Below are 72,089 nucleotides of genomic sequence, written 5' to 3'. Positions count from 1 at the left end.
ATATGGACGATAGTAGACAGGTTCAGTAAACAAGCTCATTTTATACCTGTCAAAAAGACTATCAAACCCCATCAAATGGCAACCCTCTTCATTTCACAAATTTTCAAGTACCATGGATTGCCATGTGTATAGTGTCGGATAGAGATCCTAGAATGACCAGTAATTTTTGGAAGGGTCTCTTTGAGAATTTAGGAACAAGGCTAAACTTCTCTTTGGCCTATCATCCACAAACGGATGGCCAAAGTGAAATAGCTAACCTAACAATTCTCGATCTACTAAAAGCCTATGTAATGGAAGTAGATCAAAGATCCCAATGGGAGAAGTACGTAACCTTAGTGGAGTATGCTTACAATAACACTGTACATACTTCCACGGGAAAAGCACCTTTCGAGGTAATTGAGGGAAGATCAAAAAGTCCCTTGCTACTTAAGGTACATGGGAAGATCTTCGCTGCAGTTGAGTATAGCCGAGACCTACAAGAATCTTTTCAAAAGATTAAGGATGCTATCTCTATCTCATAGCAAAGGCAAGAGGCTGCTGACAAGCACAGAAGAGCCCAAGCCTTTGAAGAAAATGATTGGGTCTTGTTAAAGTTTCCCAAGGCTCGATTAAGGCACATGACGGGCAAGAATCCTATGGGCCACCAAAAGTACTATGCTAAACTAGCAAAAAGGTACTATCGTCCCTTCCAGATTCTTAGAACAATCAATGAGACGGCCTATCAACTCAAGTTGCCCAATCATTGGCTCATACACAATGCTTTCCATGTGAGCCTATTAAAGCCTTACAAAGGAGAGCCACCTCAAGAACCAACTATTGAAGACCCACCGGAGATCGAGACCAAGAGGAGGTGCTGCAGCCCGAGTCCATTCTCCGACATGAAGACAAGGTATTAAGAGGCGGTAAGACTATCCGACGATATCTTATTAAGTTTAAGAATTATCCTTTTGAAGATGCTAGATGGATGCAAGGCGTACAATTAATGGATAACCTAAACCTTGTCAATGCTTACAATGCTTCCCAAGGGTAAGAAAATGTACAAAATGTTAAAAATGAACAAAGTTTTTTTTGTCTTATAAGACTCTCTTTTTCTTTATTGTGCACAAAAATGAAGTAGTATGGATGCTTAGATCAAGTTTGCGGAGACGACGTCTCCCAAACACCAAGTAGAGCTTGTCACTCTACTATGGAAGACTGATAGGACTAATGTGCAGACATGCTTGCGGCGGCAGCCTCAGGCTCTCATGCGCCAAATGGACTAGTCATCCATGTTAGGAAATAAGACGTAGCTAAATAGATAATTGAGTAGATTACTTAATGGAGAGAGACAGATTTATATACACGAGATTATAGAGTAGAGAGAGAGAGAGAGAGTACACACGATATACGTGGTTCACCCAATGTGGGCTACGTCCACGGGAAAGCAGCCACTCAATGGCTTTAGTACTTCAAAACAAGAAGTAGTTTACAAAGGGATTATACCCTTAATGGAGCTTCCGCCTTGCTTCACTCTCACCACCTCACACTCACCTTGTTGCATCAACTTCACACTATGAAATGTCTGTAGAAATGGCCTCCTTTTATAGGCCAAAAGGGCTGCCCTCTCTTATGAGAGACAGCCATGTGTAGCCGCCCTTGTGCGAATAAGTCCAAATCGGACCCTCCAATCCGCCCATGTGTGGCCGCCCTTGAGAAGACAAGTCCGCTTTTGAATTCGGCCACTGGCCATTGAATTCGGCCACCGGCCACCGGCCATTGACTTCTGACCACCGGCCAACCGACCAGTTGTTTTCCGACCACTTTCCGGCCACCGTCCGGCCATAACTCCCACTCAATTCAAGGAATCCTTTCCTTAAGATAATTTAGCTACGAGCAAACCTTGCTCTGATACCAGTTGTTAGGAAATAAGACGTAGCTAAATAGATAATTGAGTAGATTACTTAATGGAGAGAGACAGATTTATATACACGAGATTATAGAGTAGAGAGAGAGAGAGAGAGAGAGTACACACGATATACGTGGTTCACCCAATGTGGGCTACGTCCACGGGAAAGCAGCCACTCAATGGCTTTAGTACTTCAAAACAAGAAGTAGTTTACAAAGGGATTATACCCTTAATGGAGCTCCCGCCTTGCTTCACTCTCACCACCTCACACTCACCTTGTTGCATAAACTACACACTATGAAATGTGTGTAGAAATGGCCTCCTTTTATAGGCCAAAAGGGCTGCCCTCTCTTATGAGAGGCAGCCATGTGTAGCCGCCCTTGTGCGAATAAGTCCAAATCGGACCCTCCAATCTGCCCATGTGTGGCCGCCGTTGAGAAGACAAGTCCGCTTTTGAATTCGGCCACCGGCCATTAAATTCGGCCATCGGCCACCGGCCATTGACTTCCGACCACTGGCCATTGGCGCCATTGACTACCGGCCACCGGCCAACCGACCGGTTGTTTTCCGACCATAATATTCCGGCGAAAAAAAAATATCGGGGGCCTCCGCCCCCGAGGCCTTTAAAGTTGCCCCTGATTCTTGTCCGTGAAAATTTTGGTTTCCGGTGAGTGATTTTCCTTCACGCACGATGGCTTCTCCTTATAATGGGGGCCTTACAAATGTGCGCTTTTACCACAGAAAATTACAAGGGTAAATCAGGCTCCATACTTAACAATCCATTGTGGAATGATGTCGTAGGGTAACATAGGGATCCTCTATCCGCTAAGAAAAGGACTCATGAATATGCTTTATCTTCTCTACACCATAGTCGAGGACGACTATGATTTCAAGAGAGAGGTAATTTCATAATAATCAATATCTAATTCTCCTAAATGATTTTCTCATAGTAAACTGATCATTTAATGTAGGGAAGTGCCAGGGGAGAAAAAGCTAGAATATTGGTTAAGCTAGCAGACCGGCCACAGTAGGGATCCGAAGGAGGGAAAATAGGGATCCAAAGGGGGGGGCATCTGCAAAAGATCCATGTGCAACAATGGGCTAAAAAGACCCTAAGGTTCAGCCCATTAAGACTTCCAAAATGCTAAGGTTCCAAAATTCAAAGGTTGTGTCCAAAGGTCAACCCTAGGGGAAATTGCATGCTTTGTGTGTAACTAAAAAGTCTTTGCATATCCCTACATGGGAGGGGGCAAGCCCTTCTTCTAGGGGATGAGAGAGAAAGTCACACACACACAGAGGCTCCCTTTACACAAAGGGAATTAGGGACACATGTCAGCTCCCTAGCCCAGATGCCCACAAGGTGTGCCCAATTCCTATTGGATGGCCTTGGAGGTGGACCAATGAGAATTAGGCTAGAGTAAATCTAGTTTAATTAATTTAAAAACACTTAATAAAAGAACCAATGAGAATTAAGTCTCCTAGAAGACTATTGGACAGTCTCCCAAGGGGTCCAATGAGCATTCAGGAGCCCAATGGCTTGCCTGATTCCTATTGGCCAGGAGGCAAAGGGGTCCAATGAGATTTTAGTTTAATTATTAAATTACCTAAATCTCTCACAAAAGGGAAAAGGGGGACACATGTCAAAAGGCTATCACTTATGCTGCTTAATAGCCATTGGCTTGACTTGGGGAGGTCCAATGGGGAGCCTGCATGAGCAAATAGCAAGAGGGCTCGCCCAAGAGAGAGAGAGGGGGGTGATTTTTTCAAGGCATTATCACACACACACTCACACAATCTCATGTGTGAAGAAAGAGAAGACTATCTCTTCCCAAGCTTTGATGGAGAGCTCATCACCTACTCCAAGCTTGTGAGATAGAAGCCTACATCGACACACTCTTGGCTTGTGGATGCAAATCCAACCAAGAGCGAAGCTTCAATGCATGCTCATCTCCTCTACCAAGCTAATTACTACTAAGCTAAAGCTATGCTAATATGAGTGATTATGTGAGGAGATGTACATCTTTCTCGTAAGATACTCCTTCTTCCTCTCAATCTACTCTCATACCCTGCTAGCTCTCACCATCTTCGAAGGTGTGTGAGGTCTTGGGTTTGAGAACGGGGATAATTAAAGTTGTGTTTACTAAGTGTTTTGCTTAGTGCATGAAGCTTTCATCTTCATTGCACTAGCTAGTCTTGAAGGAACACAAAGAATTGTAGTGTACAATGTCTCTCTTGATGGGAGAAACCATAATACAAAGCCTTTTTGAGGGGGGACCTGCTCCATGCAAATCCGGTCCTCAACTATTGTCAATAGCTTAATTTTCTCTCTCTTTTGAAAGTATTATTGATGCTATCTAATTAGGTGTTATGCTTTTGTTGCTCTCTCCACCCAAGCACTCTTGTAATTCTCATTAGGAATCTATTCTAATGAAATGCCCACTATGTTCATGCTAATTTCCACTACACATAAGTTTTTAGACCATTAAAAGTTACAATAAAGGACCCTTCTCCTCTAACTTTGAACACACACATCTACAGAAGCGGAAGCTCTCTTGCAACGACGCGCCGGAGGAAGCCTCTCTCCCTTAACCTCTCACCTTCAAGCCATCTCCATCTCCAATCGTCGACGTGCCGTCTCCCTATTTGTGGACACGCTCTTTATCTCTCTCTCTCTCTCTCTCTCTCTCTCTCTCTCTCTCTCTCTCTCTCTCTCTCCAACAACGCGCTTTTATTTTCTCCATTCCGAAGCTATGGCTCCGAAACGTGTAACGCAAAGTTCTAAGGACACCCATGCCGTTGCACCACCAAGGAAGGTGGGAAGAAAGGTGTCTACTCCGAACGTATCTCATGCGGAAGCATCAACCGAAGAAGAAGTCGAAGCCGTCCAACCCCCAGCACAGGAGTTAGCCACACGCGCTCCAAATCCGGTAAGACAAATTTATAATTCTGCATTGCTATTCATGTTTGACTTGGGAAGCTAAGCATAGGGAACCCCTTAAACCGTCCGAGAAACGTGATTCTATCACATGAAACAAGCATAGGTTTCCATAGATTAGTGAAAGGCCTGTTTAATAAATTGTTACTGTTTGTTGAATTGTTATTGCTTAATAAATTGTTATTGTTTGATAAGTGGGTTTTGATTGATATGAAGAATTGGTTGATCATATTTGATGAATCATTTAATGAGAAGAATTGTTGAAAGAATATGTTTTGTTCTCGCGGGAGATAGCGAGATGATCCCGCAGGTAGCGGAGATTAAGCTGAGGTTATCGGCTCTCTTTTGTTCCTCGCGGTTAGCGAGATGCCTCGCAAGTAGCGGGATGCCTGGTGGTTAGCGAGATGCCTCGCAGGTGAAGGGATGCCTCGCAGTTAGTGAGATGCCTCGCGGGTAGCGGGATGCCTGGTGGTTAGCAAGATGCCTCGCGGGTAGCGGGATGCCTCGCGGTTAGCAAGATGGGAAGGTTGCGCAATTCGCGGTTAGCGAATAAATCCTTTGCAAAGGCTCTGTTGGTTAGACAGAGAAAGTCCGCGGGTAGCGGCAAAACCATGAGATAGGGTTGCCTTCATTAGCATTGTTTGAATTGTTTTGGTATTCTTTGAGGGGCTGTATAAAAGAACCTGTGTTTGGAATTAATTAAGGAACATTGTTTGTATATGTAAAATAGTGTGGGAAAAAGTGTGCGTGTAGGGTGGAAAGTGGGGACTGGCTCAGGTTGCCAGTCAAGGATGGCTGGACTCGATTAGTCGAGTACTTTTCACTTTGTCTCAGTTAGTTAGAGATTTATCTCATGTCATATTTTGGATTTAAGGATGGCGGCCGTGCCTCTTAAACACGGGGAAAAAGGCATTGTTTTTTGGATCCTTAATATGTGAAAGGGATTTCTTCTCTTATAATGTAAGATCTAAAGTCCATAAAACCTTTAACCTCATCGACCTGGCTTGTGGCGTAGGGTCTTACAACTACGAACACAATAGGTGGAATTCTTCTTCTCTTTCGTTGCTCGTATCCTTGCTTCGCATTATCGGAGTAGGGTGTCGTCAACGGATTTAGAGAATAAAGAAGGCTATCTTCCAAGTCGCCCCGATCTTTTAGTACGGGGACCTTACAGACGATTACTCTTCCTTTTGACGTATTCGATCAAGCTCACGTGCAGATTATCTCTTTTCCATGAGAATTTTGTGACAAACCTTCCAGTTAATGGAGAAAGAAGTGATAACTCTATATTCAGAAATATTGTTTTAGTACTGATATTCAACCCAGTATCGTTCAAGCACTCCAACGAGGTAGGTTTAATTTGAAGTGTGTCCAGATATATTAGTGGTAAGTATTTTTCAAAATTGGGATTGTTTAAACTCAATAAATCATCCATATATCTATAGCTATGCCGAAAGAGTGTTAGGTCAATAGTGGTGTCCGTTGTTTCAGTATCCATCTATACTCAAAAAAAGCAAGGTAGAGATTGCACATAATAGGTGAACTGAGAATCCCATAGGGATACCATGGATCTGCCAAAAGCATTGATTCCCTAACAAAACAAAGCAATTTTGAAATAACCATTCAATAATCATAATCAGACCACACTGATTATAGTGAGTGGTGGTCCCTTATGTGCGTTTTTTACCCATCTGGGACTCCGGGTAAGTGAAATTGCGTGATAACCTATCAAACTTCTTTTTTCATAAACCCATTTAATAATCTCTTGTAGAACAGAAAACAGCCCCAAAGGTTCAAATAGTGATATGTTTTCATAGCATTGCGTGATATCTGCTGAAAACATGAAAAAGATGCACTGTGGTAGATTATGAACACCTCAGTCGTGTTTTTTACTAGCCAAAAGCTATTCACTTGAAGCTCCGTGAAGGTCTTAGCTGCTATAATTTTTTCTTCACAGATGTTGGTAAAGTCAGTGAGAATGAGATTGAGACACGCAGTAATTACGTTTGTGGCGTGTAACATAATGCAATTAGAGGCATCTGAAATCCACCTAAACTTGTGTTTGTGACTCTTATACGTGGGAAATAGTAAAGGTAGTTTAGAACTATGAGTGTCAAGTTACTCAGTGAAATACCTAGGTATCGTGTGGTTTCTTCAGGACACATATCAGATATCAGGAACTCTGGTCCTTCACGTCTAGCCTCAGCTACTACTTTGGCTAAGTGCTTGCAGATAAGAGTAGGTATATGAGGGGCTTTGTCAAGTCCTACCACAAACCAATCCTGTTTTAGTTTATTTATCATATAAAGCAGTGAAGGAGATAGCCAAGTTGTTTCCTGGCTTAACCATGTAGGTGGGATTGCTCCAATACATGTTTGAAAATATGAGAAAATATAATCAAAAAGTCTGGCATGTTGTAGACTTTCTAAATTCAATATCTTGGCTATGTTAGCCAAGCAGGTAAGTAGTGCGGAAAAGGCCAAGTGTGGGTTTAAAGGCTGTAAGGGGATATGATTTAGACCTTTACGTAATAGGACTTTGATTTCCTTTGAACCAATTAAACATAGATCTGTAGTACAAACGTGTTGGCCAAACTCACCAAAATCCGAATAGTAGTCTCTAAAAAGAGGACATGTACACGATGGTTATTTGTCAGAAGTCAAAAATTCCGTAGAGTATACAAAATTCTTCAATGGTGGGTCAAAGGTCCAACCAAAAGTCAATTCATCTAAGGTATTAGTATTGCCAAACAATTGTTGAAAGGCATTTTGCATCAAAGACTTTGGTGTATAAAGATCAAAAAACCGATTTGAAAAATGGCAGTGAATTAAACGCTTCTTCAGATAATCTTTTTTGCATAGAACCAGCTTCCCAGAAGTAGTCCGCTTGATCTGAAAAAGCAATAAATTCAAGAGTTAAACATTTTCTTGATAGGGAGATTCTTCCCTCTTCCTTTGACATAGCTTCTAGCTTTATTACGTCCTTCAAAAGACCCAGGTGTAGAAGAGGGGGATAGAAATGAGGTGATAGAGTGAGAAGCAGAACTAGTCAACAGAGGCCTTTTAAGAGTGGGGGACTCATCTGTATCTAGTGATGGTTTGAGAAGGGATAGAATATGTTTGATCACTTTAGAAGCACTAAGATTTGACAGTAAATGACTAGGTGCATCTAACTTTAGCTCCTTCAGAGCCTCATACATGAAATTCCTGAAGTGTAGATATGCAATCTGGGCTCGCACAGCTTCCTTAGCTTGGTCACCAAGCCATGAACAGATCATAGGTAAAAAATGCTCCTCCGTGTGTGATGGGAAGAGGTCCTTCAGATGGTTGAGAAGAAACCAGATGGCATGATCAAACCAGACGATGTTGCTTTCATAGTCTGCTTTTGCATCCAAAGCTTTACAAGCACACTTGATGTAGGGATGGTAGATGTTCCAAATAGACTCAGAGTAGAATTCACTGTTTTGTTTAGAAAAGGTCATCATCCCCTTGGTTCTGACATAGATGCCTGATAAGACCGGGCATTTCCTAAAGGTGCTTTTATTACATAACCTTTGTCCAAGAACTGAACTCATTTGAGGGTCTCCAGTTGACAATCTTCACTAGTAGAGGCCGGTAGCGCTGCTAAGAAGACCCAAGTCTCTATAGAGATGGGTGCAACAAAAGCTTTGTTTTGAAGTTCCCAAAGCTGCTGGTCAAGCTCAATTCCTTCAATTGCAATCTGCCTAGGAGGGAGGAAAGGAAAACATTTAGAGACTTTTGGAACCATATCAAGTAAAGAAGTTTCACTTGATGAGCTAAGTCCCTGTTGAAAGCTTTTTACTGCTTCTAGAGCTGTGTCATCCCTACAAAAAAGGCCTTTAGGAGCCTTAGCAGGATCGAATGATTTAGAGGAAGCAAAACATGAAGTGAGGCCACATAATTTATTGATAAAGCTAGATAGGTCGTCTCCCTTAGCTGAGAATTATAGCAGATCAGTTTTATGAATTATTTCAATAGCAGATAGATTGGAAGCCAATCTCTGTAGATGAAGTAACCCTTCCTTTGAATCAGCAACCAGGTTGGCGAGGATTAAAACCCAATCGTTAAAAGTTAACAGATTCATGATCGAATCATGGGCCTCTGTTACTTTTGAGTGTTGGTTCAGGAGGGAAATGGCTAAAGGATCGCGAATCAGTTTAATCATGAGCAGGGATGCCGGTGAGAAGGGCAAGGTAGAAAGGTCAAGGGTAGCAGAGATAGGGATAATCTGAAGCCAGAAACAAGAAAATATTAGTAAGATCCATAAGAGGAGTTGGTAAATATTCCATCTTAACGACAACCAAGACAAAAGGTCATAACGGTTGTGTGGGATACTCCCTATCCCAGAAAATATGGTTGCAAGCCATATCTTCTAAGGATATAAATCCTGTAGACTAGGTCTTGGTGCTCTAGGGCAACCCGAGGGCCAAAAAGCACCCATGTGCTTAAGGAGAGAGAGTTTTAACTATTAACAATATACATAACACATGAGATATTCTACAAAGACCTTGGCCTACACATAAAGTACAAAGTCATGTATTTCTTTTGACAGTTTATCGAAAGCAAATATATCAAAGGGTAGGATGGTCCTACAGGCCATTAAAGGGTAGGATGGTCCTGTTATAGTCCAATAGTTACAAGTACAGCACTTCATCTTCTAAATCAATAGCCAAGGAGAGAACACCCTTACCTGAATCCACCATTCGTTAGCTTCCAAACAGCATTGCAGATAACTGGGGTGACCTAGTTGTCATCCATGTCACCAAGGTATCAAAAAAAGAAAAATCATGTTGCTAAGGTTTAAAGTGATTAGTAATATTTTATTTCCAGAATCTAGAATAAATTTTGAAAAAACTTTCCAGTTTTAGTTCAAGTTTAGTTCTTTCCTTCCGTAGTTTTAAGTGAAGTTTTTATAGCCCAGAACAGTGTTCCCGCTATACCAATTGTTTCTTATGTTATTGTGAAGTCAGCTTTTAGTGTTCTTCAATCAGATTAAACAATCATTGGCATGGCTGTCCTCCTCTACCAATATTTCCACCATCAAAAAGATTTCAAAAAAACTATTTAGTGAGTTATAGCAATCTTTGAGTCACAGCTTCTCTTCAAAAAAACCCATAGTAATGATCTGAGACCATAATCAGCAGAAAGAAGAACCTTTTACCACCAGCCATCATTCAGTCTAGGCAGCAGTTTAATTCACCAGCAATCCAATCCAAAAAGCCAGTCATCTTATCCAATATACCACTACTAGATAGTGCCAAGAGTCAGCAAAAACCAGTCGGCAAAAAAAACCAGTCAGGACCAGCAAGGGATATCTTACCTTTATATATATATCAATCATTGGCACGGATCCTCACAAAGTCGAACATAATCAAATAGCCTAGACCATCATAGGATATCTTACCCTTGCATATATCAGTCATCAGCAAGGATCCTCACAAAGTCGAACATGATCCGAGACCATAATCAGCAGAAAGAAGAACCTTTTACCACCAGCCATTCAGTCTAGGCGGCAGTTTAATTCACAGCAATCCATTCGAAAAAGCCAGACATTCTATCCAATACACCACTACCAGATAGTGCCAACAGTCGGCAAAAACCAATCGGCCAAAAAAAACAGTCAAGACTAGCAAAGAATATGTTACCTTTACATATCCCATCACTCGGCAAGGATCCTCACACAGTCAAACATAATCAGATAGTCTAGATCAGCATAGGATAGCTTACCTTTACATATATCAGTCATCGGCAAGGATCCTCACAAAGTCGAACATGATCCGAGACCATAATCCGCAAAAAGAAGAACCTTTTACCACCAGCCATTCAGTCTAGGCAACAGTTTAATTCATCAGTACTCTAGTCAGAAAAACCAGTCACCCTATCACTATACCACTACCAAATATTGACAAGATTCGGCAAAAACCAATTGTCAAAAAAACCAATCAAGACCAGCATAAGATAGCTTACCTTTATATGTATCAATCATTGGCAAGGATCCTCACAAAGTCAAACAGTTAATCTCAGTCCAACCCTTGATTACACGCAACATTACCAGATATTGAAGGTATACCAAGCCCAACCCCTCAAACTGAGAGAGAAGAGCAGTCTAACAGCCCCAGACCACCATATAGTGCCAAGAGTCAAGGTATATAAATCCCAAAAAGTCAATCAGCAGTGAATGTACAACAAACCAATCGGTCAAAAAAAACCCAGTCTAGACCAGCATAGGATATCTCCCCCTCTCATATATCAAAATATCGGCAAGGATCATCACACAGTCGAACAATCAACCTTAGTCCAACCACCGATTAGACACCCTACTACCCGATATTGGCAAGATTCAAGCTAAGTCAAGCCCAACTCCTCAATCTCAGATAGAAGAGTAGTCCAACAACCCGCGACTACTATTTGTCTCAAACATTACTCCATAGTGGATACAATGATTGGTGCATCAGTCCGAAACCACTGATTAGACTTATCATTACTAGATATTGCCAAAAGCTTCTAATTTCCCCATTAGAAATTGCAAGAGCATATAAATTATTTTGCATAGTTCAAACCGAAAATGGTGTAATCAACAGCAGTGAAATACCCAGCAGAAGAACCATCATTTCAATCCGTTATATCAAAGCAAACCATACCCAAAGTGCCATTTAGTATTAAAATCACACGAGGTACCTCTGTAGATTCGGCCATTGATTTTTTGTTGGGAGCCATCACCAAAAGACTTGCAGAGATGAATCCTCTCACCCACGATATAGTGTGTGCAACAATATTGAAAAAGACAAGCTGAAACCTCTCACACCCTTACCCACTCAATGTATGCAAAAACATGAAAGAACAGAATATCCTTTGCTCAATGGAAGCTAAGTGAGCGTTATGCTCACCTTTATAAGGTAGTGTCAAGCCTTGTAGTCTCTCGCCTCCGGCCGTGGAGCCCACTCAGGAGCACATGGAGTCTGGCGTCGCATTCGAATGCCCACCCACCCGCCCAGGGGCGGTGCTAGTTGCATGCACCCCAAAGATATCAAGCGGCGTATGCAACGTCCCGCAGAGAAGCCCTGATTTCCTGTCACACCGTGTTGTGCCTTCAAGTGATGATTAGTGACCTTTCCCTAATAGTACACGACCCAAATATAGCTGGCGCCCAAAAATTGTGGGTTTCATACACCTTATGGCCAAACCATGTTCCCACGGTTAAGAGTTACCACATGGTAGCATACAAATACTTACATGACCTAAATCCTCATGAGGATTTATAGTTATTCCCAAGCTTTGAAAGAGGGAGAGGGAAGCCCGGTCGGGCCATAGGGTCATTACCTGGTAGTTTTAAAAGCATAGTTTTATAAAATATAAAAAAAGAGAAGGAAAGAGAGATATGCAAAGAGAGATGAAGAGATACGGCCATCCATTCTCCAGATGTAACATATAATGAATCAGCTCAGAGGTTAAGCTAGTGTTAGACCAAGCCAGAGGTAGGATGTGGTAGATCAAATCCTGTTGATACCAAGTATAGAGATAGAGAGAGAGGGGGGGGGTTGTTTTGTAGTAGTCAGAGGGCCAATAAACTATGTGTGTATTGGTGTGGAGAGTAAGAGAGAGAAGGAGTATTCTTGTATGTAGCGCAAGGTATATAGCAGAGAGAGAGGTATCGTCAAGCAAGAAAGGGAGTGGGAGAGATAGGGGAGAAAGAGAGAGAGAGAGAGAGAGAGAGAGAGAGAGAGAGAGAGAGAGAGTTGACTGCAAAGAGTGTTGGTGTGTGTGTGTGTGTAAGCATTAGTTAGAGAGAAGGGATAGAGAAAGTTCTCTACTATAGCACACTGTAGAAAAATTTACTCAAGACTCCACATATCAAGATGAATAGTATAGTGCACGGAATGCATACATGCAGTATGATGTGTGCATGCAGGAAGGGGAAAAGCAGAGAGTGCAATGTACTATGTGGGTGGAGCAAGTTTCAAAGTGAGCTGCCCCTTATTCTCTGTATATGTACAAGAGTAAGGTCAGTGGGTGGTCGAACAGTGGACGCCTGGCCCAGGGCAAGGAACATTGCCTTTAACCCAACAACCTTCCACTTAAACATGAATGTGTCAATAAGTGGTGTTACCCAAACGGCTCACGGACACCCTATCACCTACGACAGACGCCGTATTATTTATTTGGTAGAGTCAGGGACCGGGCTTGTCGGACCAATAGAAAAAGGGTAGAGTGATCGCCGATGACAGGCGCACTCTAACTGGAACATTCAAGGGTTAGTTGGCTAAGCATGGGCACCCAAGTGTGAATGGGTGAGCTCATATAAAAGTCATCTAAACCTAAAAATCACTCATTCTCTCATTTGTGCAACTGAAGAGTGCTCTTGCTCCATATCCTCTTCTTCTTCATCATCTCCTTGTGTGTGTGTGTGTGTGTGTGTGTGTGTGTGTGTGTGTGTGTGTGTGTGTGTGTGTGTGTGTGTGTGTGTGTGTGTGTGTGTGTGTGTGTGTGTGTGTGTATGCGTGAGAGAGAGAGAGAGTGTGTGTCTGATCGAGCATTGCGACAATGGCACGGCGGCAGCGAGGCGGTTTAGCACAGCACGGTGGTAGCTCCTTCTTCTTCGCGGCAAGGAATCCTCCACGAAGGCGAGCATAGGGTGGTGAGTGACACACCCATGCTCTCTTGAGCTTGCTAGATTAGTCCGGTTGTGGGCTTGCAGCCATTTGTGGCTCGTACACAGTGTACGAAAAGTCCCTTGCATTGACACGTGCGACAGACGCGCACATTTTTGGCGCCGGTGTCAGAAAAATGCCCTACATTAAGCTCGAATAGCACTCTATGCTGCTTTGTGGTGCATTTTGTAATGTAGGAAAGGTAGAGAAGGAAGGTGTGTGTGTTGAAAAGGAGTTTGTTTTGCTGCAGTGTATTGTTTTGTTAATAAGGTGTTGAAAGGTACTGTGTTTTCTCTGTGATAAGGTGTTAGAACTAAGGTAGTAGATCCATGATGTTAGTTCTGTGTAAAGTATAGTAAGTAGATCTGTTAGCTAATGAGTTGTTGTAGTACTATGTTAGTGTGTAACAGTAGTTATGTTAGTTGTAAGTAGGTAGGTTAGGTATGTGTGTGCTCGCACGCCCAGCACGACTGTGGCGACCTTATCCCAAGAATATGTGTGTGTGTGTGTGTGTGTGTGTGTGTGTGTGTGTGTGTGTGTGTGTGTGTGTGTGTGTGTGTGTGTGTGTGTGTGTGTGTGTGTGTGTGTGTGTGTGTGTGTGTGTGTAAAATTTAAAGGTAGGACCGGGATCAAGAATATTCCCCAGACCCAAGCCCAAGCCCATGCTTAGGCTCAAGCCTCACTGCCATAGGGATTTCAAAATGACGTGATCACACTATAATTTCAGGTTAATAACAATAGAAATGCAAAATAACAAATATTATGTTAATTGACATTCATCATTTTTGACCTCCAGGGAGACCTGGAGACCGGCTCGGCTAGTAAGTTGGCCCGCCGGGACCGCCGTGGCTATATAAAGGCGACGCCGGTGCTTGTCTTTTTCACAAAAGAGGTACATTGAAAAGTCTTCACCAAACTTTCTGGCAGCTTTCCACATTCTCAAAGCAGTGTAGCAGTAATTTTTTAAACCCTTCCTTATTTTATTGATGTTTTTTTGAGTTTTTTGCGTTAAAACTTAAAGCAATAAAATTTCTTTTATCAAATCATCATACGTGGAGGCACTGGCACATGGTTGCAATTGCGACTAGGTGTGTCATTGCAAAAGCGTACGATGATTATGTTTTATATTGCTCCCAGTCATTCATGCTTCGGCACATGGTTGCAATTGCGACTAGGTGTGTTGCTGCTAGAATGACAGGAGCATTTGTTTGAAAGAAGTAACCATGCGTGAATGCACTGGCACATGGTTGCAATTGCGGCTAGGTGTGTCATTGCAAAAGCGTAGGGTGATTATGTTTTATGTTGCTCCTAGTCATTCATGCTTCGGCACATGGTTGCAATTGCGACTAGGTGTGTTGCTGCTAGAATGACAGGAGCATCTGTTTGAAAGAAGTCACCGTGCGTAGATGCACTGGCACATGGTTGCAATTGTGGCTAGGTGTGTCATTGCAAAAACGCAAGATGACTATGTTTTATGTTGCTTCCCGTCATTCATGCTTCGGCACATGGTTGCAATTGCGACTAGGTGTGTTGTTGCTAGATTGACAGTAGCATCTAATGCATGAATGTGTGCTCAAATAATTTCATAATGCTTCATATGCTTGAATCTTGAAAGAAGACATCGTTCGTGGATGCACTAGCACATGGTTGCAATTGCGACTAGGTGTGTCATTGCAAACGCGTAGGATGACTATGTTTTATGTTGCTCCCAGTCATTCATGCTTCGGCACATAGTTGCAATTGCGACTAGGTGTGTTGCTGCTAGAATTACAGGAGCATCTATTTGAAAGAAGTCACCGTGCGTGGATGCACTGGCACATGGTTGCAATTGCGGCTAGGTGTGTCATTGCAAAAGCGTAGGGTGACTATGTTTTATGTTGCTCTCAGTCATTCGTACTTCGGCACATGGTTGCAATTGCGACTAGGTGTGTTGCTGCTAGAATGACAGGAGCATCTGTTTGAAAGAAGTCATCGTGCGTGGATGCACTGGCACATGGTTGCAATTGCGGCTAGGTGTGTCATTGCAAAAGCGTAGGGTGACTATGCTTCCCAGTCATTCATGCTTCGGCACATGGTTGCAATTGCGACTAGGTGTGTTGCTGCTAGAATGACAGGAGCATCTGTTTGAAAGAAGTCACTGTGCGTGGATGCACTGGCACATGGTTGCAATTGCGGCTAGGTGTGTCATTGCAAAAGCGTAGGGTGACTATGTTTTATGTTGCTCCCAGTCATTCATGCTTCGGCACATGGTTGCAATTGCGACTAGGTGTGTTGCTGCTAGAATGACAGGAGCATCTGTTTGTAAGTTTTCGTACGGTGAGGCATTGGCACATGGTTGCAATTGCGATTAGGTGTGTCACTACAAAAGCGTACGAGATCTATGGTCTATACTGCACTTTTTCTTTCACGTAGAAAAGATCCAAATGCAGTGGCACATAGTTATATTTCCCAATGTGTTGTTTGCAATAATACCATTGCAGGCAAAATGGATCCTTCTGCTACTTCAATGATAGAGTTCAAAAAGAAAATTAGACAATTGTTGATTACAATCGTCAGTGCACTAGATCCCAACACTATAGCGCAGATTGTTGCAGATGAATCTAGATTGCAATCATTATACAGTGAGATTGCCCGCAAAATGTTGTTGTTATATCCAGACAAAAAAACCGAATCAATAATCTCATTACTGAGCAGTTGGGTGGGCAATTTGCCCAAGGTGGCCTTTGATTTGAAAGAGGAATGTCCTCAAGAAGTAGACAAGGGTAAGCTAGAGCATTGGAACACTAGATGGAGAGCTGAAAAGGAGAGGTCAAGGCGAGCATCCCACATAAACACACAGTTTGGCCTAAGCAAGAAAATGCGAATGGCTATCACCAGAGTTATGGGGAGTAGCCAAGTTGGAGAACCGTTTATTAAGGAGGCTGCCATTGACGGAACATCGGGTTCTACTGCTTCTGCCAGTCACCTGGAGAGCAGTATATACAATTCTGAATGTAGTATGACTCTGGGCATTCCAAATAAGTCCATTAAGAAGATCAAGAAACTTGGGTCAGGGGCTTATGGCACAGGTTGGCAAGTTCAAATCAAAGGGATCAGTTTCCTTCCTGCAACGAATACTTATTGTGCCAAGGAGTTCAAAGGATAGGCCAAGCATCAGTGGAAAAGCTTTGCATCAGAAAGTGGGGTAGATCTCAAGCATAGAGAAATTGTGAGGAGTATTGCCATGGTTTCTGATATTCCCCTACTTCAATGGGGGAACTTTAGGTGATCTTATGGAGATAGTGCCCCTTCCACATGGCTCTTTCACGACGCTTGTAGCGCATCAAGAGGGGAAAGGAAAGATCCCTGAAGACTTTAAATGGGAGCAGCCCTCTGAAGACCAGAAAACACGTATCAAGAGCCTGTGCAATCATGCTCCCTCATTGATCCATGCCTTGGTGAAGGCATTGCGATTCACACATGACGAGGGAGTGATCCACAATGATCTCCATCCATGGAACATCATGTTGGACTTTACCAAGGATCTCACTCCCCGTATTGGAATAATTGATTGGGGATTGGCTCTGCGTGTTGGCTTAGAGACACAAAAGACCAACAATACCGATGAAAACTGGCAAAAGCTTCATCCTTGGCGAGCTTCTGAGTTACTAGATGGCAATCACCCGTGCCCATGGACCAAGGCCACAGATGTGTATGCCATAGGATGGGTGATATGGCAATTTTGTAAGTTTTGTGGAGAGTTCTCTAACTACTACATCACAAATTCGTTCAAACATAAGGTTTCAGTGGAGGTACAAGCCATATCTAGGATTGTTGTGGAAGGTTGGGTGAGGAAGAAATCCACAGACAGAAAGACCTTGGCACTTTTGGACGAAGAATTAGAAAGATTTGAAGCCCAGCCAGAATGATGCTTACGCCCTCTCTCTGAAATGAGTGTAGCCTTTTTTTGATGGATATATGATGTACTTTATGAAGCAGGGTTTTCTAAGACTTTTGACTTATAAAAGCACTTCTAAAAATTGGGTTTTATGCACCATGGATGATGTATGAGTAATAAAAACACTTTGTTATATCTCAATAGACAACAAATTTTCTATGAGTTTTGTTTTTTCTCTTAAGTTTCAAGCAATAAGCCACGTGGAATCACTGATTGTCATTCATTGATTTAAAAAATGGTGGTTACTCTTATATCAATTGTTTGTCGTAAGATGGTGGTTATTCTAATATCAATTGATTGTTGTAATGGTGGTTAAAATTATAGCAATTGATTGTCGTAAAATGGTGGTTACTCTTATAGCAATTGATTATCATTAAGTTTGTATGCCGTAACTGAAGTATAGTGTTTAATCAGGATATGGATAATGATAATCAAAGGGCTAAGCGTGCTTTTCAGCGTCTCAGATCCATGTGTCAAGGCGGTGGAGTGAACGACACCGCTCGAATTGCAGCTCGTTGCTCCCAGTGGGCCAACCCAGTGGGTACACAATGGAAAGAGGTGAACACTAGCATTGACCGAGAAATGGTCAAATCCATATGGCCAGGTGTTGTAGATGACAACATCAAGAAAGGCCGACTCAAGCTATCACAATGCATTAATGCAGACATACGAGACAATGGAGAGAACATATATCTCGATGTTATGGGTCATCCTATGCATCATATGGATTGTCCATTGTGGTTTGCCAAGATGTTATACATGCATTATGTCTTGGGTGAAGCAGTGGACTTCAGCTCAAGGACACCTCATATGACGGTTGAGGACATTCACAGTAGTGCAATCACCGTCACACAGCAAGAGATGTCATTGGAACTAGAAGGTGCATCAATGGAAGTGCACCAAGTTAAGGAGGAGCTTCAAACTCAACTCAGGCAAGCATCACAAGCTACACAAGGCTCTCATGCAGAAGCAACCCTAAATAGAGACTTGCAAAGGGAGGTGAAGGTGCTATCTCGCCACGTAAAAGAGTTAGAGGTGACTATAAAAAAACAAAATGCTGCCACATTGATTGAGCACCCAACATCTATTGAGGCCCCTCCAGATTCTGGTGAGCACGATGGTCCTTGCCCCATATGTAGATCATTCTTTCATGAGTGGTGTGGTCACTTCAGCTTGCCATGCGGACATATGTACCATATATCATGCTTGATGCAAATCATGATGAATAACTTTCATTGTGCTATATATGAGTATGAGATATCCAAAAAGCTATATGCAATGTTCAAAATTTCTGAAGACTATAATAAGCTTAAAGGTCAGCGTGAACAGAAGAATGAAGATATTCTCACAATTATTTCACTATCACTTGGATAGTTTTTGTAACATTTGAAAACATTTACTCGTTGTCTTGCCAGAATTTATTAGTGAATTGTGAATTGTCTTCACTTCAGCTTCAATTATGATATGTGATAATGCAAAGATTTGTTAGGGCTTTGTATATTATGAAGCTTTAATAGTGATTTGTGGCCTTGTAAAAGTTTTTAAGGGCTTCGTTTATTATTAAGCAAATGTCTAAACCTTAAACTAAATATTAAAAAAATCTTATAAGATAAACAGTTTTTGAACTTAAACAGAAGTCACTCAATGGATTCGATAATCTATTAATTAAACCACCGTCGCTTGCTGCGACGGGTCAAAGTTGGTTCAATTTCCAAATTCTCTTCAATCTCTTCTAAAGTACATGTAGTTTCTACTTCATGAGATTCCCCTTGCAGCTCACTGTCTTCGTCCACCTCATCATTGGTTACATCATAAGTCCAGCGCGGCATCTCCTCTTTGGAGTTCTCAGCTTGCACTCTTGCCAATAGCCGATGGTTGCAGTACATATACACCAATTTTTCAGCTCTTGAATTTAGAAGGCGGTTTCTGATGGTGGAATGTACATATTTATATGTACTCCAGTTTCTCTCAGAACTTGAATTGGATGCACATTGGGCTAGGATTCTAACAGCTAGGCGTTTAAGGGTGGGTGCACTACCACCATTCATCATCCACCACTTCCACGCTGGTTGCTCAGTGGCAAGTTTCTGCACAAATTCTGTACCAAACTTACCCTCTTTGAGTTTAAACTTCGTAAGATCAGTAACATCTGATGCATGCTCATCAAGATCATCATAAAACCTACCTATCACATCATAAAAGTCTTCCAGCACCTCCTCATCAAGTTTGTCTATTTCCATTGCCCAATACTCTGGATCCAATAAGAAAGCTACGTTGTGTAGTGGACTATGTGCTCCAACCCATCGACCATGCACATACTTTCTTAAAATTTCTCTCCTCTTTTGAGTGAATGGTGTCTTCCAAGGCTTCACAATTGGCTCCTGGGGCTCCTCTGGATTTGCAAGGCTTTCTTGAACAGTCCACCAAGCCATCCACACCTTACCTATGTTAGGCAAGGCAGAATCCAGTTGGCGTAATGCGAGCATAATTGGCATCATGACATTGTGCACATCCACCACATCATCCCAGAAGTGGCGATCAGCTACTAGTAGATCTCTGATCACCCCTATTTCGCTTTTTATCTTCTCCCTTTGACCGGCCTCCCATTCTGAAAAAGTGGCACAAACAAATGTCTCCATCACAGCATTCTTATTTTTTATTAGTGATTCTACCGTATAGTAGTTGGTGCAAAATCTAATTTTGCACGGCAGTTTTAACATAGTAGACATCCTCTGACGGTACATGTCAAGAACCCTCTGACGCTTCAAAACAAACTTGACTATTAAGCGAGCATTGTCTACTATCCATTTGAACCACTCTGTGTCCTCCCTCTTGTACCAATCTTGCAATACCAAGTTCAAACTGTGTGTACTGCAACCAGCACTATATAGGTGAGAGAAGCAACTTTCAAGTATCCTACCTGCAACCCTGCAATTTTTGGCATTGTCCATGATTACTTGGACAACATTTTCTTTTCCAAGTTCCTCAACTGCGTCGCCAAGGATGTCAGCTATAAAACTGCCAGACTTTATTTGACCAGAGCTATCCACAGCTTTGATAAAACATTCACCACGAGGACATACAAGTATGATGTTGATCAATGGCCGCCTTTGAACGTTGGACCAACCATCACTAGCTATGGTGTATCCAGATTGTTTTGTTGCATTTAATATTACCCTTTGAATATCATGTTGTGTGCTTGTGTAACATTTATCCAACAGTCGGTTTCTCATATGGTGATATGTTGGAGGGGTAAATCCAGCACCATACTCCCCAATGTGTTTCCAAGCTGACTTCCATGCATCACGGGTGACAATGGCCAATGATCCCCCAGTGAAATAGACGGCTTTAGCTAGTGTAAGTTGTGCTTCTTCTAAGGCAAGCATTTTGAAGCTCGTCTGTAAGCTAACCTGTCTACTTTTTGACGATCCTACTTGAAAGTCAGGAGATCCATGGTTTGGAGGTGTAGTTCCATCGATATGAGAAGTTGGTTCCCTGCTTTGAGTGCTTCCATTGGTGGGCGTTACACCCAATGATCCCTTGTACTGGTTTGATCTTATCGATACCGGGGTGTGATGGTCGAAAGTAGAGAGTTTTGATCTTTTGCTCGTGGAAATTAGCTTACCAATTAAAGCTTTTAAGCGCATAGCTGCTTCTTCTGCACCTAAGCCCTTGCACTTTCCTCCTTGGATTCTGGTATTGCCACCTAGCAAATGATCCCTTATTCTTGGTGCTCCTCTAGATTTCTCTTTGCCACAAAAGTTACATTTCCAATTATTTAAATTTGTGGCAAAATTCCACTCGGGTCCTGGACTTTTTCCACGTGCCTTTCGCTTGCCCTACGAAGTGGTGCCCTGTGAAGTAGGACCTGGCATCGAGGTAGGAGGTCTCCTCAAGGAAGCCAGGCTTGAGACACCAACATCACCGCTCACATTCCCAGTGGAAGACATACTTATTGGATTCTTGCAATACCAATAAACATAGCTCAGTATGCTATCTCTTCTTTCAAGTATTATTCAAACCAAACATTAGTGTTATAATCAATATCACACACAAGCATAGTAGTGAAGCCTGAAGAGAATAAACCTCAATCTACTCAAACATGAGCAAGAAAATACAACGGTGAATCAAATATGTGATCAGTCCATCCCAAAAGTAGAGATATCGACCCAAAGATTCACCTTCCTACCCCTTTCATGAATCAGTCCAGTCCAAAAAAGAACTAATGACCCATGATTGGAGCTCTAATCGAAAGAGCAAGCAAATACAGCGGTGAATCAAACATGTGATCAGTCCATCCCAAAAGTAGAGATATCGACCCAAAGATTCACCTTCCTACCTCCTTTCATGAATTAGTCCAGTCCAAGAAAGAACTAATGACCCATGATTGGAGCTCTAATCGGAATAGCAAGCAAATACAGCGCGATGAATCAAACATGTGATCAGTCCATCCCAAAAGTAGAGATATCGACCCAAAGATTCACCTTTCTATCTCTTTTCAAGAATCAGTTCAGTCCAAAAAAGAACTAATGACCCATGATAGAAGTTCTAATCAATATAGCAATCAATTTAGCAAATATAACGGTGAACCAAACATGAGATCAGTCCATCCCAAATGTAGAGATATCGACCCAAAGATTCACCTTTCTACCTCCTTTCAAGAATCAGTTCAGTCCAAAAAAGAACTAATGATCCATGATCAGAGTTACATTAAGTTTTATTTTTTTTTAAAGACTATTCATTTTTTTACCTTTAGTTTTTCTTCTAAATTTTAAAGGATGACCAAATCTAGAGGAAGAGGTGATGTGATGTGATGTCTACCACAGGGTTATATAGAGCCGCCAAATATGGAGGGGGTACATGACGGGTCCACGGGATTCTTGCTTGTCCCGCCGGGCCCGTCGGGTTCCATGTTAAACCCGCCGGGTCTGCCGGGATTGTTGGTTTTCCCGCCGGTTCTACGTTTTCTACCGGTTTTCGTAGGTCATGACATTAGATATGTTATTAACATGAAAAAATTAGTGATAATAACAACAATAATTAACATTTAACAAAATGCGTCATCGCGTAATTAAAATCCCTGAGCCTTAGTCACCCTTTAAAATTACATATTTTAGCCTCACGCGTAAGTAAAAATCGATTGTTTTGAGGACCAACGGAGCTTTGAGTAACCGAACGTTGTGCTATCAAGCACACCACAATCCCCTAAGCGATACACTTGTTTTGAGCTATCACACGCTCTAATCCAAAAAATTGATCATTAAAAAACATCAAAAAACGCAAAACGCCCAAAAAAAAGAGTTAAAACGGGGTGCAAAACGCCCAAAAAATTAGGCGGTTAACCTTCGAGGGTTTTCGCCAACACTTATAGGGTGCCAAAGGCACATGTATCTGCGCTCTTGTCATGTGCTAGAGGCCGAGAAACTAGCGAGCATTTTGACTTACGCAAGTTCTCAATACCCACCTACTTTAGGTTCCAGGCCCTCGGCGGGAACCCAAGATAGTACCACCCAGGACCCGCATATAGCATCTAGTGACTCTTCCTCTGACTACGACATCATGGATGGTTACCCAATTCTTAATCCTGATAGCTCAAGCCAAGACATGCATGCCATGGACCCACGGTCCGAGTCGAGCGTGCTTAGCCACTTGAAGGAAACCTTTAGTAGAGCCACTCACTCCGAACATGGAGCTAACGATGTAAATGAGGGGGGTGGTGAAGTAAATTTGCCATTCATGACCCACGTAGACTCTATGCTCTTAGAGAGTGTGCACGTGAATACTCCATTCACTGCACCCCCTGGCTCTTCAGAGATATTCCCCTCCGAGGTTATATTACTTGATGGTAGAAGCCTTGCCAAAGTACAAGAAGTTGAGTGGTATATCATCGGGGCTAGGGAAAAGGAAATTGAGAGCTTACGCAAGGTGGAGCAACGAAGAGAGTTAAAAGCGAAAGCTCCTATGTCAATATCCTTGCTAGGAAAGCAATCTAGTGCTCCTGAATTAGCGATTACTAAGGGTCAACCCATAGAGAGCCACATTGCATCTAGTTCAAAAGACACCCCTAGCACCTCAATCCTAGATGGAGCGTTCTTAAATGAGAACTGGGAGTACGAACTACAAACGAAAACTCTAACCGATCTATACACATGTCACACCTATCACGTGGGTTGGTTAGATGTCATACAATCCACAATGGGGCTACTTGTGTGAAGGATCAACAACAAAGATTTTGTGAGGTCATCCATAGGGTTATTGATCTAGAGAGATAGAACAAGGGGATCCACATGCCTTCAATGGGTCTCATGAGATTCTTGGATATAGGGAAGGCTAAACAACCAACCTTATCGCAAATGGAGACTCCCTTGGTAAGTCCGATGGATCCTCCATATGTTGTTTTGCCAGGGGTCTCAGTGCAATCTGAGCCCACAAGTGATAGCTTTACTTTTCCAAGTCTAGCTCATCTTTCCCTTGATGACACCACGGCTACCATGCATACCCCAATGATGGGCATGCCAAGAAACACGCCATGGACCTCATTTGTTAGTAAAGCACCAATACATTGTAGCTCAATGCCTGCGACAGTACCTACAAGTGTGTACCAATCATATACACCTATAGGTCCTCGTACTCATGTAGCCCATATCCCTCCCATTGTTTCAACAACCTATGCTCCACAACCACAACACCCATGATCTTATTTACATGGGACCATATCGGCTAGCATTAGCATGTCAAATCCGACGTTTGCTATGCCTAGGGCCACACATATGAACTTTGGGCCACCACATGGCACAACACCGTACCAAACGTGGAACCCAAGGGCTTCCTACACGCCAAGCCCAATGCCAATACCTACTCCACATGTAGTCTCTGGAGCACCTTCACCCATGGTGTCTGCTCACTTAGGTGACTTGGCAACATTTGCTCAAGCTATCGGTCAATCTATTGCTGAGAATATGCGTAAAATGCCTGATAGAGAACCTAGAAGTAAGGCAGTACAAATAGCCAAGCTCACACAAAAATTTAGTGGAGACGGGGATGTGAGAAATCATATTGAAGTGTTTGAACAAATATGCAATTCTCTAGGAGAACACAATGACCTGCATAAGAGTAATGCTTTAAGCTTAACCTTAAGTGGGAAGGCAGGGGATTGGTATAGAACCCTAAGGGTGGAAGAAAAAACGATTTACCCTACTCTTAGGAGACTGTTCTTGAAAGAATACATACAAGAGGGAGTGCTTTGGGGTGTAGCTCTCAACTCCAAAAAGCCCAACGAGAGGAAGGAGAGTCGGTGAGAGACTTTATTAGTCACTTAAAGCATTTGAATTCTCGTTGTAATTCAAATGAGTGCTTCAATAATAATCAATTTCTTGATAGATTCATTAGGGGATTACGACATGAGGATATCTACAAAGGCCTAGTCATTAGAGGTATCACCACTTGGAAATCAGTCACCACCAATGCGATCTAATTGGAGGATAATTTAATGATTCAAGGAGAAAGAGTGTCTGTTGAGCCTAAATCTACTAGCTCGCAAGCATTGGGGCATCAGCCAATGACCCTAAAGCCTATTGCTAAGGAGCCAAAGACATCTTAGATGACTTTTAGCAGATCTCACCAAGGTCATTTAAGAGAGTCTTAGAGACAATCGTGCTCCGCAAAACAATCATATGTATCCAAGAAGGGAGCAGCAATGGTGCTCACTATGCTATGGACCGCATAGTACCAGTGAATGTCCTACTTTTAGAGTAAAATTCAATGGGAATTGCCATGTTTGTGGGAGGTATGGTCATCAAGCTAAGGATTGCATAGTATTTAAGTGCATGATGGCCAATAGACCAACCTGAGCATGGACAGACACACCTTGAGTGCCTGCATTGATGTCGGCCCCACATCTTGAACAAACGTCACAACACATGGTCCCTAGGGCCCAAAATGTTGTTCAAATAACACCCTTACCACCTCCAGTGCTGGGACCGCAACCACCATATGTGAGAATCACTAATGTGAATCAAGTGGGTTGTGAGTCATCTATTGCTTGTTTGGAAGGCTGTGAGGAAGATATAGACCCTAATATTGCCTATGGGATTGATGCGCTTGAAGAAAGTTCACAATACTACATGGAGGACTATTGGGGACAAGTCAAATTTGTCTATCAAGTAGCTGCTCTTGTTGTAAGAGGCCAAAACATCAACTACACTGCTAAGAGACCACCTCTTCAATGCTATGAGTGTGGAGGTCCACATCGTGTGGCCAAGTGTCCTACTAGGCTACAATAGAACGTCACATTAATGCAAACCAATCAAGCAAGCACGTCTACATGCCGATATTCATGTGTACTCGATGTGGCATAGATCATTTGATTGCCCAATGTCCAAATAATCCAAATGCATCGAAGATCACGCCATTAAACTTGATTGAGGTTACCGAGGAGCCATCACAAAGTACACATATGGTACCAGTAAACGTACTCACATGATTGATGCTCCAAAAAAAAAATTATATTCTTGAGGAAAGAGACACGGCATCAATTGCCCAATCTCAGAAGAAGAAGAAAACATGAAGGAAGAGATCGGAAAAAGCAACAAAATTAGTCCCCAGTTCAAAGACCAACATAGGGACTGGTGACGACCCCGTATATATGAACAACACTGAAGAGGATTCTGATTCAGGTGAAACCATGGAGACCAAAATGACCACTAAGATAGAAACTAACAAGGAAGATCTTCATGAGCCACAATGGCCAGGATCTAAGAAGAAGATAGGAACTTAGCCAAACCCTACAGAGGAGATCGAGCGAGTCAAGCAATTAAGGAGTTTGGTAGAAGATACCCAAAGGGATCTAGAGCCAGCACCTAGCCAGATCCAGATTACAGACACAGTGTTCCCTACGCAACAACAACCTCACCAAGTCCATAGACTCTTAGCCATACCTAGTGTCATCCAAGAAGAAAGTGACTTAAAGTCATGGGAAAGTGGACGTACTCACTTCTTGATGGAAAGATGTTTATAGAGGGACTACCTGAACTTATTGAAGAAATGGAGATCCCATCTTCCCCACGTCAAGGGACTGAAGCCCAAAAGGTGCATGTTAAACAATTCCAAATTGATGGATTTCATGGCTTCAGAAGTCAGAACCACCATCATGTCCAAACTATATGTAAACCCTGAGCTATTCTTAGCTCTTTAATTTTTCCTCAATGGAGAACTAAAGGTTGGGCTACCACAATTTGCACACATGGATGGAGCTAGGGAGATGCCAATAGAGGAGGAACACTAAGATCCACAACCCAACCTAGATAAGAACCTTGTAGAAATACCTATCAACAAGTTGGGACAATACTATGAGGGAGATGAATCCAATGCAACCATACCAATCACTACCAAGGGATTAACTATGAAGGGAATCCTTGATGATGGCGTTGGGGTTAGCATTGTGACTAAAAATTGCTGGGAAACTATGGGAAGACCTCACCTTGAAACCACAACCATAGTAGTAAAGATGGCCAATGGGTCTATTGTTAAACCTATTGGGATGCTAGAAGATCTCAAGATCAAGGTCTTTGGACATAAAATAAGAGTTACCTTCATTGTTATGGATTTCTTAAAGCACACTATGGCATCTGAAATGATCTTAGGACGTCCTTTCATGAGGGAAGCAAAAATGGTGCATGACTGGTATAAAAACCATGTCTACTTGCAGTTCCAAGTTTCTGTCATTCGAGTGGATCTTGTAGATGGTAGAACACATCCTCTAGGAAACAGGTTTATAATTGATTATAGATCTGACACCATAGTTCACTCAACCCCATTGCAATATTGTTACACATGTAAAGCGGACACTGATGTTGGGTAAGATTCTCCTTATAGGAATGTACTACCTCGTGTGACTTAGTCGGACAATGTGGATTGGGTCCACTTAGTAGCAACCATAACCACTTGGGGAAACAGGGGGACAACTTGGGTAACACCTGAGGGGGATGAAATGCCACCACTCGTACCCTTAAATATGCTATAAGCAATGCATATAGCTTCTGATGACCTACAAGATAAAGGTTTGACTGGCATTGGAACCAGTAGCGTCTCACAGCTATAGCCTACACAGTTTGGGATCAGAATCATTAATTGAAAATGACTCTGAGGAAGAATAATCTGAGTTAAATCTTAGTGCAAATGTGGGACAAACCATTCAGGGCCCAATGGTACCCTAGATGACATCTATCCAAGGGAGCAGAAGACACAAGTAGTGATTCATCTAGTGAATCTTCACTAGAGATCTGCCAAAAATTTGTTATCCTATGGAGTGTGGTGTCAGTTGGGAAAGCCACCTCTATCTGAGAGTATTATCCAAGTCAAGGGTGTCAACAAGAAAAAAACTATGGTTTTTGGAATCTGGCACACTTTTGTCAGTTATGACAATGGGGTTGTAGCTCAAGACTTTTTGGTCATGCTTGCTGGAACTATGGAGGGTAATATAAACCTAGGATGCAAGTGGATGATATCCACCAAATGCACTATTGATTGGGGGACTGGGGGTGTCACAACGCAGAAAACAACTCTTAGCCCTGTCACTCAAGCCATAGTCCTTGAGATATTGCCTCTTAAGGAAATAAAACCCAAAACATTGCATGTCCAAGAGGTTGAACCATATGTCCCCATAGCCCAACTCTCTAGAGCTTCAACTGATGTAGTTGAAATAAAGCTTGAAACACACAAGACCCATCCCAATATAACAAAGAAAACATACAAGTGGGTCCGTAAAGCTTCTTTAGCGACCATGGTTGATGCTAAAAAACAGAAGCCTTGTAAGAAACGTCCCACTCGGTCCAAGAAATGTAAGGAAACGGGGCGTTGGATTCCTAAACAACTATTGGAAGCCCAAGGCTACTATCAAGGAAATGATCAAATTTGGGTGCCAAAATGTAGATTGTGTTCTTACCTATCACCTGACCCATGTAAGTCAAACCTTGTGACGACAAAGCCGATGAAAGATCGTGGGAAAGGAAAAATCACAGAACACTATACACCATATCCGGAGCTAGTACGGATTCCCAAGCGAGAAAGGCTTGTTTTACTCAACTCAACCATAGAAAAAACGAATAAAGATTCTAGCTCTTCATGTAATGCATCCATAGAGATAAAAGCTTCTACACAACCTCCACCTACCATAGGCAGCCTCCATGAAGTTACAAAAACTTTGACACCTTCCATTGTTCAATTATTACCTGATGCACTACTTCAAGTTCGTTCATGGGAGAGTACCTTACCACCCTTGCAACTCGATGAGGCACCCAAGGTAATAGAGAACTATTGGCGAAAATCCTCACCTATTACCAATTGGAATAACTGGTTCCAAAAGGTGATGACATCCTTTTAAAGTATGATCTACCCAAGGAAGGGGGGAGTCTTCATTCACGTCAGCCTATTGATTTATTTCCCCAAATATTAAATTCAATGTAATTTTTTGTCATAATCACTTGTTTGGGTTTAAAAAGCAAGCAGTCCGACTAAGCTAGTCTGACCAAGCTAGGCGTTAGATATCTTCTCTTAATACCATGGGGAATGCCTTCCTAATAATCAATGGTTACTTAGGTTCTTAATTCAATTTAGGCAGCATTGTGTGCAATGTACTCAGGCTTTCTAGTGGGCTTAGTCCCTATTGCCCTTTAGCTTAAGTATTATAAAGGGAGTTTACTAATGTGATGAGCTTGGGGAGTGTAACAATAATATATGACCCCCCAAGTTACAAAATAAAAATGTTGAAAACGAACAAACAAAAAAATCAAAGTGCCACAATGTAAAATCTTAAGCTGGAAGCAAAATCTCAGCTTGATTTGGTACTTCACTCACATGTATTGCCTATGGTACTAGAGCCCTAGAGGTTCCCAGTGTGGGCGACTTTTCTTGAAAAGCAAAAAACCCAAGGCATACAAAATTAGCGCACACATCAAAATTGAATCAATGTGAAAAGACTTGGGGGGTCAAAGAAAAATAAATAAGTCAAGTGATGATTTCATGAGAATTCCTTTTATTGTAGCTTAACTACGAGGTCTTCTAGGCATAGCCTCTAGTCAGCCTTCGGACATGAAATGCTTGGCTCTCGCGATTAAACAACTTAATTGACCAGAGAAAATTGAGAAGCTTACCCATGGTATTAATAGTCGATCTTTAGTGCCTTTCGATCGTTAAATTAGCGAACCCGAACTTGTTTAGTTTTTTACCTTTACAACTGTTTATGCGTTTGATTATATTACAATTTAATGTTTATTGCTGACAAATGGTTTAAAATTTTGTTACCAATAAATTTGTCTGACTACAACTGCATATGCTTTTTAATTGTATATGAGAATGCAATTACTGTGCCAATGTTGTTTGATTTTGCAATGACTGAACAAGGCTAAGGACATTCATTTCAAATGCTTTTCCACCTCGGCAAACGAGCTTCTACTCAATAGCTTCCAAGGACGGAATCTACATAAGGAAGGGGGGCATGTTAACCCTCACGGCTCAGAACACCCTATCACCTACAATAGATGCCATATTATTTATTTGATAGAGTCAGGGACCGAGCTTGTCGGTCCAATAGATAAAGGGTAGAGTGATCGCCGATGAGAGGTGCACTCTAACTGAAACATTCAAGGATTAGTTGGCTAAGCATGGGTGCCCAAGTGTGAATGGGCAAGCTCATATAAAAGTCACATAAGCCTAAAAATCACTCATTCTCTCATTTGTGAAATTAAAGAGTGCTCTTGCTCCATCTCCATCTCCATCTTCTTCATCTCCTTGTGTGTGTGTGTGTGTGTGTGTGTGTGTGTGTGTGTGTGTGTGTGCATCAAAGAGAGAGAGTGTGTGTGCGATCGAGCATTGCGACGACGGCACGGCAGCGGCGAGGCGGTTGAGCACGGCATAGCGGTAGCTCCTTCTTCTTCGCGGCGAGGAATCCTCCATGAAGGCGAGCATAGGGTGGTGAGTGACACACCCTTTCTCTCTTGAGCTTGCTAGGTTAGTCTGGTTGTGTGCTTGCAGCCATTTGTGGCTCGCACACAGTGTATGGCAAGTCCCTTGCATTGACACGTGTGATAGACGCGCACAAGTGGGTTCTACTAGCTAAACTACTAGTATATATAAGAAAATGGTTGAGAGACTCTCTCAACCTACACCCACTGTCTCAAGGGATAGGTGAGCGTGCATACCCATGCTAGAGCCTACATGTATACCCCACAAACTACTCTATATGTTCTACAAAACTCCACTATGCTTCATGCTAGTGTCAATCATTCTACGACAATCCTTGTTGCAAATGCTCCCACTATCACTTCTAGGTTGGGCCTTGACACTATTAGGTCGTACATGAGACGTCCGAATGCTGACAAAATTTGCACAAAATGGGTGTCCTAGCCTTCTCAGTGCTATCTGCATGCACTACATCATTAAGACTACTCATCATGTATGGATGTGGATCATTGCCAACATTGGGATGGCTACGTCCTCACCCATAGGCAAAATTGTGTGTCCTAGCATCAACGCATTAGACTCTAGCATAAGCATATCAAAGAACTCCATATGTCATCTCTACATGTGTCTCTAGGAAGTAGACATGCTCTACCTGTGTCTGCACATACTCTGACACACATGTTGTGTCTCATTGGATCAATCCCACTCCAGATCTACGTCTGCAAAGTCCATTGGGATGTCCTACACAACTAAATGCTATGTCTTGTGATCATGATGGAGCTCACTCGCAAAGGAGAAATGTCTTTTCTCTCGCTCAAAGCATGCTAGCAACAAAACCAAGACCATGCCATCTTGAACCTTAGATACATGCATAGCATATACCAAGCCACTGCGGGCTCCTTGGAAATCACTAATGAACCACAATGCATCTAAAAAGATTGCATTCTAAGTAGTATCTGACACCCATAATCTACTAACTATCTCAAATAGATCAAGCTCTATCTCAATTGAGGAACATAGTGCACTTGTCATAGCGCATATGATACACCACTAGGAAATGACAAGCAAACATCTCTTGCACTTGCAATATCAAACACCAAACCATTGGCCAAGCATACAGCCAAAGCTCCCACTAGAGAATCTATTGAACCACTCACGATGCGGTGTGATGTGGAAAACTGCATCCTCATCTAGTAACCAATGGGAACGTGTGTCACCTCTAGAAGACATGTAAGGATGAGGAACGCTAAAGGGAGGAGGAACACTAAAGGGAAAAGTGACATCATCATCACTAACATATGAAGCCACCGTTCTAGAATGTGTCAAAACCTCATCTGCATCTCACATACATTTATGTTGTTATCTCATACATCTGAAACAACGGTGCCTAATGTGCCTTGTGTGACCACAATGCCAACATTGAATGTATCTACAACAAGACCGTCGTCTCTCATGAGTCATTACTCTTGACTCTAAATTGTCACACATGTCTACTAACTGGATGCCAAGAAACCAAATCTATGGTGAGAAATCCTGGGAGAAAATTGACACTCCCCTGTAAACTGAGCAAAAAAACTCAAGTACAATCTCTACCATAAACCATGCCAAAATGGAACAAAGTAGGAGATCACTCGATCACTACACAATGATCAACTGCATCAAAATTGATGCTCACATATGCATAAATAGCTCCATACTCTGCTATATCTTGAGTCATACAATCTAGGACAAACAGCTCTACCGAGCGTAAAGCACATAACCATATACGAAAGTAGTGAGCATACAACCTCAAAACTCATCCACAAGAAGACTGCCTGCAAAAATCTACAAAAAACCTGTGAAACCTATGATTGCCTATAATTTGCAGCCACACAAGCATATGCTATCCTCACTCCTGCGAGAGTGGGTATAAGAACACTAGTCTATGTCCAAAACTGGCAAAACCTGTCAAAGTGGGAGTCAAAACTTGACCACTAAACCATCAGAGAGTAAAACTATAGATAGTCATATAATATGGCAAGAATCTAGGAAACTCAGACAGAGTTCTCTCTAAAAAACTCAAAAAATCTCACCAAAACCGCATGAAAACAAACTCAACGTCTCAATAATCAGATCCACAAATGGTATACATGCACTGCCAAAACCTTGGCAAATTGGCTCGCTCCTTAACAAGTGGCTCTATGGACTTGTACCTGTCCAAAAATGTTGTAAACCTATGAACATGCAACCTGTGAGCTATACCTAGCTCAAGTTGCACCCGCATGTGCATACATAGCATAAGCTACAAAAATTGTTCTAAAAACCACTCTCTGGAATTCCCCGCACAGTCATACATGAGCACTACTGCATGTGCCACATTATAATCCTTTCAAATTACAAAAGACACTAGAAACTATGTCAATGAAAAGGTGGTATAATTCCCATTCATAGTACAAAATAGTCTTTATACACAAATACAAGAGAATCAAGATCCTGAAGATATATAAGTCCGCCATCTTCAATCCAAGGAACTTTGAAAACCATAGTTGAGAAGGTAACCCTCACCTGCACCCCTGGAAACAACACAACATATAGTTAGCATTGGCACCGTATGCAGGTGATGCATGGGTATCCCACATGTTATAGATGCCATCCAACTAGATTGCTTTCAAAGACAAATAATAAGAAAGGTAAAGCTAACCATAACATATATTCAGAAATGGTTTCATTTACAAGGGGTTGCAAGGAAACCATGTGGAGCCCCTTTTGCTTTGCAAGCTCTCATGAGATAAAGCCGAAAACGAGGTTTATGATGCAATTTACCTGTTTTTTAACTTTATAGAGTTTGGCATTAATTGCCGCTATTTTTATGGGTCAGAAATAGTGCTCATACGTGCAGTCAATCTATACTTTGGAGTCGCCTGTAATAGCAAAAAGAGATGTTAGTAAGTATGTACTACACCTTCCTAGATGGAATCAAAAAACCACATAAAAGGTAGTAAGTATGAGTGCTCAATTCCCTTTAATCATAACACGTAGAGGTAAGATATTCCAGAATCCCCCAGTTGTTCCAAAGGCCGAGGGAGTGTGCCACCAAGCCCCATTAAATAACATAAAGTTGATGCAATAAGCAACCATATACGGCCACATGAGCAGCCATAAGGTAACCATTTACAACCATATTCGGCCACAACCATTCTTAACCATATTCACAACCATGTTCGGCACCTGAGTAGTATTGCCAGTAGCTTTTCCAAAGATCTGCCACACAACAATCAACAGGCATAGATCGTATCTGAGCAAGAAAGGCAAGCTCAATAACAAACCCCAGAGGCACCTCATCAGAAAGATAACTGGAATAGCAGCCCCAGTAAAATAGACGAGGTTGCTTATCTCAAACCTCAAAAGTAAGCCAATACCTACCATATAATATAGGGTCATTCACCAAGAAGTAAGAAAAAACTTCTATCATTACCTTTTTAGCTTTAAAAAATCACAAGGAAATTGTCATCTAGTATTGAAGGAAGGGTACAGCCTTTTAATGTTTTTCACTGCTCATATACACGCCTATGGACAGGTCAGTAGACATATATTGAAATAATTCCCTAAACTTGAAAGGAGAGTAAAAAACCAGTGCCGCAGATACCAAAGGGTGCTCATATCCACGCCTGTGACATGTCAATCATATATTGGAAGCAATCCCTAAACTCAAAAGGCGAGTAAAAAACCAGTGCCGCAGATACCACAGGGTCAGTGGAAGTTGCCAACCATATAACATTCATATAGCCAAAATGTGCATGAAGTCTATTACTATATCAAAAAGTGAATCATAACACGTCCAAGCAACTCGAACACTAGTCCCACATTAGTGTTTTAAGTCACGTGAGATTGAGTCGGAGCAGCCAGCTCCACAATAGCCTGCTTGTATTTGCCTTTTGCCATAGAGCCAACCACTCTAACAATACGCACCCTTGCGGGCAAAACCCTCACAATGCCAAGGTATAGAAAACCTTACACTAGGACACACACACACACACACACCACACACATAGAGAAAGAGAGAGAAAGAGAGCGCGCTATAGAGCATATGCCGCCAGGAGGGAGAATGGAAGCTCACTTTTTATAGGGCTCGGTGCCAATAGCCACATTCCTTCCACAGCAGCATGGCGGGTCTGACTTCATGAGGGAGAAGAACCATCATTGTCGCCTCGTACACACACACACACACACACACACACACACACACATAGAGAAAGAGAGAGAAAGAGAGCGCGCTATAGAGCATATGCCACCAGGAGGGAGCCACCACGTCATTGAGCGCATGAGGACAAAGTATGCAGAGTCAGGCCAGCCCGCCCAAAACCCCATTATCCCACTTAACTCCTAAAGTGTTAGGGACCATACATTAAGAATCCACCCACTAATTTCCCATTTAGAATTTCACTTAGTGAATTCAAAAACCATTTTTCACAAGAGATTTCCCAGGCCAATACTAGTTACTGAGACTAGTCCCCAATTAATTATACCTAGGAAGCAGCAACAAGCCACTCTTATATACCATAAGGAGTTAAACTGCGTATAAACAGCATGTGTGTGTGTGTGTGTGTGTGTGTGTGTGTGTGTGTGTGTGTGTGTGTGTGTGTGTGTGTGTGTGTGTGTGTGTGTGTGTGTGTGTGTAGTTGTTTTAATCTTAGATAATAAGACATAATTGAACTTTTACATTCAAAAGACAGTTGGCAATGGAACAAAGAACAGATAAGTACAAAAATAATTGAGTATTAGAATCATTTAAGTACAATGTTTGTAGAAAGAGATCCCCTTTCAGTATATAGATAGTAAAAGAACTTCCCAAATTGCATCCATCCAAACAAGACAACAATTTAGTTAGCCTTGGATGTGTCTTAAAGGTATCAATGGACTACACCAGTTGTTATCCATGTCCATATTTTTAAAAAAAATTATACCTTTTACAAGCAAAATCCCAAAAAAATACAAAACACAATGTAGCCTTCTTTTAATACTTATCTCCACGTATCAGAATCCCCCCATTTATTATCCCAAGTGGTGTATTCCTTCAAAAAACAACTTACTTGAGTTATACTTTGTTGAATTAATGAGGTTTTATCAGTAACCAAGCCTAAATTCTTTTTATCAAGTACGTTCTAAGTTTAGAACTGATAGTGTTTTTTAATTTCAAATGGAGTCTAGTTCTAAAAAAATCACTATCTCATAGCTAGTCAAAAGGTGGAGGCATAGCCTGTCTAACTGTTTTTAGAATCCAAAAGCAATGACTAAAAGTGAATGCAAATAATGTATTGCATTGTCAAGATAATACTGATCAAGTCTACACATAGAATGCCAGGGAACCAATTTCCTCCAAGTTTTATTTAAAAAAAACAACTTACTCTTGTACATGGGCCATAAGGTATATGGTTTTAAAAAGTTCAATATGCTGTCTAACACGGAGGGCTTTAACAGATTGCAGAAGCATCAAACCAAATGATACCCAATCAAACCGATGACAATACCAGTAGTAGGAATAAATACTCATCCGGGGTGTATCCCCTTTCCAAGCCCAAATCGGGTATTTACCATACAAACGTCAAGCCAAGCAGCCTTATACTTACCTTCCAATTCAGTGCACCAAACCCCTTTTCTTACAACCATTAATAACCCAGAATGGTAGGTTTTTCCAAGAAAACGGCTACAGTAACCTCGATGCCAAGTAAAACTGATAGTTCCTACTCAGATGCCCAGTGTCATATAGTCTCTAGTGTTTCCAGTGTTTAAAAAACACCAACAGCAACCCTCAAAAGAAACAACATAGTCTGACGGGATGCACCACCATTTTAAAAAAAACAGTCAGATGGGATGTACCAACGCAGTCTACAAATGGTATAAGCCTGCAGAGGCTAAACAAAAGCCAAAGTACCTTGGCAATCTCAAGACCATATACCATTTATAGGAGTAATTTTGAGTCATGCTGCGTAGCGCTAAAAAAGAGTGACAGTAGAAAAAACCAATTAACGATAGCACCCCTTTTTTTCTAGCGATCAAAAAGCAAACCTTATACCCAATATGATAGCAAGCGGTTTGATGTCAATGGCAAAGTAATAAGAGCAAAGTAAACACTGCTACCATGCCATTGTCTGACATCCTATTTATACTTACCTTATTGTGCCAACAAATAACAGATGTATGCTCAATGTAAAACCATTAGCAAAAACTAGTAAAGACGTAAGCAAGGGCATAGAAAAACCTGAGAAACCTGAGTGGTGAGCTCCATAGCTCTTTTTTTAAAGCAAGCAGTAGATTTTCCAAAGGAACAAGACAGACCAACCATGGCTAAGTGAGGAGCAGAGATGCACCCTCACCTGTTTATATAGTGGAAGAAGGAGGAGGTACTACCAGTCCTCTGAGCGGGATCCATAAGTGAGCCGGGCCGCCTTCCTCGAGATTGTGTGTGTGTTTGCTTGTGTTCTGCATGCAGATATGCACGAGTGGGGAAAAACACTCGAGAGGCCGCCTATGTTGTGTGATGAAGAGGAGCTCCCGAAATGCAGTCACGCTCGGCCACGCCAGAACTAGTGCTATTTAATTAGAACCTCGGTTAAATACAAGAGCAAAGCCCTATGGTATAAATAAGTAGCAATGGCATTTAAGTAGTATCCCGAGTAATTCTGGGTTAGATCAGTAAGGGGGGGGGGGGGGGGGGGGGGGGAGATTTTTAGAATTTTGAAAATTCAAGAATAATACAGTATCACTGTGTGTGTGTGTGTGTGTGTGTGTGTGTGTGTGTGTGTGTGTGTTTATGTTGAAAACCCCATCTCAAGGGAACTATACAATTGATCTGACACATCATTTACTCAGATAAGAGTTCATATTTGAGAAAATATAAAAATAAAATAAAAATTTGTGAAAGACATCATATGCTTCCTTAATAAAAGAGCTCTACAAACCCATGTAATAAATACATAATATTTTGGCCATGTTAAAGAGGCTTCCTGCGTGAAAGTGTATACATGACTTTTACTTGTTGGTTTCTTAATTTTATATTATGTCTTAATCCTTTCCGCAACGGCAAGCTTGATTGCATTTACAAGGAAGGAAACTGTTACCTGCCACCATCCAAGAAATAAAAAACAAGAACTCGATCAGTACTCTTGTTAATATTTACTTGGGAAGACAGGTGTCGACGACCCCTTCCCCTTGTTATTGGTGTCAAGAATTCTACCATCCTAGCAGCTTGTAGAGATATCGTAGACGTATGGCGCACATGGTATTGTATTAGTATACAATACTCATTCAAACATATTTTCGTATAAAGAGAAATGATTTATACGAAATGAAATTACAGGAGACATTATATCTATGTTTATTTTTATGTTAATCCTACAAAATTCGGGCAGTCTCCTTTGTATAGCAAAACCTTTTTCAAACTAAAAATTAGTAATGTGTATTATCTCACTCATACACTTTATCCCTGATACCTTGGCAGTTACATGAGGGGAACACTCAATAATCAAAGAATGAGATGGTGCAATATTACCAAGAGGTAGCAGAGAGTGGCCTTTCAAGAAGATGCCGATGATCTAAGTGGGATCGTAAAACGATTGAGAGTACTCACATAGTAATACTTGTGCCCTCACCTCTTAGACCCTTTTGAATGAAGAGCACTAAGAGTACCAAAGCCTTCTATGTCTATTTGTCCCAAAAGTTTGGAAATATGTATCTTTTGTTATCCATCCTCAAGAAAATTGGACGGCATCTTCTTTGTACACCAAGGAGTTTTTCAAAAAACAACCATAACCAGCAATCACCTCACTTTGAGGGTTTTTGTAATTAAAACATCTTACTTGAGTACTTTAGAATTTCTATTTAAAGCATCTCCAATTAATATGGAATGTCTCATTGCTTAATGACATATACAAAATTATGAAGAAAATTCTTCCAAACCTGATTGATGAACCACGTGAGTGTAGCACTCTGCCTTGTATTTTGTAATATCATTGTGGAAAGAAATCCCACAAAGGAGAGCATTCACATCGTCCATCAAAGTGTATCTCTTCCAAAGAAGGAAATACGCCCAAAAAAACGTTTTTCCTCTACAGAGTAATGTACCCCCTTGGCCTATATCATTGACGCGTTCTGAGCTTATGTTGATCTAGGATTTGTAACCGCACATTTGCTTGAATCGTGTAGACTAAATTCTTCCAGAGGCAATAATCCAAAGGCAAGCAATACACCTTGTGTGTATGCGTGGGTGTGGGTGCGTGTGTGTGTGTGTGTGTGTGTGTGTGTGTGTGTGTGTGTGTGTGTGTGTGTGTGTGTGTGTGTGTGTGTGTGTGCACGCGCGCGTGCATAGGCACCGGTACATGTTCATTAGTGATGAGAATTTCCAGTTCGCCATGTGTGTAGATGCATAGAATGAGCATGCACTTGACTTGCAATGCATCAAAGGCAAGGTCAATCAGTTCTTCATGTATGTAGATGCTCAAAACAAGCATACACACAAATTGCAATACACCCAAAGTGGCTACCTACGCATGTGTTTGTGCATGTGTTTATATATGAGAGAATTGGATTTTATTAGCAGTTACCTCTCGCCATGCATTCATAAGGGTAGGTTACTCCAAAGCTAGCGCCAGAGAGTAGGTACAGCAAGTTATCAGGACTCGATCATAAGTATGTGTGTGTATGTGTGCTGGTGGGCTGTTGAGCAAATATAAAGGCCACCAATGTGCATGCGTACCTGCCTCTTTAGAATCCAATATACGTAAAGATTACCAACTCCAATCTATAATGCATGTGAAATCTTGTGTAATTCTAACGAGAGAAGGAAACTTGGAAATATTACCTGTGGAGGGTTTTTTTGTGTTGGCCTGTGACTGTTGAGCCTGAAGGAGAAGAGATCTCCAATGTTGAAAATGAAGGGGAGGCAAAGGGCCGTAACACGTTCAAGGGAGGGAGTCAGATGCCGCTTTATGTTACAAATAGTAACTTCAAGTTAGGAGTTTGTTGGAGTGGATTGTGGGCATACCTATTAATTAACAAGCCTATGAAATTCATAACTCTAAAAGGTAGCATTCACACTTTCTTATGATGGAGTACAAAAACTCAAAATGGGCTTAGTTATACAAGGTTAGAGAGATAGCACAATTTTTAATACAGACGTGTGTTTGGGGGGGGGGGGGGGGTGTTCAGCAGCATGCTCGTTAGGTTGAGAGTAGCTTAAAAATATTCAAAAGCCATTTATAGTGACATGTAGTCATTGAGAATGTGTGTGTGTGTGTGTGTGTGTGTGTGTGTGTGTGTGTGTGTGTGTGTCCGAAGAGAGAGCCCACATGGTGGGAGATAGGGTTCAAGAGAAAGTAGTATTCCTGCCAATGAAAATGTGTGTGTGTGTGTGTGTGTGTGTGTGTGTGTGTGTGTGTGTGTGTGTGTGTGTGTGTGTGTGTGTGTGTGTGTGTGTGTGTGTGTGTGTGTGTGTAACCACCCTAACCCAGGCGCCATACACAATGGGTTGGTAGTAGGCCCATTGTGTATGGGCCTACTACCTAATTAGAGAAATGAGATTCTCTTGTTCAAAGTGTAACCCAGGCCAATAATGTTGGGTAAGAGCCTGTGTAATAGTGTTGCAGATCTGGTTTTATTAAATCCGTTAAGGCAATATTTCTTGATTAGTAGATTAACCTCCTCCCAGGTAAGAAAACAAGGAGAGAAAGAATAGCATATTAGGTGTAGCAGGTTGATGCAAGATCCAATAGCAACCTTGTGAGGCCTATTGCTATTCTTTTTTATGAACTTCACAAGTGGTAGTTTCAGGAGATCCCTTTTCCAAACGAACCTTAGGTCATACCCACCGACAAACGGGATATGAAGGGAGATAGAAAGGTTAAGGAATTGGACTGATGTGCAAAAGGCCCCATCAGGTGAGATGATCTTATGGAGAGATGTGGGTTCAATTTTAAGGCAGTGAGGATAAATCATACAAATTTCTTTGAGGAAGTCTCTATTGTTGACACTAAGTAAGTCATCCATGTATCTATATGTATGTCTGAATTGTGAATCTTATTTTTGTATGTTTCCATGGTTTTGAGACACCACTTGTACTCAAAGAAAGCAAGGTAAATATTACACATAAGTAGAAAGCATGAGAATCTCATGGGGATGCCTAGGCATTGGTTAAAGCAAAGACCGCCTGAAACAATAGTGAAGTTACAAAGCAGCCAGGAGATATAACAGCAAAGCTTAGCTTCATTAAAGTGTAAAGAGTGTAAGGAGTGAGTTACTTTTATCCACCTAGGTTTTTTAGAGAGAGAGATGTAAGAAATTTTCTTCTTTCTAGCATTGGAGAAGGCCATTTTAATCACCTTGGCAAGAATAGTCTTAAGGCCAAGATCCACATCAAGGTGAATGTTTTCGTAACATTGTGTAATGTCTGGAGTAAAAATGTGGAAGATTTGCTGAGGAAGATTAAGCGAGACTTCTGTAGAGTTTTTTGCAAGCCAAGAGGAATTGTACTGAATATGTAAGAAATTTTGTTTAGTGGCACAAATAAGCTCAAATTCGGTTAGTATAAGGTCGAGCATAACGTAATATCCTTAGTGATATCATTAAAAATACTATTGGAGGCATCATATATCCACCTGAACTTATGTTTATGAAATCTATAAGTGGAAAATAATACAGGTAACTTAGCGTTCAGAACAGGGTAGCCTAGATTCCCCAAGTGCTTTGCAATATTATTGGTAACTGTTTGTAATGGAGAGTTAATACTACAGAATTCCTTCTCAGATACTCGATTGTGAGCGGTCTTCCAAGCAAGGTATTTGCATAAAATAGTGGGACGGTTAGGGCTTTTGTCAACCTCGACAACAAACCATTTATCAAAGATTTTCTAGAATTCGAAAGTTAGCTGAGATGTAAGCCAAGATTCATCAGAGGATAACCATTTTCTAGGTAGTTGTGATACTTTTTGAAGGAAGCATTCCTTCACAACTTTCCTTAAGTCCAGTAGGACTGTCATCTCCTGTTGGAGAGCACTAACAAGGTCAGTGAGGTAGCTTAGTATAGCTGATAGAGCAAGGTGGGGGTTTTTGGGAAAGTAAGGTATATGATTGAGCCCTTTGGCCAAAGTTCTACGAATTTTAGTATTTTCAATAATGCTAAGATCACAGGTACAAACATGGTTACCATAGGCCTCAAAATTCCTGCAAAAGGTGGTTTATTGAAAGCAAGTACAAAGGGGAATAGAATCCTGCCGAAGAAAGTCATTACTATAAATTAGCTTCTTTATGGGATGTTGATACTTCCATCGTATGCATATATTGTCGAGTAATTTGTGATTGCCAAAAAATAGATCAAAGCACTCAAAAAAAAAGATTTTTTGGTTGAATCCAATCGAGGAGTACATTGTGAAAGAGACAGTGTATGTAGCTGAAACCATTGTCCAAATCAACTTTGTCAAGAGTTCTTCTTCTGCAAGGGCTTGTAGTAACCTGCAATATCACCAAGGTTTAGATTTCAGGGAAGTTCCTGATGGGGGAAAACCTGCCTCTACCCCTTGTGTAGCTACGAACTTTTCCCCGGTTAGAGAAAGAGCTAGGTGTTAGAAAGGAAGTAAAGGAATTGGGGGTAATCAAAGAGTTGGATATTTTGAGAGTAGGGGAGTCATCCTCATCAATACAAGGTTTAAGTAAACTAGTGATGATCTTAACACCCTTAAAGTTAGCATAAGTAGTTAAGTAAATTTCAGGCTCATCAGATTTCAACTCCTTCAAGATATCCAGCATTAGTCCATGGAAGATGTTGAAGGAAATCTGCACAATTACAATTTGCTTAGCTTGGCCACCTAACAAAGAGCAAATGAGGGAGAGGTGAAAATCCACAGGTTTTTCTGGGAAGAGTAAGTCCAGATGGTTGAGAATAATTCAAACAGTATGATCGAACCACATGATGTTGGATTCACAAGAGGCTTTAGGGTCGAGAATCTGCAGGCACATTTTACATAAGGTTGAAAGACATTCCAGATGGATTCAGTGTAAAAATCCGGAATACTCTTGGATGTTTCCTTTGGTACGTATGTAGAGGCCCAAATTGGAGGGGCATTTGGAGTGGTCAATGAGATAGAGATTGAAGGTTTCTTTGATCAACTCCCCTTTGTCCAAAAATTGCCCTCCTTTTAGAATCTTGAGTCTGCAATCTTCCACAGTAGAGGCAGGGAGGTTGGCAAGGTAAACCCATGTTTCACACAAAATGGGTGCTAGGAAAGCTTTGTTGGGCAGGACCCAAAGCTGATGACCCCAAGGGATTCAATTTCAATTTGTCTAATGGGTAAGACAGGAAAAACTTTGGATATTTTAGGCACCATCTCTAGGAGGTTAGAGTCATTGAGGGAGCAGAGATTACTCTGAAATTCCTTAACTGCTTCAAGGGTTGCACTATCCCGACAGAAGATTCCACCAGTTTGTGGAATAGTTGGAGTGGCTGGTACACAAACAAATGAGGGATTGAGACCACATAACTTCCTAAAAAAGTTAGATAGATCAGCACCAGAGGAGGAAAATAGGGCAAGCTCTTGCTGGTATTGTGAGGAGAGTAGGGGAAGCTAGGCTATGTATTGGGTAATCAAATTTACCCCTTCCATGGAGTCTTTATCCAGAGTAGCCAAACTTTTAACCCAATCATTAAACGATAACATATGTAAGACAGATAATTTTTTGTCAGAGGTAAGAGCCGAATCATATATTAGTTGAGAAGCATCCAAGCTGCTAATACATCTGAGTACGCTTCAAACAATTTCTTGCTATGGCTGAAAATGTCTCGAAATGTACTATGGGCACCCTCCGTTCCGATCGAGGGGGGGAGTATATGTCTCATGAATTTAATGCATTTCTGGCTAGTCGTGGGATAAAACACCAATGTACAGTGCCTTATACACCTCAGCAAAATGGTGTTGCTTAGAGGAAAAATAGGTCACTAACGGAAATGGCACGATGTATGTTCAAAAGTCAAGCTTTGCCGCATTCTTTTTGGCTTGAGGCCATCATGTGTGCCACTTATGTACTTAACAGGTGTCCTACGAAAGCTTTGCCGTCTATTACTCCATATGAAGCATGGCATGATAGAAAGCCTTCTATAAAGCACGTGCGTGTTTTTGGTTGTTTGGCATATGATTTGGTGCCACAAACACAGTGCAGAAAATTGGATGATAAGGTTGTCAAATGTATTTTTGTTGGTTATAGTGCTAAAAGCAAAGGTTATAGGTTATATCATCCGCAAACAAAGCGTATTCGGGTTTCACGGGATGTAGTGTCTGTGGAAGATTCTATTCAGTCCTTGATGTCATGTACTAGAGACAGTAATGTAAGCTCACACGACATTTATAACACTTTGTTGCCTCTTTTCAGTGGTGGAAATACGAATGTAACTTCCAATGAGGAAAATGTACAGCCTATGGGGTTTCCTGAAAATGTTACAGATCAGCCTATTAGTGATGCAAATGTACATGATGTACTTGATGAGGAAAGGGCTGAAAATGAGCAGGCTAGAGGTATGCCAAAATGGCTGGTGCACACTTTGCGTGACAATAAGTTGGATGCACCTTTGTCTAGTCGTACTCATTCAGGCTCTCGCCATGCATCTTATGCATTAGATTATTATGCTTTGGTTGTGTCTAGCTTACATGATGTTGAGGAGCCTCTGTCTTTTGATGAAGCACAGAATTCAAAAAATTGGATGGCTGCCATGCAATCAGAATATGATACACTTATAGAAAATGACACATGGACTTTATGTGATTTGCCTCCTGGCAAAAAGGCCATTGGTACGAAGTGGGTTTACAAGTTGAAATGCAAGCCGGATGGTGAGAAGGCTCGACTTGTTGCAAAGGATTATGCACAGCAATAAGGCATAGATTATGAAGAGACTTTTGCTCCCACTTGTCGTATGACTACTATGCATTTTCTATGTGCATTGGCAGCTCATTTTGGTTGGGATGTACATCAATCAGACATTGTTACTGCTTTCTTGAATTGTGACATATTTGAGGAAGTTTATGTAACGCAGCCTCGCGGTTTTTTTATAAAAGGACAAGAGGACAAAGTGTGCAGATGTAAGAAGGCTTTGTATGGGTTGAAGCAATCTCCCCGTGCTTGGTATGAGAAAGCTGACACTCATTTGGTTAAATGAGGCTTTCGTAACAGTCCAACAGAAAGCACATTGTATGTAAAGCATGAGGGTGATGTACTTCTCATTGTGGTTCTTTATGTCGATGATTTGCTGATCACTGGACCAAATGAGAGACATAAGACTGATTTGAATGCTACTTTCAAGATGAAATATTTGGGGTTGTTGCGTCATTACTTGGGTATACACTTTAAGCAGAGTGATGGTGGTATTGCCTTGTGTCAGAAAAGTTACATAGAGACATTGCTATGTAAGTTTGGACTTGAGGATTGCAAACCTATTGCCACTCCCATGAAAACAGGTTTGAAGTTGAGTCTACATGATGCTGGCGATCCTGCTAATGTCACTCTTTACCAAACTGTTGTTGGCTGCCTCATTTATGTATGCAACACGAGGCCAGATATTCAGTTTGCAGTCTCATAGAGCAGCAGATTTATGCATAGCCCAGGGTCTAAGCATTGGCAGGCTATCAAGAGGATTTTCCGCTACCTTAGTGGCACTTTACATCTTGGCTTGTTTTATCCCAAGGGGGGATCATTGCCGCCAGACTTACATGCTTTTTCGGACTGAGATTGGGCTGGTTGTTTTGACACACGAGTGTCCACAAGTGGTTTTTGTTTCATGCTTGGTATTTCATGTATATCATGGTTGAGCAAGAAGCAACCTAATGTGGCCACTTTGAGTTGTGAGGCTGAGTACAGGGTAGTCTTCATAGCTACGATTGAGTGTGTATGGCTCAGACGCCTTATGGCTGATTTGGGTGTTGGACAGGACACTGCCAACACTATCTACACTGACAGTCAGAGTGCATTGGCAGTTGCAAGGAACCCAGTTTTGCATGCTCGCACAAAGCACATTGAGGTGCATTACCACTATGTCAGGGAGAGGCTCTCAGCAGGAGAGATCAGCTTGGCTTATGTGCCAACACAAGACAACCTTGCAGATCTTTTCACAAAGGCATTGTCTCGTGAGAAGCTTGAAGCTTTCCGCAAAGCTTTGGGCTTACTCCCCTTTGTGGAGTGATCATGTCCTCAGGGCATGGCACTTCCCTTTACTCATGTGCCAGCTCTCGTTCACCGCATCACTCCAGGGGAAATTTGTTACCATATACATGTGGTAGTGATGTGTGAGGGATTTTCCCCCGGAGCATTGTATATACGCCCATCACTCTAGGGCTATCTATATTTCCATTGCATACTAAGTAACACACTCTCTATTGTGTGCCTTGAGCTTCCTTCGTCTTCTCCAAGCTGTGTGCGTTTCTCTGCAACCCTAATTCCAACATTAAATTCATGAGACATATACTCGCCCCCTTGATCGGAAGGAGGGTACCAGCCCATAGTACATATCGAGACATTTTCGGCCATAGCAAGAAATCGCTTGAAGCACATGAACACTTCGGACTTAGCTTTCAACGGATATACCCATGCATGCCTGGAGTAGTCATCAATGAAAGTCATGAAGTACAAGTAATTTCCCAAGGATGGAGTTTGCATAGGCCCACAAACATCACTATGCACAAGTTGCAATCTGCATGTAGCACGAACTGACCCATCCTTTGGAAGCTTAGCATGCTGCATTTTACCCAAAAATACAGCCTTCACAAACGTGTTTGTTAGGTGCTTCAAGAGGCGGCAAAGAAGCAACCCTATCAAATTTCTGCAAACGCAACAAATTGGCAAAATTTAGATGCCCAAAACGTGCATGCCACAGTTTTGCATCTGAAAGAGCCCTTGAATCTGCAAAAGCATTTGCAAAATTTTGCCCTTTCTTGTCATACAAAGTGAGCTTATACAGCCCATGGCACAAAAGGCCAGATGCAACAATTTGATCACCAAAATTGAGATCATGAACTGTACATCTGTCATCCACAAATTTGACTACAAGTCCAAGTCTAGCAAGTGCAAATACAAACAAAAGATTCTTCTTGATCCCATGTATATAAAGTGCATCAACAAGTGTGAAAGAAAAGCCATTTGCAATAATAAGCCCAATCTTTCCAACTCCCTGAACCGGATAAGAGGCATTGTTGGCACAAGTGACTGAATTCCCATGAGAGGGACAGACTCGAGAGACGTGAACAATTCACGATGTGTGGTAATGTGCTTTGTAGCACCACTGTTAAAATACCATACATGTGAATCTACAGCAACTTACATGCATGTGTCATGGACAACGGATTGTAAGTGCACTCTGCACTAAAAGCCCATTCTACATCAACATCTGCATCACAGTCTCCTTTCGTAGAAGACTCGACAATGGCTGCATTTGTAGTGGAACCAGCATTTGCAGTGGAACCAGCACTTGCAGTGGAACCACCCTCTTTCTTCTTAGCCTCTTTGGCCTTCAACTAGGACACTGCTTGATCAAGTGGTCATTAGCTTTACAATAATGGCAACGCATCTTCTTTTTTTCCTTATCACCAAAATTTCCAGACGAATTGCTGCCAGCAGAAGCATTAGGAACATGTGATTTTCCACTTGCAGAAGAACCATAAGAAGTGGTTGCATTGTTGTTACCACCCTTTCTTTGAGAAGTAATAAAATCGTGTTCAACTGCATGCCGTCTAGTCCTTTTTTTTTTTTGAAAGTGACTCTTGCAATAGAAATGTGCATAAATCAAACTTGACAACTTCAGGATTTCCTTGGGTCATAAGTCTCCAAGTACTAGCAAAAGTCTCATAAGAATGTGGTAAGGCATCAAAATAGTATGCACAAGGGAACTGTCTGAAATGACCACCTGTAGAAATAAGTTGCTCATAAATATCCTTGACACCAGCAAGGAAAGTGTCCATATCATCTTCCTCATGAAAAATCTTTGACTCCAGTCAGAATATCCCAAGCCTGTTTTGCAAATTTCGTTGAACAAATGTGAGGAGTAATGGTGCAGTGCACTTTACAAACAACACAATCAGTGCATGAGCCTACGCATCCTTTACATCCCAACGAGCTTGTTCTATCGTAGGCAAAACAACTCTAACAGCAGCAATCCATGTAGCAAGACCTGCCACATCCTCAACATCACCTACATCCATAGAACCAGGACGTACATCAATGCCCTGCACAATATTCCAGACGCCCTTTGACACAAGAACATGTTGCATCATGTAAGCCCACATAGGGTAATTGTCCCCATCCAATATGTCCTCAGCAGCAAACATCTTGAACACATGTGTCGTTGTCAGCTATGGAAAAGGCCTACACCTGAAGTGAAAACTACCCGAAATGAGGAGAAACTGAGTGAGACCAGCACGTGCTATATAGCACAACCCACAATAGATTATATGGGACCTATTATATAGTAATTGGCACTAACAAAAATTCTACACAAAATGACAAAATTGCCCGTGCAGACCTGGTTGTGGTGGAAATGGAGGTCGAAATGAGCCCGAATCAGAAATCTGAGTAGATTGAGTTCCACGAGCATCCTTGAAATTTTTGTCGACCTACGAAGGCTCACCAAAGCTTACTGAAATTGGAGAAAGTGAGCAGGCATGTGCTGGAGCAGCTGACGACTAAGCCCGAGAGGACGCAACTTGCTCCGATACCAATTATTGGAATTAGGGTTGCAAGAAAACACACACAACTTGGAGAAGATGAAGGAAGCTCAAAGCACCCAACAGAGGGTGTATTACTTAGTGTGCAATGGAAAGATCGATAGGCCTAGAGTGATGGGCATATAAACAATGCACGGGGGGGGGGGGGGAACCTCCTAAAGAGGGAAAAAAATGCCCCGGTGATCCTAAGTGTGTTCACACACATCACTACCACATGTATATGGTAACAGTTTGTTGCGCCTAAAAAATGCAAACGAGTTGGGACAAATCCCCAAAATTGTGGGAAATTCCCTTTGGTTTAAGTTACATGTTGAGCCTCATTTTCCCACTTAGCAAGCTCTTTAGATCCATCATTCACACAACTGCGCATGAAACTTGCTATTTTTTGACGAGATTGTCTACATTGAACTTTCTAGGAGAAACGAGTGTGCCATCCCCATGCACTCAACATATGTACATTTGCACACCAAATTAGGCATATTTTATTGTGAGACACCACACCAAAGTGCCACGTTCAGAAGGCCTTGCCGCCCCGATAAGGTACGTACACGACTGCATCTGTGGCAACCGTTCTCACACATTTGACATCATATATAGTGTAGCATTTGGTCCCTCATATCAAAAAGCATAAAGAATGAGGTGAACATCTAAATTCACATTGTAAATATGCCATAGCATGACAACACCCTCTCTATTTCCCTACCCTCTCTATAGAAAGGGTAAAGATTAGGTGTAGAGAGAGTAGAGATATAGAGGTGTGTAGATTAGATAGATATTAGGTGTAGAGAGAGAGAGAGAGAGGTATATATAGAGATTATGTGTAGATAGATAGAGGGAGGTACTTTTGTCTCTACGTCCTCTCTATCTACCTACCCTCTGGTAGAGCTTAGGTGTAGATAGAGATTAGGTAGATAGAGAGATAAGGTGTAGAGAGTAGAGATTACCCCTCTCTCTATGCTCTCTCTATCTACCTCTCTCTCTCTCTACACCCTTTCTATCTACCAACTCTCTATATATTATCTACCTCTCTCTCTCTATACACTCTCTATCTACCTACCCCCTCTATATAGAGGGTAGAGATTAGGTGTAGATAGGGTAGAGATATAGAGGTGTATAGATTAGGTAGAGAGAGAGAGAGAGAGAGAGAGATTAGGTGTAGATAGATAGGGAGAGGTACCTCTCTCTCTACACCCTCTCTATATAGAGGGTAGAGGTGTAGAGAAGGCAGAGATGTAGAGGTGTGTAATTAGGTAGAGATTATGTAACAGACTTGGACACCCCAAGTTGGGAATTTGGCACGAAACACAAGAAAATACTTTAAAATCCACTAAATAGAGTTTATCACAATTCAAAAGAGATGACACGGCCCGGTGTAGTTCCATGCCCAGAGGTATTGGCCCCAATGTCTGGCGCCCTTTTGGTATCTATTTTTACATTAATAATTGAAAAAAGTATAAATTTTGCGGGTCCTCTCTGCTCAGTGCTCCCAGGAAAATCTGAGGGACAGAGAGGCTTTAGTTACAATATACAGGCTCTGGGCCTTCTCAAAAGCAATAACATGAAAAGCTTCAGTCTCAAAAGCATTTGGCCCAAAAGCTAGCACTCCCAAGTAGCCAACACGATTCATGAAAATCCGCATGTTGCCACATCAGCAGTCATTGTAAAATGCGGACCATTTGTATAGCACTCGCCACATCAACATCTACTCTCTCTCTCTCTCTCTCTCTCTCTCTCTCTCTCTCTCTCTCTCTCTCTCTCTCTCTCTCTCTCTCTCTCTCTCTCTCTCTCTCACACACACACACACACACACACACACACACACACACACACACACGCATTATACCTAAGTGTCCCCAAGGGGCCCATCGAACGGGTACCCTATAAGTTAAAACAACTTATAATCTTTTAAATGTGTCAGTTCCCCGGGTGGACATGCCATGTCATCATTTTGTGGCATACCCCCCTCTTGAAAGAATTGTAATCCCCCTTGATTATGCCTACAAAATCAAACATAAGCCAGAAACCAGTCCCGTAGCCACAGGCTCTAAGTATTGACGCACTAGATGACACAATTTCAGCACTTGCACAAAGATGACAGAAACTGAACATTCAAATCACATAAAGTCCATCGAGATCTCGGACCATGATCTACCAGAAACATGTTTAGCAATTGCATATAGATCTATCCTAGGTCTCACTGATGTCTGTATTGAATAATTCTTATTGCTATCATGTCCGTCTCATCTAGAATCATAAGACCGAAATGATGCAGTCATTTCAGCTTTCAAACATGACTCACATGAGAGCGCACACATAAATCTGATTCATTTTGGGAAATCCTAGTTCAAAGAACTTCTTTCATAAAGTCATCCAACAGAATATTGTCATCTTGTGCAGTCCCATCTGCACCAGATTTGATCGTGTTGATCTCAGGGATCTCTCAAAATAGTCAAAGCTAGATCGAAAGCCTCAAGGTAAAGTTCTAGTATCCAAGGATCATCTGCTAGGTCCTCCTCCTCCATCCACTTCACATCCAATGCCGGAGAGTCATTGATGAAGTGAGAACCAACGTTCACTTTACCTTTCATTTTCCTTTTCTGGTGAGAAAGTATATGTTCCAGAACAAGAATCTCCTCGCTCTCTCCATTTTAGGTTGCTTCTAAGGCTCCTTATTGACTAGCACCTCACTTTTGAAAGGTTTCAATAGACTCCATGAAAAGCATTGTGAATCTTCCAAGTATCTGGCAACTTCACTCTGAAGGATACATCATTTATCTTCTCTTAAATCTCGAAAGGGACATAGTACCACATACTTAGCTTTGGAAAAAGCCGCTCCTTTCCCTTTTGTTTCTTTAGGCATGCTTTCTCAAACCATAAGAGTACCCAATCATCTTCCTTTAGCTGCAAGTCCCACTGATGCTTGTTTGCTGCCTTATTGAGATTTCTCAAGAGACTCGTGCACCTGGCAAAAGCAGTATCCAGATCTAGATCATATTGATCTGCTTCAAAAATTGTATCTAGGGTCTGGGGAATTCTTTGATCTACCAATTGATTCCCTTTTTCCTTTCTTTCCTTGTGCCCTAGAACCTATGGGTAGCTTTGCTAACTTCCCATGTCCATTGGCATGTTAGTGTCACTCATCGAAACCCTTAGACACACTATCATCTGATCCCCTTTCTTCTCCTCTAATGAACTTGCATCTGGTTCCCTTAGTTCGGTGGAACCTTTTGATGTGTTACCATTTGATTTTCCAAAATTCTGTGATGAGCTGTCATTCAATTCCCCTGATTCATTCTCTTCATTGACACGCTCTTGCCACTATAACTGACTTGGATACCCCAAGTCGAGAATCTGGCCCAACACACAAGAAAATACTTAAAAATCCACTTAATGGAGTATATCACAATTCAAAAGAGATGACGCGGCACATCATAGTTACATGCCTAGAAGCATTGGCCCCAAAGTTTGGTGCCCCTTTCAGTATTTATTTGTATGTTAATAATTGAGCAAAGTACAAATTCCACAAGTCCTCTCTGCTCAGTGCTCCCAGGCAAATCTGAGGGACAGAGAGGCCCTAGTTACAATTTATAGGCTCTTGGCCTTAGAGGGGTATAGATAGAGAGATTAGGTGCATATAAATAGGGAGAGGGTAGATATATAGAGAGAGAAGTACTCTCTCTATACACCCTCTCTATCTACCTACTGCTCTATATAGAAGGTAGAGATTAGGTGTAGGGTAGAGTTTATATTAGATAAGGTGGAGATATGTAGAGAATATGAATAGAAGGATTAGATAGATATTAGGTCAATATTTACAAACTAATCTCTTGTAGATGTTGACACATGTTGCAGAGCCGCCCCTGTCTTCTTTCTTTGGTTGGTTGACATCACATATGGGCACCCCCACCATGGTGGAAGTCACCTTCTGTCGATACGGCTCTTGAGGTGGTAAGTTAACACAATAAATTTAAGTTTAAAAGTAGTTAATTAAAGGCGAGCTTCAGTGTAGTTATCTTTTTGTTCTTTGCAGGCTTGTCCCTCTTATAGTTTTGTTGGAGGTGTTCCATCTACTTATATTCCTCAGCGAGTCATGGATTCAGAGCTATAGTGAGCACTCTTGTGGCGAGATGAGTATCTGCATTGGATGCAAGGTTTGTTTGGCCACTACACTCCACAACAGCTAGCAACTTATGGTCTTTCACAGAAAGCCACACCGTGGGGGAGTCAGAGAGGAACTCCATATGTCCAAAGTGTCGCACCAACAACACCCCCTTCTATCATGCCTTCTTACCAACCCACTCCCCTTTCATCGCAAGGACCCACGCCATTGCATTCTACTCCTACTTTGCTAGAGCCTTGTCGATAATCCATGACAAAAATTACTAGCAGCACAAGTAGGTGATCCGCTCAGGGAAACAAGTGCCATGACAGGTGGAGCGGCGGTGACTTTTGTTGGGATGCCTACTTTGGTAGTGGGAAGGGGCTAGGGGGTTCACCTATTTTGGAGCATGTTGCTCCAATTGCAAAGGATGAGGAATATGATGCATGTGTGCCAAATACACACGGGTGCTACTATAGGGTAAAATATAGTGGAGAGATTGATTTTGGCACTACACATGGCAAAGCATTTTGGCACCACCTGGAGATCCTTATACACTCAATGTGTAAGGATTGTTTTGTTAAGTTCAAAGAGCAACATCTCGATCATGCACGCTATGTCAAGAAAGCTTTGCATGCTTGCTTTTTGAGCACCCCAAATGAGCATTTCTCCATGCAATGGTTGGAGGGGTATATAAATAAATTTCAAAAGAATAAGCACTCAAATGTACGGCACGCCACAATCAGGTCGCAAATCTAGAGTAGAGCTTTCGTGGTGGCAACATGGCTGATGCAGAGTGGAGTGGGCCATGCAAGAAAAGAGTGATGAAGCAACAATGGGCTCATACTATAGACAACAACGCAAATCTCGATCCAAGCAAACTCCCATGCCCTTGGTTCGGGAGGCAAAGAAGCTTAGAAAGACAAATATATAAGCAACTTTTTATTATGCAGGCTTCTGTATAGGGGATATTCTAACTTATGAAACTTTTTGGGTATCTTTTAACTTAGGAGAATATCACTCTAGCTCGTCCTACTAGAGACATGGTCAAGTATCAAGAGAGACACATGGAGCTCGATACATGGTGATGGTTGTTAGAAAACAATTATATATCTCTCTTGTGAGCAAACCAACACTGCAGTTGGATCTCTACAAATGTAAATATAGTTAATAAATGTTGAAGTAATCATTTTGAGTTAGTGATTTATTTAATTTGGTTTTGGTTGTTATAGATTCAAACCGATCACACTTATGTACCTCTCAATGAGGACAAGAAAGAGGACTTAAATTGATATTTTTTTGTAGTCCTCTTTTACGAGTGCAATGGTGCAATAAGTTTGTTTGTAAATAAAACTCATTTGAAATTCTGGTTTTATTTATAAATAAATTTCAATATTGTTCTTTTGTGCTTCAAATTATGCAAGTAAGGTGTGACATGTAAGTATGTTGTTAATTTCAAAGTTTATAAATTTTATTGTAAAGTTTCCAAAATGCAATTGACATTTGATATGTTTGATGCAGGTCAAAAATAAAGATGCTCATTTGGGCCATCCAATTCTAATGGCCCAAATGAGCATCTTCATTTTTAAATACCCATGTAGTGGCAATATGTGCAATAATGAACACGGTAATGGGACACGATAAAAGACACAGACAAATATTCGCGCCTATTACCATGCATATTGTTGTTGGACCACTACTGTAGCTTTTGGCGTTGTTATTGCACAATACTTTCTCTTTCTATTTTCCTTTGTTAATACGCAACAATAACAATGGTTTTGTTCTTCTTGTCTTATAGTGTGGGTGATGAAACCAAGAAAGAGAATGGGTGAGAGCCTATGTTATTGTGGCTTGCAGGCTGCATGAAGAGGGTGGAGGACACAAGGGAGCAAGGGTGGTGGCCCAAGGGTGATTCCTCACCATGCACAAATAGAGGGGATGGCGACCACGTGGCTACCCTCCTCCTTATTATTCTTTCCTTTAAAAATTTAACCCTGTAGGGGGTGCTCCCACTAGAAAGTTGTTAGTAGTCATGCTAACAGTCATACTATTCCCTATCACTTTCATCCCACTTTTATTCTAATTGTTGTATTTTTCCCATGATTTATAAATGCAAATCTCGTTGATTCCAAACCATGTAGATTATTTTCTTCATTCAAAGTGATAAAAGCAATGATTGGGGCCACCAGCTTCCATAGTGTAAGTGTTTACTAGGCAAATGTGATCTTTAGTCATACATTACCCTAAGTTTGAGTTAAAGCCTTCATTCTTAAACCTTGGCTAAGATATAAAAGCCAAATTTTGTAAAAATAACATAAGTTTTGGATAATACAAAGTGAGCATACACCTGTTGTTGTCGCTATGTCTTCCCTTTTACTTCTTCCATTTGTATCTCTCTCATGCAGTCTAGCATTGCGATTTCAAGCACAGCTACACGTTCACAGGTGAAAGCTCTTCCATTTGATGTAAGTTTCTCACGAAATTGTCTAATATAAGCACGACCATCTACATTCTATTTTTGCTTGTATTGCACGATTAGCATGTATAAATCAAGGTTTCTAAACAAGGATTTGTCAACTTAGGGATGTGTCATAAAATCTAATATCTAACCAACCCAAATGATTTTCTCATATTAAACTGATCATTTAATGTGGGAGAATAAATGAGAACAAGGGTTCGAATATAGACATGTGCTTATGGATCTATCTCAACACAGGGCCAAAGTTAAAGGGGTGCAAATGAGAGATGGTATGTCAAAGGGCAATTCTAACTAATGGAGCTTGAAAGACCTTAGGGTTAGCTTCATTAAAGACCTCCAATGGTTAGTGTAAAAGTCCTTAGACCTTAGGCAAGCTAGGGTTGTGCTTGAGGTGGGAACCTAGCCCAAGCTTCAGGTGCTTGAGGTGCTTGAGGTGCTTGTCGTGCTTGATGACTAAGGTGCTTGAGGTGCTTGTCATGCTTAAGGTGCTAGGGCTGAGCTTGAGGCGGGAACATTCTCCAAGCTTGATCGGGTTGAGCTTGAGGTGGGAACCTTCTCCAAGCATGAGGGGCTTAAGGTGTTCCAAAAGTCAACAAGGATCCCTACAAGGAGGGGGAGAGACCTAAAAGTAGGGGCAACAGAGAGAACACACACACCCTCACATAAGTCCAAGGAGGCAACAAGGACACATGTCAAGTTCCTCTCCATGTTGCCTCATAGGAGCCTAAAGCCTATTGGTTGGCCTCTCAAGGGGTCCAATGATAATTTAGCTCATTTAATTAATTGTTTACGCATTTATCAAGTCCTCCCCCTCAAAGGTGAAAGGGGGACACTTGTCCTAAGGCTAGCATGGTTGCTTGCTATACACTATGCATGTGATTGGCTAGGCAGTCCAATCAACTTCCAGCTTGAGCTACAAGGGGTGCAAGGTATACTCTCCCACACACACACACTTTCTCTCTCATTGTGTGAAGTGCAAAGTGCAAGAGCTCCATCTCCTTCTCCGAGCTTGTTTCTAGCTTGTTGAGAAGTTGAGAGCCTACACCAACACACTTGGCTATGGAATGCAAATCAAACCAAGAGCCATGCTTCAATGCTTAATCTTGCCTTCTTCTCCATCTTCATTACTATGCTATTATGTATGCTAAGCAAGAAGAGTGATGATAAGTGAGAAACTATTTCTTTCTCTTATGAATGTTTCTTTTTCCTCTTCCCTACCCTCATTCCCCACTAGCTCTCTCCACCTTTGAAGGTGTTTGAGGCCTTGGGACTAAGGCTGGCGATGGTTAATGCTTTTACAAAGGATTATGTTATGCTTGTGATGCATGAAGTTTCCCATATTCATTGCATCACCTAGGTCACAAGGAACACAAGGATTATTGTACCAAGTCTCTCTTTATGGGAGAATCTATATTACAAAAGCCTATTGGAGGGGGGACCGGCTCCACATAAATCCGGTCCTCAATTGTTGGCATGTTCTCTATTTCTCTCTCTTGCAAATGTATTGTTCATGCCAAGTTAATTAAGTCTAATGGTTATGTTGCTACCGCTTATTAAGTTCACACTCTATGTTCTCAAAGAAGTCTCATAAAAATGCTCACTCTAGTTCTCTTAATTTCGCTATTCTCAAAGTTTATAGGCCATTACCATTACAGGGATGTCTATTATGGTATGGCCCATTCACATAGTAAGTTTGAGCACGTTTGAACTGCCATCGCTATCACAAACCATCACTTGAGGCTTTTATAAGAAAGTAGATTAGCTTTTGGTGTTTGATACACACTTGATATTAACACCACAAAATAATGAGCTAGGTCGGGTGGTTTTTTGAGAGGTTAGCTACCTCTTATAGTCTCCATGCACTAGTCATCTCAGCTATGTCCCACGGATTAACATATTTTGTATATGTGGTTCTCCCTTTGCTACCACAAATATGGTGAGGCTTGGTAGCCACCCATATTTTGGAGTCGCTATAGGGGATAAGGCAACCTAAAAGAGAGAAAAATCGCATAGAATTATGAGTAAAATCCATTTCTTCCTCTAGACCTTTCTAGAGTAATCATCTTTTCAATTTCGCATGGGTAGGAGACAACTTACTAATTGTATGGGGTATTGGGGAGTAAGGAGACTTAACAGGGACCTTGGTAGCAGTAAGCTAGTTATTAGGAAAAGGGTGGTGGATGATCTTTGAGACTTGCGTTGAGTAGGTAAGGATGACACCAAGTTAGGACAATAGAATTTAGAGAAAATTGTTGTTCTTTATCATCTTGTGTTACTTTTCACTTGCAATAGGATTAGATAAGTAGAATATTGTTAGTGTTGCATCTGTACTTAGAGAAGTTGAATTTGATCAAAATATGGCCAGCATGAAAATAAGCGCACCCATTTTAGGTTGACAAGTATGACACTTATTCTCATGGCTAAGTTTGTCAATGCACTCCAAATAGCACTAGGAATATGTATACATGCTAAAATTGCAAAATTGACAATCACATGGCCACTTATAAAATAGGCACGCTTGCTTGCAATCCCTCATCTAGGACCCAACTTCCACTTTTGACCATATAACATGATTGTATGCATTGTGTAGACCAAGACCACCAAGTTTGAATTCATTTGGATGATCAGGTCCTGGGATAGAGCCAAAACTAGTAAAAATCTGTAAAATCGGGGTACAACTAAGATTTTGGTGATCTAATGTTAAACCCTTTCACCAATGAGACCCTAAGGTGCACTAACCTTGAGTAAGATCACAAGGACCAAAAATTCAAAATTGGGAAAACCCAAAATAGACGCATCTATTTTGCATTCTCACATGGAAAGTTGTTTTTGCTCTATACTTATGCTTTCTACATGACATTTGGAAGCTCCTAATCAAAATTTGAAGCATTTGAGCTATAGAATGAGAGAAACTGTAAGAATAGCTTGAAACCTGCAAAATTTATCAAAAATGGGAATAAAACGCAATGTGGAGAATCAAAGTCATGAAATTTGACACAGGAGTATAACTCCACTAGGAAAATTAGAGGAAACCAAAAACTTGGTAAAAATTTCTCAAAAAGACCCGTGCCAAAATAGGTGTGGCTATTTTGGGCAGTAGCAAAACAGAGTGAAATTGACATTTTTAGCCCCTAGTAAGATGTGATACTATTTTTGAAGTACAGTGCATGTTGGACCTTTCTGGAATCACATACTGCTTTAATTTCTAGCAATTAGAGAAAAATGGCAAGCAGCTAGATGATGACGACGTTCTCGAGGAAGATTCTTCAACCAAGAAGCTTTTTTCACATGTTTGTGATTAACTTAGTCATGGTTTGTGAACTTGAGATCTGGAAAAGTGTTAAAAAACATTGGCACGATTGGTGAAAACTCCAATAGAGCAGCAATGAAAGAGAGCAAGAGCCAAGGAGACAGATTGTCAACTATCCTTGAAGAAGTGCATACCACATACTCAAATACTAGCTCAAAAATGTCTTCGGTGTCTTTGTGGATAGCTTCGAGGATTGGGGGTTTGAACCCACTCCTGAGTTATCATTATATCTTATCTAAATGATGATGGAGCATGTATCTATATAGATGCAGAAGATAATCCTTGTGTAAGGATAGATGACCACAAGACAGAGTTTGAATAGGAAGTACAAACCAATAAGCAGAGAGGATTTTGCATGGATCTAGGGGAACAATGCATGTGGTAGTAGAAAACTTAGACACTATGGACAAATGGTAAAATAAACCTAAAACTCACGCTCCTAGTCAGGATATCATAGAAGGACCACCTTCCATCATAGGACTATTAGGCTATAAAGTAATCAAATCTAGAATAATGAGACATCTAAAAATGGATAATGCCAGCTTAGGAATCTATTATTGGGGGGAAAAGGACTTTAAAAAAATGTTATGGGTGAAAATCATGAGATCTATAGCCCTCACGGATGGCAAAATCATATACATCTCTAAGAAGGATGATGGAGGAGCCATTCCCATCTTTAGGTTTTGAGACAAATACAACAATGAGTTTACATCCTTGACACAAGAGGACATATATACCACATTGTATCAAGGGTATTCAGTAAAGTGCTACAAGCCTAGAGCAAGAAGAGTGGATGCTCCACAACCTTTGGTTGATGGCATGCACAACGAGAGAGCTTCTACCATAAATTGAACACAGGTCAAAGAGTTCGATGTTCTAATACCATGAGAATGGGTCAACGGATGGACCCATGGAACACCTAACATAAATCCAAATGTCCCACATTAGAACCAACGTGACCACCTTGTTTGATAATCTTGGACCAATTGCACTAGTAATGAGGAGAATAAATTTACAACTCTAAATAGAAAACAAGAGAGATCGTGTGAGGCTACTTAAGCATGTTGAGCAATTTGTTGCATGATACCCTAAAAGAGAACTACTTGGGCAAGAAAGGCTAGTATTACTGTTTTGGAAATGATTGGTCAACAAAAACTTACATGCTAGCTTGTACATTATGAAACATGCGACGTTGGATGCATGCATACGTGATGTGATAGATTCAGGGGATGATTGTAAGTTCTATTCTAAACAAGAGGAGGGATCTAACACAAGGAGGGATCTACCCACATTAGTTGGACCAACTGTTACAACCTCAGTCTTGAAAACTATCACGCAAACTCTGTAACAATTACAGAAACAAATGCCTATGAAAGCACAAGGGCATGGAAAACTCCTTTTTCCACAAGCTATGGTCCCCAAAAAAAATAAAAAATGGTGTGGCATAGAGGAAAAATGGACTAATCATGAGTGTTATTATAGATCAAAGTATAATGGGAATGTACAATACGTGCCCATGAGATAACAAGGACAACCTATCTACAAGTATCCACCAAACCAGGCACAAGGGTGTAGACCCACAGGAGCAATGAAGAGAGGTTAATGCTGAAAATTGAAATCTCAGCAAAGAACTCAAAGAGCAACGGTCTATGATAGACCATAAGTAGGAAGCAATAGAAAGCACAAAGGAGGTCCACACTATCATGAAGAAGTTTGTTCTCGATAAGTATATCTACCAACCTTTGGTAGGTAACACAAACTTTGATGGAAACCTAACTTTGAATCTTGAGTATTTATAGAATTTGGTTAACAACATCAAACAAGACCTAAAGGAAAAATCCACCAAGTATACAAGTGCTCCATCTAATCATGTACTACTAGAGCACATTCAGGCTAGCCAAGAGGAAGATGAGGAAGTGGATGACAAGAAGGAGGATAACACCACAGAAGCTGGGCCATATTCAAAGAAAGATAATAATGAATATGATGCCAGAGATGCTTTGGATCAAAGCCACAGAGCAGGTCAAGCTGATCAGACACCTGATCAAGCTCATTAGCAACCTGATCAAATGTCAAACAATAATCCAGATCAAACACCTGGCGATTAGACGGACCAAACCCCAAACCAACCAATTGATGGTAATTAATAACACATGATATTCACATGTAGGGATAATCAATGTCTGAGTCTGAGTCTGAGTCTGAAGTTAAGGAAGAGAAGCAACTCCAAATCCATACCTACCTATGTAGTGATGATGTTTATTTGGATGTGGAGAGGTATCAAACTACCATGAGCAACAAATTTGCCAATTGCCTCTTCATCTAAGTACTTGACCAAATACCCAACTATATCCTAACAGAGGGTGACACGAATGAAAATCCTTAGACACGGTAGCTAACCACGTTGAATGTATAGAGTTTGGGAATTCAACTAGAAATCTTGCTAGGAAATAGACCAACTAGTGTATGCAAGATATTCAAGCTGAATTTAAAGGGACATTATTGAAATTACAAATTGCTAGAAGGGTATTGGACCATAGAGTAGTTGCCCTGCTTGACAACAATCCATCCAGCAAAACAAGCAAGCTCACTAGAATGACCATTCAAGAGTAGAAACAAGCCTTGAAAAGTCTATTCCACCTGTTCAAAATCCTTCAAAATGATGCACTAGGAGAATCAGATTGTTTCAAAATTATATTGAGGTTGTGCCAAATTCTCCTATTCAGTTGTTTGCCATATCCATGAAGGAGGATGAGTTACCAAATTTGTATTCGATCTACAATGAACTAGCAGACAAAATTAGAATTGCAAGTCAGATCAGAGAACAAAGCACTACCTTATGGGTAGCATGGAAATCAATACTTAGTGACACTAAAAAGAAGGACACAATATCAAAGCTCAAATGACCTTATCAACTTCAGAGGCATGGTGACCCAATGGAAATGCCAAGTCAGCCAGCTGATAAGATACACAAAAGAATTACTGCAATTGTCAATTGAGGCTTCGAAGATTCGTGAAAAGGAACTTGCCAGAAAAGCAAGTTCGGACCAAAGCTAATTAGCCATGCCTAGCTAGGTGGATCCAAACTACTTCCATCTACCATAAGCTACCTGGGCGAGCAAGAATCCATTTATTGAATAATCTAGAAGGAAAATGAAACCTCCATCACTCCCTAGAGGCAACTGGTGGCTAGACTTACAAAACCACTAATTCAACATGTTCAGAGGCATGATGTGAAGAAGGCCCCAAATGAGCGAAAGCCTAAGCGAAAGAGGTGAAATTAGATCAGGAGCTGAAATTTTGTATATAAAAAAATTAAAGTAAGGGGAGGAGGGTGTAGAAGGTGGCTTCTATGGATGCCTTGCACGGTGGTTCACCTGGATGAGTTACTTGAATGACTTACTGTCAGTTACCCAATGTTATGCGACTGTGTGACCAATTAGTCCCACTGCAGATACCTATAAATAGGACCCACTAATTCCATTTTGGGGATTCTTACTCTTGTACCTCTTGGACCGTCACTCTTGGAACTCTAGATGTGATGGGGTGCTAATGCGGAGTGTGCAAGAGAGGGAAGCATGCAAGAGAGGGGAGAAGAGAATTGGTGAAGGGGATGAAGCGTGGTCTGTTTGGGTTAGTGGAGAGGAAAGTAAGAGAGTGAGTCAACTCTCTCACTTTCTCTCCCTATATTGATTACGGAAAAGAAAGTGTAAGGGTGGTTTCCCACGGCCACCTGGCCTACATCCCAACAACCTCCCACTTGAAGGTCATGGTGGCCAATAGTGGCATCAATATAGTTAGTATATACAAAGTTATGAAGCATCACCTAGGCTTCATCCTACACCCATAAGTTCTATGCAATGTGTAAATTGCTCCGAGGCTAGGCTCTTCGTGAGAGCATCTGCAGGGTTTTCATCAGTGTGAACCTTGACAAGCTCGATGCGCTTGCCAGCCAATGCATCTCGTATGACATGGTATCTGACCTCTATGTGTTTCTACTTTGAGTGAAACACCAAATTCTTTGCCAAAGCAATGGCACTTTGACTATCACAATGTAGTATTGGAACCTCGTGAATGCCAAATCTCCCACTAGATGAGCTAACCATATGGCTTCCTTGCTTGCGTCAGACGCAACAACATATTATTCCTCAGTGGTAGATGAAGACGTGCAGTCTTGGAGACACGATCTCCAAAGAGATAGCTACTCCAACAAACATGAACACATAGCCAAATGTGGATCTTCTACGATCCATGCAACCCACATAATTTGCATCCGTGTAACCTACAATAGATGCATCACTGTTTTTGAAGCATAAACACTTGCTAGTTGTACCCTTCAAGTATCCGAGGATTTTCTTCACTACTTCCCAATGCTTCTTGCTGCCAGGGTTTACCATGTACCTACTAACCACTCCCACTGCATGTGCAATGTCTGGTCTTGTGGCTACCATAGAGTACATCAAATTGCCAACTGCTGAAGAATATGGCACTTTTTCCATTTCCTCTTTCTCAGCAACTGTCTTGGGAGAATCTTCCTTGCTAAGTTTGGAGTATGCTTGCATTGGGGTACTCAGTGACTTCCCCCCCTGCATACTAAAACGTTGCAAGACTTTGTGGATGTAATCTTCTTGAGATAATTCAATAATTCCACATTGCATGTCTCTCTTGATGCAGATACCAAGAAAGTGATTGGCATTGCCCAAATCTTTCATGGAAAACTGAGTGCTTAGCATGTTTTTCAACTGATTGATCTCATCAATTGATTTGCCTGTGATAATTATATCATCTATGTACAAGATCAAGATGATGATCCTCTTGACTTCTTATGTAACCTTGAGACTGAATGAATTTGTCGAATTTTTCATACCACTGCCTTGAAGCTTGCTTGAGGCCATAAAGTGTATTTTTAAGTCTACAAACCAATTCTACCCTAGTTGGCTTTTGGGTTTCACATACAAACCCTCTCGTTGTTTCATGTAGACATCTTCATCTAGATCCCCGTGAAGAAATGTTGTGTTCACATCCATTTGGACAAGTTCCATGTCTTGGATAGCAACCAAGCCAAGCAGAGTGCGAAGTGTAGTCATCTTGACTATTGGAGAGAAAATCTCATCGAAATCCACACCTTTTTGCTGCTTGAAATTCTTGGCAACTAGATGAGCCTTGTACCTAGGCTCGGGATCTTCCGTTGTATACTTCTTCTTGTACACCCACTTACAAGGTAAAGCATTTTTGCCTTTTGGTAATTCAACCAAATCCCATGTCTCATTAGCCACAATCAAATTTTTTGTGGTTTGCTTTGCTGATTTGTGCTTGAGTGGATGTCGGGATTTGATGGCCATCCACATGTTAAGAGGGGTTGAAAATGTCACATGAATGGCAACGAAAAATTATGGAATCTCATTTGCATGGCCGATTAAAAAAAGGTTTCTTGTCCACTTGGACAAGCAAATTTTTGTTTAAGTTGGTCCATTTATTTGCAATAGCCTTGCTTACTCAACCAAAACAAGATGTTTTTATATATCATAACGACAATCTTTAAAAATAATCTGAGACCATTTGAAAGGTACATTGACCACCAAGCCAAGGCCCTCATCCAATGTAACACATGAAAAATGGAATGGCAATGGCAGATTTTGCCATGCTATGTGGAATGGCTATCCTCAAATTTGAGTGTCCATTGAAATTCTAGGGTGCATGCCCAATCCTAACCTTGGACTCCCACTGCCCCCCTTGTCAATCGTCACTTCTCTAGGATGCAAGTTGTCTCCTTTATGGCTTGTCAAAATCTAAGCACTAGTATACCATAGAATATGTTACTTGAAAGCATGCTATAATCTCAACACTACTATAGCATACATCTATTGCTTAAGAGTTCTTCTACGGAACAACTTTCACCTAAGCACTCTTTTGTTGACCTTGGAAGGCCTCGTGATTTTATCACTTGCTTTACCTAATAAAGAAACTCAGTTTCTTTATCATATACTATCTGAATATTCTTGACTTGTCATGAGCGAGCTTTAGCTTGTTGTCTCCTCCATGCAACAAAGAATCAAGGGGCTCCTCAAGTCTGCAACCAGTCCCTAGAGTGAGAGATCTATGCACAAGCTCGAGAGACTGGTCCTACATCTTCCCTCGGCATGGGAGGAACAACACGGTTGAAGAGAGAGAGAGAGAGAGAGAGAGAGAGAGAGAGAGAGAGAGAGAGAGAGAGAGAGAGAGAGAGAGAGAGAGAGAGAGAGAGAGAGAGAGAGAGAGAAGCCACGCCCCTCGCCCCCATCTGCAAGAAAGCGAGTATCGGTGAGAGACAAAGAGAGGCAAAGGTCCACTACATGAGGGGGGGGAGAGAAACTGTCGGCATGGCACCCACGTGTAAGGCAATGAGAGAGCGAGAGACCAACAAACTTTTCTCCCCCTTTGACTCAGGTAGAGAAAAATTGAAGAATTTATTAAGATTTTGACCAAAGCTATTTGCCAAATCGACCTGCACCAAAATTGTAGTGCAGACCGTAATCTTCCCAATTTTCTTTTTCCCTATTTTTGGCCTACCCAAAGGGGTGAGGCCTTAGTGACGCCTTCTCTTTTTGCTAATGAAAAAGGGGAGGTTATTTTTTTTAAAATGCACGCTTTTTTTAATGGTTGAAAGAAATAGAAGATACTCATTACGAAGACTCCTGCAAACAAGATAATGATGCCTTTGGCTGGTAGGATTGGGTGATACTCTCAATAAAACACTCATGGGAATTCAAAAGAGATTTGTGGAAGATTTTTTGTCAAGATTCTCTACTCAAAAGATATTGAAGGATAAGATTACTCTCTCTCTCTCTCTCTCTCTCTCTCTCTCTCTCTCTCTCTCTCTCTCTCTCTCTCTCTCTCTCTCTCTCTCTCTCTCTCTCTCTCTCTCTCTCTCTCTAATGAAGGCGGCCTAGGCATCGGGATCCCAACTGCCTAGCTGCACCACACGATAACAAAGCATGGCACTTCCGGAACGCCAGTAGCTTCCATTATTTGTCGTGACATGAAATTGAAGGGGTCTAGCTTCTAGGAGTTGCTGGGGCGGTTCTCTCTCTCTCTCTCTCTCTCTCTCTCTCTCTCTCTCTCTCTCTCTCTCTCTCTCTCTCTCTCTCTCTCTCTCTCTCTCTCTCTCTCTCTCTCTCTCTCTCTTTCTCTCTCAGGATGGCTTTTGGCTCCTGCCCTCTCCCTCAGCTCTCTATGCAATGCGCACACTGCACAGGTGCAAACTCAATGTGCATAGTCGAGGGGTGGCCATGTAATTGGTGAAGCATGCAGGTGAGTGAGGGGACATTACATTGACTTCCAATTAGCTGCCATGGAAACCTTGCCCATCCTCCAAGTCTATATGTGCCTGCCTCTTGTATCTGGCCCTCCTCTTGCTCTTCAAGCTTGTCTGAACACCCTCCCTCAACCCCCCCCCCGGTCCCCCTGGGTTGGCCCTTCATCTGTAGTGTACCCCAATACCCTCATGGCCTCACCCCACAAGCTCTCACCTACCTCACCCGCACCTATGATGGCATTTCATGTCAAACTGGGTCAGCTCAACACTCTCATGGTCTCCTCACCCTCCCTTGCTTAATGTGCTTCAAACACATGGCGTCGAATTTGGGTCGCGTCCCTACAATCTCTTGTTCGATGTCCTCACATCCAAAGGACAAGACTTAGTGTTTGCAGACTACAGGGAGCACTACAAGAAAGTGAGAAGAATTTGCACCCCTCCCTTCTTCAGTTGGTGAGGCCATCCAACAATGTAGGCAAGGGTGGAAGGAAGAGATCACCATCACCATGGACGTCATGAGATAACTACCCAATGTAGCGGCATCGGGGATCATCATCAAAGACCATTTGCAAATGCTGATGTACAGTCTTGTGTACAAATGATGTTTTCTGGGAAATTTTTTGGGCCGAAAGACTCCTTGTACATGGAGATTATGCGGCTCAATGCAAATTTGAGACACATTGTGGTGAACACAAAGAACAATGGCATTGCAGACTTCTTCCCCTGTCTCAAGCCCTTCCTCTTGAAGATGGAATTCATTGAGGGTCCTAGGGAGTATGCATTAGAGCTATGATTTAGTATGATCTTTAGGTAAGAACATTAGATGCAAGAGTGCTCCATATGACTCATGCCCCTTTTGTTGGGGTGTAGGCCAGGTGGCCGTGGGAAACCACCCTTATACACTTGATTTCCCCTATTCAATATAGGGAGAGAAAGAGGAAGTGTTGAATCTTCTCTTTCTTCTCCACTAACCCACACAGTGGCTGCCTGTGTATCTCCCCCTTCCCCATTTCTCTTCTTCCCCTCTCTTGCACACACTCCGTACACGCACACGCGCACTCATCAATTGGTATCAGAGCTACGGCGGAGAACCACCCGTGCAACCTCTCTCTGACGATCGACTCAAAAGCACGAAGCTAGGCTATGGCAGCTTGACCGAGGTGACAACAATGGAGCTTGGCGCGTCACAACACCGCATCGGATTGGATCAGATCGGCAACAATTGTGGCGAGGATTGAGCTCGTTTGGCATCCCCGGCTACGCTTCACGTGTGCAACAAACCCAAGCAAGAGGGATTCTTGAGAGATTGGTAGGAAGAATCGGCACTAAATCGATACTTAGGAAATCGAGCAGCAGGTGGAATCAAGGTAGATCTCAAAGCTGCATTGCAAGCATGGAATCGAGCAAAGCAGAGCCTTAAAGGCGTGGAAGCAAAGTCGGAGAAACTCGATCAGTCGCGTCCAGAAGCGGGCAGGAAGTCAATAGTGCAAGCAATTGAAAACATTGCATCAGATTCACAATCTTGGGCATCTGCAAGCAACACGAGCATCTCACGGTCTGTAGCAAGCCAAAATCGATAGCAAATCGAGCAAGTGGTAGCAAGCAAGCTCTCGGGTCGTGAGCAGAAGCTTTTAATTTGAAGGCAATTGGAGCTTTGGCTTCTGGGAATCGAGCACGCACAAACACACAGTGAGGTTGGAGGCTTGGAATACCGAGCAGAGCGGGGGAAGCAAAGCAAGGTCGGCTTGGTTCGACATTGAGCTAATTTGGGCAGCGAGCAAGTGGAATTGCTTGAGAGCAGAGCAGGTCGAGATCAACCAAGAATAGGGGAAAGCGGGCAGTCTCAGCAGAGGGCAGAATCGGGCAAGCAAGGCAGCCGAGAGCACTTGCTTGGTGTTGTGTATAGCACACACACACACACTCACTGCGTGTATGCTTGGTCTTGAACGAGCTGCAACGCAAAACAAGAACCAGTGCGAGCAAAGCCAGGCTGCCATACCACACACACACACACACAAAGTCGTCGATTGCAGGCAGCTTTCGATAGAGAGCAACAATTTTTTAAAAAAATTTCACACTCCCACAATAGTGTGTGTGCAAAGGCTCATTCCCACCGAGCCTGCGACTAAATCCCCCGACTCCTCCCCTCGAGCTCTTGAAAAGAAAGTTTCTCCCGAGCTTGCGAGCGAGCCCAAGCAACACACAGAGCATGTGAGTGAGTGAGAGACAAAGACCAGGGTCTCATCCTAGACATTAGCGATTCTCCGATTTTGACATCGACTTCTTCGACATCGTCACCCGGCTTCGACGTCCGCACACCGAGTCCGACAAGCTTGAGAGAGAGTGAGAGACAGATAGAGAGCTTGACACCGTGCTTGCGAGCGAGCACAAGCGACCGAGTCCGACGAACATTAGCATTTTACAGCTACCCGGCTAGCCACTTCCGCCCGGCGGCGGAAGGCGACATCGACATCGACACCGCTCATGCGCACCGGCTCGACACTCATCATTACGGCGGATTTCCGACATCCGACCCACACCGGGCGCTTCCCCACACGAGCGCGTTCCCGCGATCGACGACCGTGCTTGCGACATGCGCGGGTGAGGTACCTCTATCATAGAGGAGTGACACCCGGCATCGGCACCGAGTGCACCAATCACCCTGTACGACACAGTTTACGGATACGACACCTTTGACAGCTATTCGACTAGCAGATTTCTGCCCGGCGGCAGAAATCGGCACATAGTGACACCGACACGCAGGTTACAGGCTAAAGGGGGGTTTTCAGTCCATTCACTCACAGACTCTCCGATTACCAGACACAGCACTTTCACAGGCGATTTGGCAGTCATTTTGACAGCAGATTCTCTGAGGACACATGCGTTACCAGATGCATTTTGTTGTGAGCACACCTAGTGCTACTGAGCTCTTTTGAGAGCAGATATCCCCGCAGGGATCACTTTCACTGCATGCAACAGTTCTTGGCGCCTGTTTGAGCGCGATTTTACTCATGTACGTTGAGTTGCAAACACTGCCCACTGTACTACGTGTGGAGCCATTTTTGGCTATTTTGGCAGTTTTTCCCGGCCGTTTCTGAGACTCGGACCGGAAGAGCCCTTTCTGAGACTGTGGCTAGTCCAATTGTGTCTGCATTAGCCTTTTGGAGGGTTGATAGCGTGAGGTTTTCTTTGAGCTGGGGTGTGCTCGAATGTTAAGACACCTTCGGTGATACAAGTAGTTGGAGTTCCCCTTTTTCAGTACCCTTGCCATAGGATATGTATCTGGACGGTTATTTATGCTTTTGATGCCGAGTTGGCACTCACATAGCAGTTGTTTTGTGCAGCAGATGCCCAGTTAGTGCAGTTGGCACATTTATATGCATTTTGAGTTGAGTTTTGGCTCCTCATACAAAGGAAACTCTGTCGGATTTACTTCCCGCGAGTTGTGACTTCCATTGTTGGCACTTTCGAGTCTATTTCGGTTGAGATTTTACTCCCGATACAAAGGTTACTCTGTCCAAATTTCTACAGCTTCTAGCCATAGTTTGGCACCTCTCAAACCCTCTTATCAGCGATGGCTTCCTCTTCAGAAAAGGAGGAGTATTTCATTCGAAAGTTCGATGGTAGCAACTTCACCATGTGGAAAGAGCGCATGAAAGATGTTTTGATAAACAAAGGCCTCTCAGAACCGTTGAAAGAGCGCGTAGAGGATGATGATTATACACAAGCTCAATGGGAGCTTTTGGATGCAAAAGCCATGGCTACGATACGTCTACATCTAGCCGAGTCAGTCTTCTTCACTATCATCGGGAAGAAAACAACCAAGGAACTTTGGGATAGCTTATGTTCAGCATGGGAGAGCAAAAGTGCATCCAACAAAGTTTTTCTCATGAAAAAGCTTATGAAGCTGAACATGAAAGAAGGTAGCATAGTTTCCAGTCATTTAAATGAGTTCAACTCCTTGTTCAGTCAACTGACATCTCAGGGCTTTAAGGAGTTTGACGATGAACTCAAGTCTATCTTCTTATTATGCTCTCTACCCAGTTCATGGGATATCTTTTGCACAGCCATTAGCAATTCGGCTCCGAATGGCAAGTTAGAATTCAATGCTGTCATAGATGCGTTGCTCACTGAAGAGATTCGTCGTAAATCTCTCGATAATGCTAGTCATGGAGATGCATATATTGCTGGCAGTTCAACAAAGCCAAGAGGCCATGACAGGAACAAATACAAAAGCAAAAGTAGAGAGCGAAATCCTCGTAGTCCTAGCAGACACAGGAACCAAAGTAGAGACCGCAATGCCAAAAATGTCGAGTGTTACTATTGCCACAAGAAGGGTCATTACAAAAAGGATTGTCGCAGTTTCCTAAGAGATCAGAAAAACATGCAAAATGATAATTCTGGCAAAGGCAAAAGTACAGTAAAGATTGAGGAGCTCAATATTGTTGAGTCTCCCATACCTACCACTGCAATAGAGGATGCTCCTCCTCCAGTGATGCACATTATGCCCACAAAGATTCATGCCGAGGTGACAACAGATGCCTCAGATGTTCTCATTTTCACTTCAAATCTCACTCCAGATGCTTTGGTTACACAGGATGAGGGTTATGCACAGAATTGGATCCTTGATTCTGGTGCAAGTTTTCATGTCACACCGCATAGAGAGTGGTTTTCCTCTTATGCATCCATGCATGGAATAGTCAAGCTTGGTGATTCCTATGAGCTTGACATTATTGGCATTGGTGATGTGAAACTTCAGATACATAATGGCACTACTTTTGTGCTACAGAATGTCAGACATGTGCCCAAGCTTACGAAAAGCTTGCTTTCTATAGGGCAATTGGATGATCTTGGCTACACTACAGTTTTTGGTAATCGTTCGTGGATGATCCACAAGAACAACCTTATCATGATGAAAGGCAATAAAAACGGATCCCTGTACTCTTTGTTTGTTTCGAGTGTCAACGAACACTCTATCTATGTTGCCGAGCTGCCGTCTCCTGAGTTGTGGCATAGCCGGCTAGGGCACATTAGCCAAAAGGGAATGAAAACACTTCAGCGTTTTGGCTACTTACCTGTGTTAGATTACACGGACTTTCCATTTGTGTGAGCATTGTTTGTATGGCAAACAGACTAGATTAACATCTTCGCCATTGAATGAGAAACTAGGCGAACCTCTAGACTTGATGCACAGTGATTTGTGTGGTCCAATGCCACATAAAACTCTAGGGGGGGCGAACTACTTTCTCACATTCATAGATGATTCTACCAGAAAGGTGTGGGTGTATCTCCTTAAGCGTAAGGAAGAAGTTTTTTCGACATTCCAAAAATTCCTCGCCATGGTTGAGAACCAATCAGGAACAAAGCTCAAAGCTTTTCGCACGGACAATGGTGGAGAATACGTCTCCACAGAGTTCAAGGATTTTTGCAATAGAAGAGGCATTCGGCGGCAGTTTACTGCTCCATACACACCTGCACAAAATGGGATAGCTGAAAGAATGAATCGTACGATTCAAGAGCGAGTTGTCTCTATGATGTCTATGGCGAAGCTTACTCTCGAATTTTGGGGGGAAGCTGTTCTGACAGCAGTGCACATCATCAACAGGTCACCTAGTTCTCCTTTGAATTTCAAAATTCCAGAGGAATTATGGACTGGCAAAAGGCCAAGCTATGAGCATTTATGTGTCTTTGGATGTGAAGCATATGCACATGTGCCCAAAGAACTTCGTCGGAAGTTAGATCCCAGATCACACAAATGCATCTTTATTGGCTATGGTGCAAACGGAGAGATGGGATATCGTCTCTGGCACCCAGAATCAAACAAAGTCATTCGTAGCTCACATGTGATTTTCAATGAATCAAAAATGCACAAGAAGCCCATCAAAGATGTTGAATACAGACGTGTTTGTTTTGAGGATGTAGCCTCCGAACCAACTCAGTTCAGTAGTGTTGCACCTACTCCTCAAGTGCAAGATACTACTATTGCTCCGGAGAGAGCGGAGTCCAGCAGACAGGCACTAAGACGCTCTGAGAGAGTATCACGTGTGCCCGAGCGGTTTGAGCCGGGTATACACCACATTTTGGTCACTGACAGTGGAGAGCCAACCTGCTACAAAGAAGCTATACAAATGGAGGATAGCGTTAAGTGGGAGCAGGCTATGCAATCAGAATACAATTCGATTGTGGCTAATGAGACATGGGATTTGGTTGAATTACCAAAAAGCAAAAATGCTTTACCTTGCAAGTGGGTATACAAAAAGAAGTATACAACGGAAGATCCCGAGCCTAGATACAAGACTCGTCTAGTTGCCAAGGGTTTCAAGCAGCAAAAAGGTGTGGATTTTGATGAGATTTTCTCTCCAGTAGTCAAGATGACTACACTTCGCACCGTGCTTGGCTTGGTTGCTATCCAGGACATGGAACTTGTCCAAATGGATGTGAACACAACATTTCTTCACGGGGATCTAGATGAAGATGTCTACATGAAACAACCAGAGGGATTCGTATGTGAAACCCAAAAACCAATGAGGTCAGAATTGGTTTGTAGACTTAAAAAGGCACTCTATGGCCTCAAGCAAGGTTCAAGGCAATGGTATCAAAAATTCGACAAATTCATGCAGTCTCAGGGTTACATTAGAAGTCAAGAGGATCACTGCTTATATACAAAAAGGTTGAACGATGGTTCTTTAATCATATTGATCTTGTATGTAGATGATATGCTTATCGCAGGCAAATCAATTGATGAAATCAATCAGCTGAAAAAGATGCTAAGCACTCAGTTTTCCATGAAGGATTTGGGA

At 41.9% G+C, this 72,089-nt stretch overlaps 1 pseudogene; it reads left to right on the top strand.

The window, feature by feature from the left end:
- Window positions 1-65,325: 65,325 nt before the first annotated feature.
- LOC147434659 (trans-cinnamate 4-monooxygenase pseudogene) lies at window positions 65,326-66,082 on the top strand (annotated as a pseudogene).
- The last annotated feature ends 6,007 nt before the right edge of the window (window positions 66,083-72,089 follow it).

This window comes from Adiantum capillus-veneris, chromosome 19 (assembly GCF_014529385.1).
Source record: "Adiantum capillus-veneris isolate H3 chromosome 19, ASM1452938v2, whole genome shotgun sequence".
Taxonomy (NCBI): Eukaryota; Viridiplantae; Streptophyta; class Polypodiopsida; order Polypodiales; family Pteridaceae; genus Adiantum; species Adiantum capillus-veneris.
This window is presented reverse-complemented; position numbering and strand designations above follow the sequence as displayed.